The 72089-nt window shown below is 38.5% G+C and overlaps 4 protein-coding genes across 7 annotated transcripts; 2 read left to right on the forward strand and 2 right to left on the reverse strand.

The window, feature by feature from the left end:
* The first annotated feature begins 1398 nt into the window (after positions 1-1398).
* On the forward strand, positions 1399-32845 carry LOC149841609 (transcription factor RAX1-like). Of its 2 annotated transcripts, none has more exons than XM_089998583.1 (3): positions 1399-1731; positions 31603-31732; positions 31872-32845. In XM_089998583.1, the coding sequence occupies exons 1-3, from the start codon at positions 1644-1646 to the stop codon at positions 32593-32595; spliced, it is 942 nt and encodes a 313-aa protein (XP_089854709.1). In that variant the 5' UTR covers positions 1399-1643; the 3' UTR covers positions 32596-32845. The 2 variants fall into 2 exon arrangements, with proteins under 2 accessions (XP_089854709.1, XP_089854708.1); XM_089998582.1 differs by lacking the exon at positions 1399-1731 and adding an exon at positions 30991-31151.
* A 2010-nt stretch (positions 32846-34855) lies between these two features.
* LOC149841610 (branched-chain amino acid aminotransferase 2, chloroplastic-like) lies at positions 34856-44872 on the reverse strand. Of its 2 annotated transcripts, XM_089998580.1 has the most exons (10): positions 44579-44872; positions 42124-42200; positions 41083-41257; positions 40456-40632; positions 40239-40370; positions 37763-37861; positions 37035-37151; positions 36406-36501; positions 35893-36005; positions 34856-35313 (listed from the first exon to the last, which is right to left on the reverse strand). In XM_089998580.1, the coding sequence occupies exons 1-10, from the start codon at positions 44627-44629 to the stop codon at positions 35196-35198; spliced, it is 1155 nt and encodes a 384-aa protein (XP_089854706.1). In that variant the 5' UTR covers positions 44630-44872; the 3' UTR covers positions 34856-35195. The 2 variants fall into 2 exon arrangements, with proteins under 2 accessions (XP_089854706.1, XP_089854707.1); XM_089998581.1 differs by lacking the exon at positions 37763-37861 and having other exon boundaries at positions 44579-44871.
* An 8847-nt stretch (positions 44873-53719) lies between these two features.
* On the forward strand, positions 53720-60547 carry LOC149841611 (F-box protein At3g07870-like). 2 transcript variants are annotated; one of them, XM_089998585.1, is made up of 2 exons: positions 53720-55214; positions 60341-60547. In XM_089998585.1, exon 1 carries the CDS (start codon positions 53831-53833, stop codon positions 55163-55165), a length of 1335 nt encoding a protein of 444 aa, XP_089854711.1. In that variant the 5' UTR covers positions 53720-53830; the 3' UTR covers positions 55166-55214; positions 60341-60547. The 2 variants fall into 2 exon arrangements, with proteins under 2 accessions (XP_089854711.1, XP_089854712.1); XM_089998586.1 differs by lacking the exon at positions 60341-60547 and adding an exon at positions 56428-56637.
* Positions 60548-70976: 10429 nt separating this feature from the next.
* LOC149841612 (pathogenesis-related protein PR-1-like) lies at positions 70977-71342 on the reverse strand. Its single transcript, XM_090002176.1, has one exon. It carries the CDS (start codon positions 71340-71342, stop codon positions 70977-70979), a length of 366 nt encoding a protein of 121 aa, XP_089858302.1.
* Between the last annotated feature and the right edge of the window lie 747 nt (positions 71343-72089).

Here is a 72089-nt window from a genome sequence, read left to right on the forward strand (position 1 = left end):
CCTAATCAACCCCCTATGGATGATGAGCCTTTGGAAGATATATTCTTCTGTGCCCAATCCCTAAGTTAATTCTATAGGTATTGCCACCAACAAGAGGAAACAAGTGTTCCTCCTTTTCTTTAGATTTAAAACATTCAGAGTATTTTTTCAAAATATCTATATCATTCCTCCAAATTAAGGGTAGAGAGCACTCATCTCATAGTTTTAGAGACTCACAGAATGGTAGAACAAAAGAAAACCTTCTGCTCATTTGCTCCAACCCAGCATACAGTGGTTGAAAAGCACTATGATATAAAAGTGCTAAAGTGAAATATCTACATAGCCTATCTCATAGATAGACTCCTCATAATGATTCTGATGTGCCTTAAACAATTATTGACCAAGACATTTCTTGTGCAGCCTGTCTCACATGTACACTTCCACTAGTGATCTAAAGTTAAACAGAATGAAGAATACTTCATTTCCAGGCACACACACACACACACACACACACACACACACACACATACACAAACACACATACATAGCTTGCAAGAGAGGTTCAAAAAGAGACTGTTACAGGGGTCTGAAGTAGGAGAACAAGTAGAAGATGATGAAGGGTTTGCAAAGGACAGGTACTTGAGGAGGCCAAACACGACTGTGCGTCTCTCTCTCTCTCCATATATATATATATCATATTTACCTATATCGTTCAGGGTAATTTCTCGGAGAGATTTTCAGAAGTTTGTATCTTAGAAAAATCTCAGGAGTTTAAAAAATTGAAAAACATACAAATAATAACCAAAAAGATAAGAAAATAATAAGTTTTGCATTATTTTTCTTCCAAAAATATAAAGAAACAAGTTTTTAAATGTTTGAAAAATATAAAAGAAATAAAAAATAGGAAATTCAAACTGAAAATATAAGAGTTTTTTTTTCAAAGAATATTATGATATTATTGCAATATTTTGACTTCTGGTGATATTTTGAAAACATCGCGAGATATTCCCGATATTATTGGCTACCTTGAAATAGCTGATATTAAAGTGCTATTTTCAAAATATCATCGATATAGGTGACACTGATATATATATATATATAACTGTCACAGATTCTCACATGTCTAAGGTAGGAGAATTAGTAGATGATGAAGGTTCTAAGGACAGGTATGAGAGGAAGCCAACAAGAGTGTGTTTCCATGAGAAAAAATAGCTAATTAAATAATGTTTTTTAACCCTAAAAGGTCATGAAAATTCTTTCTACCAAATTGCTACTCAGGTTGAAATTTTTTCATTATAGTTTATAGAATGAAATCATGTTTCTAAAGTACAGAAATTAGCAATAGTTATACTAAAGATGATACCTTTCTAAATTATAAAAGGAATTGTAAAAGCATGTTCTTTAAATTTGGTTTGATCTGTGCATAATTTTTAATGGTTACAACAGCATAAAGAAAATTTCAGAAAAAAAAATGGAGGTATGTGATGCCCCATATTTTTTACCAAGATAAGTGACACTGCTAACAGGAGACAGCCATGTTGTTCCTGTACAAAAACTTCATCATCATCTGAATCATCATCTGAATCATCAACTGAGACAGCTCGTTCTTCAACCTGAACAGAAAAAGCTTCATGTAGCCTTTTCAATTGTGGGAGTAACTACTGATGCTGTGTGCGAGTGAAGAATCATTAGATTCTAACCAGTATAGTCTCCTACTGTCTTTGCTGATTTCAAGAAGCATAGTTGCAGCAGGTATTTACTTAATTTGAGCATGCAAATGTATTTTCATTCTGCTCATGTGAAGTCTCGTTAATGCTATTAAATATATTTCAGCACCATGACTAATCCAGTATATCTTCTTTTATCTAAAAAAAATGCATTGAACAATATAAAAAATGGCAACATAAAATATTCCAAAATATTAATTTCCACAATATATGTGTAGAGTGGGCAATATCATTGTGAATACCATACAAGTATATATGATGCTAAAATTGTAAGGAATGATCTATGCTTAAAAATGTAAGTGTACCACAGTCAAATACTATCTCAAAACACTATACTGCAGTATGTTTGTCATCTTTTGTAGGGATTTGTTTCCTTCATATGTTAGTATAGATGATAGTCACGAGTCATGACCTAGGAATTTCTTTACTGATCCTTCTGGTTCTTTCAATTCTGTGTTATTTATATTTTCCTTGTAATTTAGTAATAAGTAAATTTAGAGCGAGTGAAACTATGTTCTGTAGCCTTAACAAAACTTCTTAAGTGCATATATTTGAGATTCTTCACTCTAATGATATATATTTTTTAGTTTCTGAGTTGGGGAGGGAAATACAAGAATTTATGACTTCACGTGACACTTCACATGCTATATGCACCTCTTGCTTTGCACAGAAATGAAAATGACAATATAATCAAGGTTTTGAATCAACTGATTTCTTGTAGCAAGTACAAGAACAGTCTTATCTGGTGCGGGTAATGATAATCATGTTATTGCAACCCAAATGAACATAATATGGCACACCAATCTTCTAATGATATGAACACTGACTTTTGGAAGAATAAGAAGCAATGCCACCTTACAACATATGCTACACTGCGAATGACTTCAGACTGATAGGTACCTGATAACCATGATATCCGTAATGAAACAAGCGGAAATACAATAGAGAACCCAATAAGGGTTAACAATAATACAAAAAAAGTGCACAAACACTAGTCCACTAAGGGATAATACAATCACTAAAAGTGAACAAACTCACAAGCACAACAAGGGCCACTAAGGGCCAACACAAAGCATAAAAAATATAAATCTCTTAATAAAATGCTTAGAGAGCATTCCCACATACAAGAGAGGGAGTGCCTTTAAATAGGCACTCAGACACAAGGGGGCTGGCCCAAGTAGCCATTGGACCAACCCCAATGGCCATAATTATAGCCGTTTGGACCAGCCCAATATAAAGTACAAAAAATAAGAAGGAAAAAACTGAAAAGTAACAAAATAAAAAACAAGTCAGTCCCTAGAGGACTGACACCTATTACATAGTAAAATGAATGAAATACCCCTGATGAGTATTTCAGTTTACATACACAGAATACACACATATATATATATATGTATATGTATATATATATATATATATATATATATATATATATATATATAATTTAACACTTTCCCTCAAACTTACGGTGTGATCACCGAAAGTTTGCTAAGAAAAGATAAAAGCCGAGGTGAGGCCAAAGCTTTAGTGAAAAAAATCGGCTAGCTGACATTCCGAAGTCACATAAAGCAACATAGTTGCAGTTCATCTCTAATGTGGAGAATCTTTGCTTTGCAACCATGATATTTGGAGAAGCTTTTACACAATTCCAAGAGCCTCTACCTCTGATATCATGTATTGAAACAAGCAGAAATACAACATAGAACCCAATAAGGGTTAACATGAATACAAAAGAAGTGTACAAGCACTACTCCACCAAGTGATAATACAATCACCAAAAGAGAACAAACTCAAAAGCACAAGGGCCACTAAGGACCAACACAAAGCCTAACAAATATAAATCTCTTAATAAAATGCTTAGAAAGCATTGCTACATACGAAAGAGAGAGTACCTTTAAATAGGCACTCCAAGACACAAGGGGGCCCCAGCCCAATAGCTATAAAGTACAGAAAATAAAAAGAAAAATACAGAAAAATAACAAAATGAAAAAGGACAGGTCAGTCTCTAGAAGACTGATACCTATTACATAGTGAAATGATTGAAATACCCCTGATGGGTATTTCAGTTTACATGCACAAAATACAATATATATATATATATATATATACATATATATATATATATATATATATATATAAAATTTAACACTTCCCCTCAAACTTACGGTGTGATCACCGAAAATTTTCTAAGAATAGATAAAAACCAAGGTGATGCCAAAGCTGTAGTGAAGAAATTGACTGGCTGATATTCCAATGTCACATAAGGCAATTCAATAGTTCTTTACAATAATTCTTCTCGGACATAGTGACAATCCATCTCTGATATAGAGAATCATTGCTTGAGAATCATTGCTTTGCAACCACGATCATTGGAGAAGCTTTTACACAATCCCAAAAGCTTCTAGCTCTGTTACCATGTAATGAAACAAGCAGAGATACAATAGAGAACCCAATAAGGGTTAACAAGAATACAAAAGAAGTGCACAATCACTAATCCACCAAGGGATAATACAATCACCAGAAGAGAACAAACTCAAAAGCACAAGGGCCACTAAGGGCCAACACAAAGCGTAACACATATAAATCTCTTAATGAAATGCTTAGAAAACATTGCCACATACAAGAGAGGGAGTGCCTTTAAATAGGCACTTCAAGACACAAGGGGGCTGAGTCGGCTGACCCAACTAGCCGTTGGGACTGGTCCAATGGCTAGTTGGACCAGCCCAACAATTATAAAGTACAGAAAATAAAATGGAAAAATAGAAAAATAACAAAATGAAAAAAGACAAGTCAGTCTCTAGAGGACTGACACCTATTACATAGTGAAATGATTGAAATACCCCTGATGGGTAGTTCAGTTTACATACACAGAATATATATATATATATATATATATATATATATATATATAATGCACATGGATACTTATAATTTAACAATATCTTGAAACATCAAAGGTACTTGTGACTGCAGGGAGAACTGTCCCCTCAAGTGCAGGAGTTGAAAGAACGCTGTCCTAGAGTATGGCGAAACCCGTAGAAATATGATAGAGGTTATTTCTTGTAGAGAAGTAACAGAATAAATAGATCACCATTGCTTCTACTGCAAATCGATAAACAAGAAATTGCACAACATTTTTGAAGCGAACCACAAAACCTCAGTAGGTCTATTGTAACACAATGGTAGGCCACATCACGCACAAATATCTGAAAGAAGATGACCTTTATATTCTTCATGAAGTAACATCACTAACGGTGGATGGTTTTCACTTCAAGTTCAATCATTCAGGGAATGATTGTTTATGTTGCTACTCTTGTGACAAGCCAACTTGAAACAAGTGGCAACTGAAACCTTCCAGGGCAATGCAAACAAAATGATTCATATTACATTCCCAATTATTGCAGATAACACAACTAAACAATCCAGTGGCACTTTAAGATCAAGGTTAGACCACTAAATATATGAAAAAGGAAACTTTTAGGAGTTTGAGACTGCCTTTCATGACAACTATTAAAATAACTACAGGCTGCTCACCTTTCATGGCCAATGAAAACAGAAGCATTAATCTCACATTTTTCCAGTTACTGGTTCTCAAAAGAAAAAACAGTTAATTAGAACATGATTCTTTGGCATCAAGGTTAGACCACTAAATATCTGTAACTAGATTTCTTTTAAAAATGAAGCTTTTGAAGCTTTAAACTGCCTTCATGAAGACCTGGCAACTGGACTGCCCGTTGAGTTGGTCAATCAGAGCTTCCAACATAGGATGTTGCTACCTATAGTTATTCCTCCTTGCTTTTACGAAGCCATGTAGATTATTTATTTTGATAACACATCATAAGTTGATCAAAATACTGATTCCAACAGAATAATTTGTGCACTTCTTCAGCCACCTCGGTTAAGCATAAACCAATGAATATACATACTTGACTAAGGTGGCAAATGATGAGATGCACCCAAAATGCATGTCACACCTTCACAACAAAAATATTACAGGAAAGAAATTTCCTCCAGATATGACATCCGAATTGCTCTTAGTTTTAGCCACAGGTTATGCCATGAAAACCTACAAGATCTGAATGGAGAGAGATGAATCCCTGTGAATTTAGAAACAGAAGAGAAACAAGATAAAAAAATGCATCTATGGATGAGTACGAAATCGAACATCATGCCTGCAGTACACATTGTACATCAAGGATTGAAACTAGCCAATAGGTATCTTCAGAAGCCATGTCTCCCAAAAGGATGTAGAATTGCATCACAAACTGTAGGCTATTAAAATACTTTTGGTGTTATGGAAGATTTCTTAGTTTCGTTATGTTACATTTATAAGGTTTCTAGCATTGAAATCCTACCAGGGGCCATCCCTGTAAAAGTAAACATACAAAACGACTTGGACAGATGTAGAACTACTGAAGATTGCATACTTAAACAATTATTTAAGGGCATTGAGTGGCTGATCACAAAATTATAGGCCTCATTTGGATGATGCTAAAAGTGGGTTAAAAACCTGGTTTTAGTCAAAACCTGGATTCCAGAGTGAAACCAGGTTTTGGGTGACATTCAAAATCTGGTTTCACCTAACCAAGTTTTGGGTCAAACCTGCACAAAACCCGGTTTACGAAAAATCAGGTTAGGGTGGATTTTTCTTACCCTAACCTAGTTTATCGTGCTCCCATCACACGCACCCTCATCACCTCACACCCCTCACCCCTTTCCACCACAGTGTCGCCCCTCCCACTTCTCCGACAGTATCCAGCTGCCATCCTTCACCATTGCAGCCCGTACTCAACGTCGTGTCATCGCTGGTAACATTCTCTCTCTCTCTCTCCCTCCCTGGTTCAGGCCGCAAAAGGTCCTCAGAGTGCCCTTTTTTGGCGTAAAGTCAGAGAAGGGCGTCTGGTTGGCCTTTCTCTGGCTACCATTCATCTCTCTCTCTCTCTCTCTCTGCATGCCAGAAAATGTGTTGTGGTTCATTAATCTCTTTTTTTCTTTGCTTCTTTCTTGTATTTTCTTAAGCAAATAGTTTCAGTTTCTTTGTTGGTGTAGAAAGATGCACCGAACCCTAGGTAGAGAGAGAGAGAGAAGAGAGAGAGAGAGACGGCTGCACAGGAAGAGAAAACTCGTTAACCATTATTAGGTCTTCTCTCTATGTTAAATAGAGAGAGGCTAAAAAGGATAATTACATCTAAGCCCATTATGAAAACAAAATTTCAAATAGCCTCTAATATAAAAAGACTTAACATAAAACCACCTATTCTCAAGACTCCCCCTCAAGTTGGAGCATAGATATCAATCATGCTCAGCTTGTCACAACATTTTGAGAAATTTGGTCTAGCAAGAGGTTTTGTAAACATATTTGCAACTTGATCTTCCGACTTTAGATATTTGGTAGTGATATGACCAGCGTGAACCATATCCCTTACATAGTGGCAATCAACCTCAATGTGTTTTGTTCTATCATGAAATACAGGATTGTTCGCTATATATGTTGCAGCTTTGTTATCGCACATCATGGTCATGGGAGAGGAAACCTTCACCTGAAGATCATGAAGAACAGTACGAACCCACATCAATTCAGCAGCTGTTTGGGCCATAGCCCGATATTCTGATTCTGCACTCGACCTAGAAACCACATTTTGTTTCTTACTTCTCCAAGAAATCAAGTTGTCTCCCAGAAACACACAAAATCCTGTGGTAGATTTTCTATCCACTACAGATCCTGCATAATCAGCATCGGAATGGGCCACTATCTCCAGAGTTCCACCTTTCCTGAACAATAACCCCTTTTTAGGAGAAGATTTTAGATATCTGAGAATCATAATAGCTGCATTCCAGTGTACCTCAGTTGGTTTGTCCATAAACTGACTAACTTTGCTTACTGCTAAAGCAATATCCGGCCTGGTCACAGTTACATACAGTAGCTTCCCTACTAGGGAGCGATAGCTTTTGCTATCAACCGGTTTTGACCCTTCTTCAAACAACTGAACTTTATGGTCCATGGGAATATTTGCTGGTTTAACTCCCAACATTCCCGTTTCCTTTAATAAGTCAAGAACATACTTTCGTTGAGACAAAACCATCCCTTCACAGCTCCTGACAACTTCTATACCCAGAAAATACCTGAGTGAACCAAGGTCTTTTGTAACAAAGTGTTTTTGAAGATAAGCCTTTGTGGCTTCAATAGCTTTCACATCATCTCCTGTAAGAATGATGTCATCCATATATACTACCATAACAACTATGCCAAAGCTAGTTTTCTTTATAAATAGTGTATGATCTGTTGCTGACCTATTAAAGCCAAAGCGTGACATCACTTCAAACAATTTTTGAAACCATGCACGAGGACTTTGTTTCAAGCCATAAATCGCCTTTCTCAATCTACACACCTTCTGACACTCCCCCTCAACCTCGAATCCTGGAGGTTGTTGCATGTAAATAGTCTCAGATAAATCCATGCATTTTTCACATCTAATTGGTACAAGCTCCAACCATGTTGAACAACTACTGAGAGAACAAGACGAATGGTACCCATCCGTGCAACAAGAGAAAATGTTTCAAAGAAATCAATACCATATGTCTGAGTATACCCTTTTGCTACTAATCTGGCCTTGTACCTTTCAATAGAACCATCAGATTTGTACTTTATTGTATATACCCATTTACATCCAACAATGTGAGCCTTTGCTGGAGAATCAACTAGATCTCATGTATGCTGAGATATTAAAGCAACCATTTCTTCTTGCATAGTCAGCTTCCAGCGATTATCAAGCTCTGCCTGCTGATAGTTCAGAGGAATAGTTTCAGCAGATAAGGCTGAAATAAAAGACTTCATCTGATTTCCAATTCTGGCATCGGAGACAAAATGAGATATGGGATATAAGGTACATTGTCGTGTCCCCTTTCGTAGAGCAATAGGCCTGTTATCATCATCATGAAGATCACTATTGTCAGTAGAACTTACCTCAGGGGAAGAAGAAGATGAAGGCACTTGCGGAGGTGGAGCTCTACGCACATATACCAATGGAGGATTATGAAATCTGGAAGAGGATGAAGTTTGGTTCGGTAATGAGGGCACAAATTCTAAAGGAAAAGGAGGTACAGGTAATGGAAAAGACTCAGCTGGATCAACCTGCAGCGGGGAACCGGTACTAGAGTAATATGGAGTGGATTCCAAAAAAGATACATCCGCACTGACATACTCTCGACGAGAAATAGGATCATAACTGTTGAAGGTAAGATGAAAGGTGCAGAAACCGAGGAAGAGAGAGAGAGAAAGAGGAAGAGAGAGAGAGAGAGAGAGACGACTGGAGAATAATAGAACCTCTTAATCTCAATTAGGGCTAATCTCTATGTTAAATAGAGATAGTCCAAGGAACAAAATTACACCTAGGTCCCTCATTAAAGAATAAGATGCAAATAACCTCTAGTTTAGAAAAACTTATTTACTAAAAACATCTTAGTCTCAACACTCCCCCTCAAGCTGGAGCATAGATATCGATCATGCTCAGCTTGTCACAACACTTTGAGAAATTTGGTCTCGCCAGGGCTTTGGTAAAAACATCAGCTACTTGATCTTCGGAAGATACATGATCGGTGCAGATATACCCAGCCTGAACCAAGTCGCGAACATAGTGACAGTCAACTTCAATGTGTTTAGTCCTTTCATGAAACACTGGATTGTTGGCAATATATGTAGCAGCCCTATTGTCACACATCATCAATATAGGTAGGGATACTTTCTCCTGAAGCTCGGTTAAGACTGATTTTACCCACATAATCTCAGCTGCAGTCTGGGCCATTGCTCGGTATTCAGATTCAGCACTCGACATGGCTACAACGGTTTGTTTCTTACTCTTCCAGGTAACAAGATTTCCTCCCACAAACACACAAAATCCAGATGTTGACTTCCTATCTTCAACAGATCCTGCATAATCCGCGTCAGTGTAAGCAACAACGTCCAAAGATGGATTTCGTACCTTTACCAGGAGATGCCTTTAAGTACCGAATAACCATCATAGCTGCATCCCAGTGAACTTTTGTAGGTTTGTCCATGAACTGACTGATTTTACTCACAGCTAATGAAATGTCAGGTCTAGTAACTGTCACATATAGTAACTTACACACCAAGGATCTAAAGCTGGCACTGTCTGCATACTCAGACTTCTCATCGAACATGTGAGTTTTGGGATCCATTGGAATATTAGCTGGCTTGGCTCCTAGCATTCCAGTCTCTTTTAATAAGTCCAACACATACTTTCTTTGAGACAACACTAAGCCTTCTTTGTTTCTTGCAACTTCGATACCCAAAAAATATCGAAGGTGACCAAGATCATTAGTAACAAAGTGTTTCTGAAGATGATCTTTTGTGGCATAAATATCTTGGGCACTGCTGCCTGTTAATATGATGTCATCGACATATACCACCATAACAACAATTCCAGCACTGGTTTTCTTGATGAACAAGGAGTGATCTGAAGCTGACCTGACAAAGCCAAACCTAGACATGACCTCAAATAATTTGTGAAACCATGCCCTTGGACTCTGCTTCAGGCCATAAATAGCCTTCTTCAACTTGCACACCTTCTTACACTCCCCCTGAACCTCAAAGCCTGGGGGTTGTTGCATGTAGACCGTTTCCTGCAAATCCTCATACAAAAAGGCATTCTTGACATCCAACTGAAACAAGGGCCATCCATGGTGCACAACAACAGAAAGAACAAGACAAATAGTGTCAAGACGAGCAACTGGGGAGAAAGTTTCAAAAAAGTCAACACCATAAGTCTGAGTATAACCTTTTGCAACCAACCGGGCTTTGTACCGTTCAATTGACCCATCCGAGTTATATTTAATGGTATATACCCATTTGCAGCCAACAATATCTGCTTCAGTTGGAGGAGCCACCAAATCCCAAGTGCCCCTAGAACATAGGGCATCCATCTCATCCTTCATAGCCTGCATCCATTTGGGGTCGAATAGAGCCTGACTGTGATGAAGCGGAACAGAGGAGGCAGACAAAGCCGAGATAAACTTCTTCATAGAAGCCCCAAGATTAACTTCAGAAACAAACTGAGAAATGGGATGAAGGGTGCACTGTCTTTTCCCTTTTCGCAGAGCAATAGGAAGATCCTCATCAATAGCAGAAACTTCAGTATGCTCAGTGATACTTGCCTCAGGAGAAGAAGATAATGGGGGCATGGAGGTAGGGGGTAACCTGTGAGTATACACTATAGGAGGGTTTCTGTATCGAGACTCCCCAGAAGATGGAGTCACAGGCTTTGGAGTGAACGACTCTAAAGGAAAAGGGGGAATTGGCAGAGTAAAAACATCACCTTGACTCTCTTGTAACCTTGGAGTAGTACTCGAAAAATAAGGAATAAACTCAAAGAAGGTAACGTTCGCACTGACATACTCTTTATGAGATATAGGGTCATAGCAACGATATCCTTTTTGGTTCTTAGGATACCCAAGGAAAACACATTTAATAGACTGCGCAGCAAGTTTATCTCGATCAGGACCCAGCTTATGCACAAAACACACGCATCCAAAAACTTTAGGAGGGATAGGAAAGAGAGGAGCCTCTGGATGGAGAATTTGAATTGGGATCTGGTCTTCTATAGAACTGGACGACATGCGATTTATAAGAAACCCCGCTGTCAAAACCGCATCGCCCCAGTATGTAGCAGGCATATTGGATTGAATCATAAGGCACCGAGCAACATTAAGGATTTGTCTATGTTTCCTCTCAGCCACCTCATTTTGTTGGGAGGTATGGGGACATGTAAATTGAGGTTGAATCCCATTTCCTGAGTAGAATTGAAGTAAGTCTTTGGATTTGAACTCAAGAGCATTATCAGTGCGAACAATTTTAACACATATGTCAAATTGAGTTTTTATCTCTGCAATTAAAGATTTAAGAATGCCAGGACCTTGAGACCGATCTTTTAACAGGAACACCCACGATAGTCTTGAGAAGTCAACAATAACTAGATAATAACGACATTGAGACCTATTAGGAATCCGACTCGGACCCCACACATCTACATGAAGAAGATTAAACAATCCTTGACTTGATGGACTCTGACTGGAGGGAAAAGAGCTTCGACAATGTTTTCCCAATTGACATGTTTCACACTGAAAAGAAACTGAGGAAGGTATATGAGGAATGACACGACGAAGTTTTGTCACTGGAAGGTGACCCAAACGATGATGCCACAATAAAGGACTTGAGGATGATGTAACAGCAGAGTGGGCCGAAACCTCTGGTTGGTGAAGGTAATACAGACCACCTTCCTCATAGCCACCGCCAATCCTTCTCCCCGTCAGCAAGTCCTGAAAGGTGCATCCCATAGGATCAAAAATCACTCTACAATTCAACTCTTTTGTCATTCGACTGACTGATAATAAATTTTGTGGAAATGAAGGAGCATGAAGAACATGTGACAATTGAAGATTAGGGGTAATAGACATGTTTCCCTGCCCTACAATTGGGGACGAGCTACCATCAGCAAGACGTACCCCTTTTTGACCTGTCACAGGTTTTAAACTCAAAAAATTGCTCGAGTTTCCGCACAAGTGACCAGAGGCTCCAGAATCAATAACCCACCTACCACCTTGAGCAGATAGGCCATCACTTGCCAAGCACACAACCTCCGCAACCTCCGCAACAAAAGACTTTGAATTGGATGATCGTAAAGCAAGGAGCTCGTCATATTCAGCCCTGCTAAGAGTTACACAATCATTGGAGGAATCTGCATCTGATTTAACCACTTGAGCCATAATATAAACTAATGGGCTTGATTCACAAAATGCAGGAGCAACCACACGCGCATACCCACAATCAACAGCAAGCCTGAGTATATCAAGTTTTGACTTCACCAATGAAATCTGAGAAACACGACCTTCGACTGTTCAGATCCAAACTCCAAATATAATTTTAAAGAAACTTGACCAAAACCTTTCACCTCAACCAAGGATGACTATAGGCTGTAAATCAAGATCACACATCCAACACGACTTAGAGTGTGTTATCATCACACATTCGCCACTACGACAACCAGTAGCAGCATCCAAGACACGACTTAGAGTGTGATACCGCAGTGCCCAACACAGAATTCCACTTCAAGGGACACGGTTCCCACAAACAGAATAATTTTTTTTTTTTCGCACAACAGGGAATCACGCCTGCTGATTAAAAAAAAACTTATTAACATGCAGTTTTCAAAAGTCAGCTGTGTCAAAAGGGTCACGACACAACACCCAGCTTCTTGCTAAGTCAAAAAGATCACTACACAGCATCCAGCTGCTTGCTAAATACTTTTAACTCACAACATCTGCTCCCAGCCATATACCTCATGACAGCAAAAAAAAATTTCCAATTTCATGACTTCTGCACAACACTTGTACTTATCAACATAGATAAAGATATTCACGACAGCTGCGTATTTATCAACATAAATAAAGGAACTCACGACAGCAACTCTCAGCAATATAAATCACGACAGCCAAAATAAAATCAGTTTCACGATACTATGTTAGAGCTTTAATGGAGTAAAACTATTGAGATGCTTACACTCCAGCAAATCAATATTTGATAGGCGCAAGCACACCAAGTTGGGAACCAAGGTGCAGATCTGCAGTAGACAACTTCAACTACACCAAAACGAATATCAGATCTGAATATGATCTGATTTAATATTACCACGTCAACCCACAAGAACAGCAACCCACGTCACCACAAAGACCGTTGATCACCAGCACCACAACGATAATAACAGCAGCAACTCACGACCACAACAGATCAGATCTGATCACCATCTTTAACACGCCTGCAATGGAGACAGATCTGGTCCACACCGTGCGACAGGTTCTAAATCACCACCAACTGCAACATCGTCAATGCCAAAACTTCAATACCCAGATATCCACCTGCTGCTCCAGCTTGCCAAATCACAACGATCCATCTTCAATAGATTTCCAAACTGCTCCCAGATTTGGCTTCAGATCTGAGTCACGACCTCTAGTCAATAGTTGTGACTAGGTCTGACTGCAGATCTGTAGCCAGGTCTGATCTTCACACAGAAGGACCGACTATCCGATGAGATGTTGCTCGAAGGAAGATGATGCTGGAACTTAGGCACCCAAGGTCGCACGCTGCTCTGATACCATGTTGAAGGTAAGATGAAAGGCGCAGAAACCGAGGAAGAGAGAGAGAGAGAGAGAGAGAGAGAGAGAGAGAGAGAGAGAGAGACGACTGGAGAATAATAGAACCTCTTAATCTCAATTAGGGCTAATCTCTATGTTAAATAGAGATAGTCCAAGGAACAAAATTACACCTAGGTCCCTCATTAAAGAATAAGATGCAAATAACCTCTAGTTTAGAAAAACTTATTTACTAAAAACATCTTAGTCTCAACAATAACATCGATATCCCTTTTGATTTTTTGGGATAACCTATAAATATGCATTTTGTAGCTTGAGCAACTAATTTATCACAGTGAGGGCTAAGTTTGTGTACAAAACAAACACATCCAAATATTTTGGGCGAGAAGGAGAAGAGTGGAGTATTGGGTTTTAGGATATGAAATGGAATTTGATCACCCACAGAAGGCGAATGCATGCGGTTGATCAGATAGCAAGCAATTGTAATCGCATCACCCCAGTATAACGCAGGAACATTGGATTGAATCATAATAGTCCTGGCAACATCAAGCAGGTGCCGATGTTTTCGCTCAGCCACCTCCATTTTGTTGAGATGAATAGGCATAGGAAGTTTGGGGTTGGATGCCATTATCTTGGTAAAATTGTAACAGACCTTTTGATTTAAACTCGAGAGCATTATCAGTGCGAACAATCTTGACAATAGATTCAAACTGAGTTTTTATTTCAAGAATTAAGGATTTGATAATACTTGAAACTTCAGATCGTTTCTTTATTAAAAACACCCATGACAACTTAGAGAAATCATCAACAATAACTAGATAGTATCGAGACTGAGTCGTAGTAGGAATAAGAAGTTCAAAGACTTTATTACTAGACTGACTCTGACTCGAAGAGAACGAACTTTGATGATGCTTGCCCAGCTGACATGCTTCACACTGAAATGATGTGGTGGAAGGAATATGAGGAAAGACCGAACGAAGCTTTGACAATAAAGGATGACCAAGACGACGATGCCACTGAACAAGACTGAATGAATGTTCCACTGCATCATGAACATTACCCATTGGATGATGTAGGTAGTAAACTCCATTTTCTTCATAGCCTCCACCAATCTTCTTCCCCATCAGCAAATCCTGAAAATGACAACCCATCGGATCAAATATTACTCTACAGTTTTGTTCTTTTATAAGGCAACTAACAGAGAGTAAACTTTGAGGAAATTTTGGAGCATGAAGAACATTTTTCAACTGTAATGAGGAGCATATAGAAATATTTCCCTGACCAACAACCGGGGAGGAGCTCCCATCGGCTAATGAGACTCTTCGCTGAGCATTAATATCCTTTAGATCTGAAAAAACAAGTGAATTTCCACACAAATGTCTGGATGCACCAGAGTCAATAATCCACTTACTGTCAGTCGGATGAAGATGATTTTCGGTTGAATAAGCAACACCAGCTACAGGAGGGGTGGAACTCAAAGAACGAAGAGCTATCAGCTCATCATATTCAGCACGACTGAGGGTGATACTACTGTCACTTGCAGAGATATTTTTCTGTGCCTTTGTTGCCTCGAGGGTAGTAACATTTGCTTTTGGAGCATATGACTTTGATGAAGAAGAGGTTGGCCGACCATGCTTATCCCAACAACGATCTTCTAAATGTTCAGATTTTCCACAAAAAGTACATTGAAGCTTTCCTCTGCCTCCCATACCTCGTCCACGACCTCGTCCTCTGATATGCTGAAGATTTCCACGCCCATAACCAGATGAGACAGCTAGAGCAGATGACTGAGTCACAGGCTGAGATTGTGGAAGAGAGATCGCAAGTCTACTCAGACGATTATATGCCTCAGCAAGTGTAGGTATCTGAACCAGTCGACATTTGAACTTTTGCAACAGAGAATTCTGAAGATAAACCTGTAAGAAACCGAGCAACCATAGTTTGTTCTTGATGATCCTTTTGTTTCGAACAACAGAGGGGTCTGTGAGCATTAAGTCTTTCAAAGACAGCTTTGACGGAGGCATAGTACTGGGCCAAAGTTTGATCTCCCTGCTGTAAATTATATATTTCATGTTCAACTTGCAGGATACGACTCACATTAGTCTCTTGTGAGTACGTATCTCAAAGATTGTCCCACATCTGTTTGGTTGTATTATAGTAAATTAAACCATCTGCAATATGGGGTTCGACACTATTCATAATCCATGACATAACTATGTCATTATCTTCATCCCAGGTAACATATTTTCCCACTTTTTCAGTGGGTTCGTCTTCCAACAAGATATGTTTTCTACGATTTCCAGATACCGACATCATAAATGTTCTGGACCACCTGGCATAGTTAGTTTCATTCAATCTAACAGAAGAGCCGTACGAAAAGGGATTGACAAATGCCTTATACTCTCCAATATTTTCTAATTTGGAATCACATTTCGAAGTTTCAGCCATACTTCTGTTTCAGCAAAAAAACTGGACAGACTTCAATCAACACAAGGAAAACGTGTGTTACACTCACACACCAACCAATATTGCAATCAACAGCTGTTCACACACACAAAAAAGACCACGACAGTAAAGAATAGCAGCCCACAACAAGGGTACTTTTCCAGCATAGCAGGGAATCTAGCCTGCAGTTTCCACGACACTAGTGAACAACAACCCACAAACATGAATAATAGTTTAATTTTTTTTTCAGCACATCAGTGAATCATGACCAACATAACTCTGCATACGCAAAACTTGTTTTTCAGCACATCAGTGAATCACGACCAACATACCTCTGCATACGCAGAACCTGAATCATAACAGAGGCTGCTCCCCAGACATATACAACTCGACAGACAGTCATATTTCAATCACGAGCAACACCACTACGAGTTTGATTGTCGTTTCTTCCAAATACCAGGAAGTCACGACATGAAATCACGAAACAGAAAAAAAAACCCATGACAAGGAGATTGTAGCTGGCCCAAACATCAGGGTATCACGGCTGAAATAAAACTCGGCACCAGGGAGTCACGGCAAGCCAAACATTCGGCACCAGGGAATGAAATAAAACTCGGCAACAGAGAATCATGGCAGGAACTCACAAAAAAAAACTCGACAACAGGGAGTCACGGCAAAGCAAAAACAAACACCGAGGAGCTACCAAACCAACAACAAGCATCCACGACCAGCAGCACGCCTAGATCTGTCATCAGATCTTAAAAAAAAAATTAACCGCTGATCTGATTGGAAAAATATTTTCGTTGGATCGTAGTTTGATCACGATCGATCACGCTCCCACGATCGACTGTGCTTTGATCACAATCAATCATGCTCCCACGATCGACTGGGCTTTGATACCATGTAGAAAGATGCACCGAACCCTAGGTAGAGAGAAAGAGAGAGAGAAGAGAGAGAGAGAGAGGCGGCTGCACAGGAAGAGAAAACTCGTTAACCATTGTTAGGTCTTCTCTCTATGTTAAATAGAGAGAGGCTAAAAAGAATAATTACTTCTAAGCCCATTATGAAAACAAAATTTCAAATAGCCTCTAATATAAAAAAGACTTAACATAAAACCACCTATTCTCAACCGTTGGTATTTGACTTTTTTTTTATCATTTCTGCTGTTTTACTCCATTCTAGTGTAATTTGTTTCCGTATATCGTTTTGAATGAAAATATTTGTTTCATTTCTTTGTTGGCAGTTCTTGAATGTCACAATTGTGACTTGCCCATGCTTCTCAGGGCATGTCTAGAGGTATTCATTGAATTTCTCCCATGTTTTTCATGAAATTTTGATGTTTATGTTGGGATAAACCACCACGTTGGTGGTGGTTACCCACGATGTGGATAATGCCCCCCCCCCCCCCCCCACGAAAGGTGTTCTTTCCATTAAACCCGCACAAAATCAGGGGGGAACGGTTGCACAAACCGTTCCCACTTTGTGCCTATAAAGGGGTTGTTAAAACATATGTAATAATACCATAATACCCGATAGGGGTATTATGGTCATTTCACAAAGTACCCCATAGGGGTACTTATTTTGTTTCTCTTATTTTACTGTTTTTTATTTTTATTTTTATTTTTTTAATATGTATTTTTTGGATACCGAAAAGGGGCCCCACAATGGAGTCGTTAACGACTCTATTGGGAGCCCCTTTGGTCTCCCTTTCTTATAAATAGGGGGAACCCCCATGTATGTTGTATTGCTCTTGAGAGCTCCTCTTCAATAATAGTGATATTATTTTTTATGTGTGTAGCCTTTTTATAAGGCCCTTTGTATATCCCTTAGTGGATTTCCTCTCTTGTGCTTGTTGCACTTGTCCGTGTGGGACATAGTGAATGCTTTAGCATTCTTGGTTTCTTCCGCTTATTTCATTACATGGTATCAGAGCCATAAGATCTACTAAAGGTAAAATCTTGTCTCTCTCTACTTCCTTTCTTTCTCACATCTTCATTGTGTAGCAATGGAAGTCAAGATCGATCTATCATTCAAACTCAATGAAAAAAATTACATGATGTGGGCATCCGCAATGGAGAATAATCTCAAAGGCAAGAAGCTTTGGGGTTATGTAATGGGAACCGTTCCGGAACCCCAACTTAATCTCACAAAGATGGAAGGAGATCAAGAGAAAGCACTTGAAGGCGATGCTCGTCTCAAGGCCATTGAAGATTATAATCATCAAATGGAAGATTGGGAGAGCAACCATGCAAAAATCCTAGCATGGTTTATGAATAATGTCGAACTTAAGGTATGTGCAAATATTGCAAAATTCTGCCGGGCAAATGAAGCTTGGTTTTTATGAAGGGTATGTTTACCCAAAAGGATCTTGCAAGAGCTTATTTCTTGCAAGAAAAAGTAAGAACCACAAAACAAGGTGACATGAGCATACAAGATTACTATAGTGCTCTAAATCCTTTGTGGGATGAATTGGCTCTTTTAGAGCCTAAATGGGTATCTATGGAGGATGTGGTTCTAAGACAAAAACAAATGGAACAAGATAGATTGTTTCAATTTTTATTTGGGCTTCGTCCCGAATTTGAACAAGTGAGATCCTCACTTCTCCATAGATCCACGTTTCCTCCCTTAGAAGAGGCTATTGCCGAGATTACTCAAGAAGAGACTAGGCATATCATGGGTAAAAGCATAGAGGAAGTTCTTGCCCTATCTAAACCCGACAATCATGTTAAAACATACAAACCACCTCATTTTGGTAAGCAAGGGAGTGGTGGAAGAAAAATGATTATATGTCACCATTGTTATGAGCCGGGACATATTAAACCCGTTTGCCCAAAGCTAAATGGGGCATTCAAGCCAAAGGTGGATTCCGTTGAAGAATCCACCACCAAAGAAGATGACGGCAAGAACGGGGATCTCAAAGATACTCTTGGACAAATCTCCTTGGCTCTTCAACAAATTCTAAAGGTCACTTCTTCCACCTCCGGTGCCGCCATTACCTCATCATCACCTCCCGGTACGTACTCTTGGATTTTAGATTCCGGAGCCTCTTTTCACATGACTCCTCATGAAAATGCATTAACCAATGTGCACGCCAATTCAAAATTATCTTGTGTCTCTACGGCCGATGGAACTTTTCTCAAAATAAATGGTATTGGAACTCTTGATTCTAAAAATATTCAAAATTTTCTTGTTCCAAAAGTTAGAATAGTTCCTAAATTAAATCTTAACCTCTTTTCCGTTTCTCAAATAGCCGACCATGGATCTGAAATATCTTTCTCATCCCAAGGGTGCTTTGTGCAGGATCTCCGGTCCGGGAAGCGGATTGGGCAAGGCCATAGGAAGGGAGACCTTTATTTTATGGATAACTTAACACTTCCAAATACCTCATTTTGTACTTATGTCCAAGACAAAAATATTGAAACTTGGCATAAAAGACTTGGACATCCAAGTTACTCAAAAATGTATCTTTTTCCTTTTGGAAACAAGTTTTGTAAAGAAAAATATATCAATTGCAAAGATTGCATTTTTGGAAAAATGAAGTCTACTCCTTTTCCTATTAGAACCTTTGTGACAACATGACCTTTTGAATTGATGCATTCCGATGTATGGGGACCATCTTCGGTTTTATCCAAAGGTGGTTATTCGTATTATGTTACGTTTATTGATGATTATACTAGATACGTATGGATTTATTTCCTTAAGGCTAAATCGGAAGTTTTTAACTTCTTCAAAGAATTTCATGCAAAAGTTCAAAATCAATTTCAAAGTCAAATATCCATTCTTAGATCCGATTCGGGTGGAGAGTACTTATCAAATGATTTTCAATCATATCTAAAACAACATGGCATTTGTCATCAAAAATCTTGCCCAAGGACTCCTCAACAAAACGGTCTAGCGGAGAGAAAACATAGACATATTTTAGAAACCACTAGATCCTTACTCATTTCTAAAAATATTCCTAAAAATTTTTGGGCCGAAGCCGTGTTGACCTCCACCTATTTAATCAATAGGATGCCATCTTCAAAATTGAATAATATCTCTCCTTATGAAAAACTTTTCAATATGACACCCGACTACAATCGTCTTCGTATTTTTGGGTGTAAATGCTTTGTTCTTTTGCATAAAAGAGATAAATTGTCACCTAAAGCAACAGAATGCGTATTTTTAGGATATGGTGAAAATCAAAAGGGCTGTAGATGCTTTGACTATAAGAACAATAAATTATTTGTTTCCAAAGATGTGACGTTTTTAGAAGATGAAAATGGATTTGAAATTTTGGAAAAACCAAATGAAATTGATTATATGTTTATCAATGATCTTTTAGAAGACTCAAATGATGATCTTTTGAGTCATCCGGAATCTTTAGAAAATACTCATGATAATGATGTATCACCAACTAATGGTGACAATCTCCAAGTATACACTCGGCGTGAGGAAGCACAACCTATTAGTGCTTTAGAAAAATTCTTGCGGCTTAATGAACCCCTAGAAGAAACCTCTCTTAGGCGTTCTTCTAGAGAATCCATTCCACCAAATAGGTTTGTCTCATATGAAACTCTCTCACCTAAATATAGAGCTTGTCTAATTGCCTTGCATTCTTACTATGAACCTTCCCACTATAATCAAGCAAAAAATATTCCTCATTGGGTTGAAGCAATGAAAGTTGAACTAGATGCTTTAAATAAGGCTAAAACTTGGGAAATAGTTCATCTTCCTCCAAATAAAAAAGCTATAGGATGTCGATGGGTCTACAAAGTCAAAACAAAAAGTGATGGTTCCCTAGAACGTTATAAAGCTAGATTAGTTGCTAAGGGATATTCACAAGAATATGGCATCGATTATGAGGAGACTTTTGCCCCCGTGGCTCGCATGACAAGTGTTAGAACTCTAATTGCAGTGGCATCATCTAAGAAATGGCCTATATTTCAATTAGATGTTAAAAATGCCTTTCTTAATGGTCAGTTGAATGAAGAAGTATATATGGACCCTCCGTCGGGAATTAATGTTAACCAAGGTCAAACTCTTCGGTTATTAAAAGCTTTATATGGTCTTAAACAAGCCCCTAAGGCTTGGTATGATAGATTTAGTGCTATCATGTTAAAATTGGGATTTCGTTCATGTTATACTGACACTGCTCTCTTTGTTAAACGTGCAGGTAATAGTATCATCATCCTTCTGCTTTATGTTGATGATATGATCATCACTGGCAATGATGAAAGTGGTATTCTTAATGTTAAAAATATGTTAAAACATAATTTTGATATGTCTGATCTGGGTTTTCTCAGGTACTTTCTTGGTATAGAAGTAGCATACTCTCCTCGAGGGTATATACTATCACAAATGAAGCTTGCTGCAGACATATGTTCCAAATTTGGGATTTCAGATGACAAAAAGGTGGAGACTCTCGAGGTTATCAATGCTAAACTACGACTGGAGGATGGAGTTCTGCTGGATGATCCTACGCCCTACAGGCAACTCATAGGCTCACTCACCTATCTGACTATCACCAGGCCGGATATTGCTCATGCTGTGCACTCTGCAAGTCAATTTTAGCATGCTCCTACATCTGTGCATATGAGTGCTGTGCTCCGGATCATTCGATACATCAAAAATACTTTGACTAAAGGGCTATTCCTATCCTCAATCTCTTCCTTAGACTTACTGGCTTATACTGATGCTGACTGGGGAGGAAACCCAAATGATCGAATCTCAACTACTGGCTTTTGTGTTTTTCTAGGAGATTCGCTAATTGCTTGGAGGTGCAAGAAATAGCAGAAAGTCTCGTTGTCTTCTACTGAAGTAGAATACAGGGCTATGGCAACCAATGGAGCTTGTGTGGCTTCGAAGTCTTCTTCAAGATATGGGAGTCGAAATTACCGGTGCTTCGAAGCTTTGTTGCGACAACAAAAGTGCCATCTATATTGCCAGCAACCACACCTTTCATGAAAGAACTAAACATATTGAGATGGACTGTCATTATGTACGTGATGAATATCTTCGTGGGACAGTTACACTGCCATATGTCACTTCAGAATATCAACTTGCAGATTTCTTTACCAAGATTTCTTTACCAAAGCCCTGCCTGCTCCTCGCTTCTTGTTCCTTCTTGGCAAACTTTCGGTCATTCCCCCGTAAAGTTTGAGGGGGGGGTGTTAAAACATATGTAATAATACCATAATACCCGATAGGGGTATTATGGTCATTTCACAAAGTACCCCATAGGGGTACTTATTTTGTTTCTCTTATTTTACTGTTTTTTATTTTTATTTTTATTTTTTTAATATGTATTTTTTGGATACCGAAAAGGGGCCCACAATGGAGTCGTTGGGGCCCCCAACGGTCACATATGTGACCGTTGGGGGCTCCCAACGACTCTATTGGGAGCCCCTTTGGTCTCCCTTTCTTATAAATAGGGGGAACCCCCCATGTATGTTGTATTGCTCTTGAGAGCTCCTCTTCAATAATAGTGATATTATTTTTCATGTGTGTAGCCTTTTTATAAGGCCCTTTGTATATCCCTTAGTGGATTTCCTCTCTTGTGCTTGTTGCACTTGTCCGTGTGGGACATAGTGAATGCTTTAGCATTCTTGGTTTCTTCCACTTATTTCATTACAGGGGTATCATGAGCGACCCCCGAGCACGAAAAATACATAGTGAAAAACAGAAGGAAATAAAACATCAGAGTTTTACCTTCATTCAGTGTTTTTCCATACGGGTGAGGGAACATGTGCTGCTCACCGACTGCATACGACATCCTGAGCTCATGGAGGGCCGCAGTCTGGTTGAGGAGAAGCCTTCCTCTGCACCAGCAACCACCAACGGCTTCTCCTACTCCGGTCGTCGCCGCCAGCCATCGATACTGGTTCACCGATGGCGGCATCATGTACGTTTTTTCTGCTGTTTTCTGTTTGTGCGCAGGCCGACCCCAACAATGGGTTGTGGGCCCACGCTTCCGCTGTGCCTATGCCCGTCAGATCGGAGTTTTCCGGCAAGATTGCCAGCTGACGTCTACCCGACAAAAACCCCTTTTATTGTCGACTTTCACGGGGTCAACCCTTTTCTTTTAAGGGCCGAAAGGGGGGTTTGCATCTAGCAGGTCTTGGCCGGTGATCCATCGCCCTTCTTTTCGGTGATGCTGATTGTTTCCCTTTTTTTTCTTTCTTCATCAGGGCACTGCAGAGCCGCCGCGGACGACTGTTGAGTCATCAAATCTCTGCACTTTTGCCGTGGTTGCAGTTGCCCCACCGTCGAAAGCCAGTGACCATTGGACCACTGATGGTGGTGGCTGCCGCCTCCTTGCCGCCAGGGTCGCCGACAATCGTTTGATTGCCAGACCGCCGGAGCCGGTGGCAGCGATCTGCATCAGGGGAGAGAGAAGGAAAGAGGCAAAATAGGGTTTCAGAAACCCTATTTCGCGTTTTAGGTTTCATTTTAAACTGTCTTCGAGTCGGGTCCATTTTTGGATCCGAACCCGCCCCACTCGAACTAATCCATAAGGCTCATCTGGATCAGATCCGGGATTCGGGTGGGGGACCCATTCTGATTCGATCCATGACCCACATTTTTTGGATTCAGATCGGATCCATAACTGGACTCGATCCATATTACCCGACCCGATCCATAAAAGCTTCTTCGAATCAGATCTGGTTCTCGGGTAATGGATCCAAAATCCTTTTGACCCCGACCCGTTATGATTTAGGATTCGGATCGGGTCTGAGAGATTCATTTTGGATCTCTGAAACCACACCCAATCCATCAAGATCCTTCAGATCAGGTTGCAGTTTAGACTCGGATCTGATGACTCGTACAGATCCATGAAATTGATTCAGATCGGATCCGGATACAGGTCGTTGGGTCTCAGATCCTGAATCCGAACATCATTCTCTGGATCGGATCCAGGTCAATCGGGTCTGGTTCTTTCAGTAGCAGATCCAGAATCCGGTTAAAACCGGATTATACGGTTCTGGATCAGCTTGATAGAACTGATCCAATCGGCCTGTAACAGAGACCGAACCGGTTCAACCGGTTTGGCCTATTTTTGAATCGATCCGGATCTCTCTGAAACCGGTTCTCAGACAACTGAGACCGGTTCACTGTTGCAGAGACCGATTCAGATTGTTATAGACCCGGTTCGGTACCTTTTTTGAACCGATTCAAAGGTTTTTATCACCAGTTCATATGGTTTTAGAACCGATTCAGGGGGTTTATGACTGGTTCATACAGTTTTCGGATTGGTTCATGGGTCATATGACCGGTTTATCTGGTTTTAGGACCGGTTTGAGGGTCTTAATGACCGGTTCATACAGTTTTCAGACTGGTTCATGGGTCATATGATCGATTTATCTAGTTTTTGGACCGTTTTGGGGGTTATTTGACCGGTTTCTTGCGTTTTGAGACTGAGTTAAGGTATTATTTTCATATTGGCATTAAGGATAGCTAGATGACTTAGTATATTCACGTCACCAAAGTGACTGAATACACGTATGTCATCAAAGAATTTCAATACTATCATTCAGTTTAAGCTAATATCAACATTGTACTTAGATTCATGAAACGATAAACGACCCAAATGTAGTTTTATTGTGTTTGAAATTTAAGTAGGGTAAAATAAGGTAAATGTGTTGAGATATATCACACATGTATTTCCAATGGTACCTTGTGTCGATGGTCTAACTTCACAAGAACCTTAGTTTTACCGAATATGGTCAGTAGGCGAAGTGGTTTCGCGTGTCGGAGGTCTTACCAAAGTAGGACTTCGATGACCCCCTTCACTCGCCTGGAAATAAGCATATTAAGGGCCTTTATTTTTTTGCTTTTTCCATTAAAGTTTTAGTCTCGTACGAATGTCCTTTTGATACATGTCGTTTGTCATGCAACCTCTAGTTTTGTGATTTTAGATGGCTCCAACTGTATACCTTTTCTAGATTGATCGAATTTTAGTGATTGGAATGAGACTCTTCTCTTTACATTAGGGTATATGGATTTAGATATGACCCTAAGGATAGATGAACCTGATGCCCTGACTGATCAAAGCACTACTGATCAAAAAAGTGCTTTTGAGAAGTGGGAGCGCTCGAATAGACTTAGCCTGTTGCTTTTGCAATCTAAGGTGACTAAGAATATTCGAAGTGGCATCTCGCAGTGCAGGACAGTGAGAAAATTTCTGAGTGCTATTGAAGTACAATTCGTGAGTTCAAATAAGGTCAGAGTCAGTACCTTGATGTCAAAGCTCATATCTATGAAATATACTAGAGGGAAAAACATTCGCCAATACATTTTGGAGATGAGAAACATAATGTCTCAACTAAATGACATGAAGCTCACCATCTCTGATTCTTTCCTAGTGCATTTAGTTTTAGCATCCTTACCCTTTGAATACAGACCTTTCAAAATCTCTTACAACACACATAATGATGAATGAGCATTTAATGAACTTATGTTCAAGTGTGTTGAAGAAGAAGAGAGGTTGAAAGGAGAGAAGGTGCAGAGTGCATATATGGCTTCTTATACATCCAAGGTAGGACCACGAAAGAATGCATTTAAAAGAAATGCTAGGAATAAACCAATAGGAGATAAGACATCCCAAGACAAACAATCTGACTCTGCTCCCATAAGGTGTTTCTTTTGCAAGAAGAAGGGACACAGGAAGACAGATTGCATAAAGCACAAAAAGTGGTTGGAAAAGAGAGGTAATTTGTCATTTGTTTCTCATGAATGTAATTTATTATAAATTTCTGAAAATAGCTGGTGGATTGATTCTGGTGTTACTGTTCATATTTTCAACTGTCTACAGTTGTTCCTGAGCAGAAGGAAACCAACAATGCATGAGAAGAACATCTATTCGAGAAACAAGATGCGTTCACATGTGAAGGGTGTTGGAACCTGAAAGATTACTCTAGATACAAGCGTAGTTTTAGATCTTCATGATGTCTTTTATATTCCATCATATAGTAGAAACTTAATTTCAATTTCGAAGTTGGATAAATTTGGATATTGTTTTAAGTTTGAAAATTTCAAATTGATTATTTATAGAAATTCAATTGAAATTGGTTCTGCATCAGTTTATGATGATTTGTATAGATTAAACGTGAAGATCCAAACTCAGGAGTCCCTGACTTCTGAATACGCATTGGTTGGAAATAAACGTAGCTTGATAAATGATAAATCTTACATGCTTTGGCATCGAAGATTGGGTCATATCTCTGAAAAGAGAATAAAGAGACTCGTAAATGAAGGGATCTTGAAATCTCTAGATTTTACCGACAATGATTCATGTGTTGATTATATAAAGGCTAAGCATACAAACACATATAAAGAGGGTGCCAACGCAGTAGTGAGATATTAAAGATAGTTCATACGGATGTATGTGGCCGTTTACTTCCTGTTACACAGGCGAAAAATATTGTCACTTTTATTGATGACTATTCACAGTATATGTATCTCTATTTGATTTTTGAAAAATCTGATATTTTTCAAATGTTTAAAGAATTTAAGAAAGAAGTAGAGAAACAAACTGATAAAGTTATTAAAATAGTCAGGTCTGATAGATGTGGCGAATATTATGATAGGTTTACTGAGATGGGGCAAAGGGAAAGACCATTAGCACGTTTTCTTAAAGAGGAAGGCATTGTGTCTCAATATACCATGCTTGGTAGTGCCTATCAGTCTGGTGTAGCTGAAAGGAGAAATCGTATGCTTAAAGAAATGATCAGAGCCATGTTGAATTATTCAATACTTCCCATGAAGTTGTGGAGTGAAGCCTTAAGGACTGCTGTGCATATTTTAAATAAGGTACTTACAAAATCTGTGCCTAGAACTCTTTATGAGTTGTAGAGAGGTAGGAAACCATCTCTGTCTTATATGCACATATGAGGATGTCCTGCAGATGCTAAGTTGTATAACCCCCACATTAAAGCCTTTGATCCAAGAATAACCCGTGGATATTTCATTGGTTATCCAAAAAGATAAAAAGGGTACAGGTTTTATTGCCCATCTCACTCACCATAGATTATTGAAACGAATAAGGCAAAATTCCTAGAAGATGGTTTAGTAGGATTAAGTGCACTTCAAAACCTTGGTTTTAAGGAAGTACAGGATCTAGTTTCGTCACCTGTTAAGGAAAACAACGAAAGATATCACATTATTATTCCTAATGATGATGTGGTTGATCATTCGATTATTGATGCACAAATCCAAAGTGAACCTATTGTAGACAATGCACAAGAGCACAAAGAGGATGATCAGGTTCAATTTGAACCTGAAGAACGACTTGTTTGGAGATCCACAAGAATTAAGAGATCTGCTATACATCCTGATTATGTGGTATACCTTCAGGAACCTGGTGATTTCATAGATATGGATGATGACTCGTTGACTTTTATGGAAGCTGTGGAAAACAAACAATCTACACTCTATATAGAAGCCATTAAAGAAGAGTTAAACTCTATGGCTAAAAATCAAGTGTGGGATCTTGTCGAGTTACTTAAGGGAGTAAAGCTCGTAAGGTGTAAATGGGTCTTTAAGACAAAGAAGGACTCCAAAGGTAACATAGAGAGACATAAAGCAAGATTGGTTGCTAAAGGATTCACCCAGATGGAGGGCATTGACTACAATGAGACGTTTTCTCCTGTCTCAACTAAAGAGTCAATGAGGATAATTTTGGCCCTTATAGCTCATTATGACTTAGAGCTACACCAGATGGATGTGAAAACAACGTTTCTCAATGGGGATCTGAATGAAGAGGTATATATGGATCAACCTCTTGGTTTTTCTGAAAACGATCGTCTGATTTGTAAGCTCAACAAATCAATATATGGATTTAAACAGGCCTCCCGACAGTGGTATATTAAAATTTTCCAAGTCATTGCGACTTTTGGGTTTACAGAAAACATTATTGATCAATGTATATACCTTAAGGAAAGTGAGAGTAAGTTTATTATATTGATGTTGTATGTGAATGACATTTTACTTGCAACCAACGATATAAAGTTGCTTTCAGAGACAAAACAGTTTCTTGCATCACATTTTGATATGAAAGATACGTGTGAGGCTGCTTATGTTCTTGGCATTGAGATCCGTCGAGACAGAGCAAAAGGCTTTGTAGGTATCTCCCAAAGATCCTATATAGATAAGGTGTTAAAGCGATATGTAATGGATAATTGTTCTCCTAGTTCAACACCCATATCAAAAGGTGATAAGCTGAGTCTAAAGGATTGTCCACAGGACGATATTGATAAAGTACAGATGAGTGTTTATCCATATGCATCAGTTGTTGGCAGCTTGCAGTACGCGCAGACATGTTTTCGACCAGATATTTCTTTTGCAGTAGATGTGCTTGGCAGATTTCAGTCTAACCCAGGTATACCTCATTGGAAGGCTGCCAAGAAAGTCTTGCGGTACTTGCAAGAGACAAAAGACTATATGTTGACGTATCATAAAGTTCATCACCTTGAGGTCATTGGCTACTCAGATGCGGATTTAGGAGGATGCCTTGATAGTAGAAAGTCTACTACTGGGTACATCTTCTTACTTGCTAGGAGCGCAATCTCTTGGAGGAGTGGGAAGCAGGCGACCACTGCTGTCCACACCATGGAGGCAGAATTTATAGCATTGTACGAGACTACCTCACAGGATATATGGTTAAAGAACTTCATATCACAGTTAAAGGTGATCGATTCTATTGAGAAGCCACTGAAGGTCTACTGTGATAATGAAGTTGCAGTGTCCTTTTCGAACAACAACAAAAGTACTATGTCATGTAAGCATATGAAATTGAAGTATTTTATTGTTAAAGAAATGACAAAGAATCATTTAGTGCATATTGTTAATATTGGTAACAAAGAGATGATCGTTGATCCTCTTACTAAAGGACTAACATCGAGATTATATTCTGAACATATAATGAGGATGGGCTTGTTAAACTCTTTTTGACATATGTATATAAATAAAGTGATCACTTTCAGTTCTTGATTCTCATTATTTTTTGTTGTTAATCTCATAAGGATTAGAGATTCAACTAAGGACCCATAAAATAAAATAAAAAAGTCATTCTATTCATCAAGTCATTTCCATAAAGTTTTCTGATTAAGGGTTTATCGTCGGAACAAGTGGGAAAATGTTGGGATAAACCACCACGATGTGGATAACGCCCCCCCCCCCCCCCCCCCCCACGAAAGGTGTTCTTTCCTTTAAACCCACACAAAATCGGGGGGAACGGTTGCACAAACCGTTCCCACTTTGTGCCTATAAAAGAGTATCATGAGCGACCCCCTGAGCACGGAAAATACAGAGTGAAAAATAGAAGGAAATAAAACATCAGAGTTTTACCTTCATTCGGTGTTTTTCCATACGGGTGAGGGAACAGGTCCTGCTCATCGACTGCATACGACAGCCTGAGCTCGTGGAGGGCCGCAGTTCGGTTGAGGAGAAGCCTTCCTCTGCTCCGATCGCCACCACCAGTGGCTTTCCCTACTCCGGTCGCCACCGCTAGCCAACGATCCTGGTTCACCGATGGCGGCATCTGTTGTTTTCTGTTTGTGCGCAGGCCGACCCCAACAGTTTATAATTAATTTGATTGGGCATATGTATCCTGTGTGTTGCCTATGATTCTCGGTGTTTTGTCTCTATGAAGTCTCGTAACAGTAATGACATAAATCTTTTTGCAAAGGTTTTATTGAATTGATACAAAAGAGGGAAAGCCTGTAGTCCTTATGAGAAACACCTTAAGAAAAGGAGCTTTTAATATAAAAAAAAAATCAGAAGATTTGATCACAGGAGGCTTGTGGAAAAAAGTGGACCTGTCCATGGGTATGGGGCGCAGTTTGCACACTTCCAAGCCATGGTTGGGTGCTCACGCCCGTGCAATCCAGGGGTACCTCTGACCTGATGTGCACTCTTATTATATTGAGAGTTGACTGAAGCATGTCCAAGCTGGATCTGGTATATATTGATGATGAAGATCAGGTGCAATGACATTGCACACTTTGAGCGTGCCGCCACATCTGATCTCTCCTCCATTTTCTGTTGGGCCCTACAGCAGCTAAGCTGCACCCCAGAGATGGAGGGCGGTCAGGTGCAGCTGCGCACTCAGTTTGCAATGTGATTGCATCTGATCCGCCCTCTAGATTGATCCTTATACTGATCTTTTTTGGGATTTCAGTACAAAGAACCATCTTTTACCCTGTAGTCCAAAATCTGTCACTTTTCCAAAAAAAATGAACAAACATGAAACCAAGTACCATTAGTTCAGTATTGCTGTTTACTTGTAACTTGTAGGTGTCTGCCTAACCACAGCTTGCCTATAAAAAAAAAAGAAAATCACGTGCCTTCTTATGTGCTGGCACGAGTAAAAACATCTTTTCCAAAGCAATTTTATAAGAGAAATTTTATATGCATTTTAAATGTGAAACTAACCCGATATCTCATTTCTCTGTTTATTCCAATGTTGTCAGTCGATACGTATCATATCGGCAGAAAATCGATATGATACTAACCTGAATCGGCTATTTTTTACTAAATGTAAAAAATACTTAAATTAATTTTTTAATATTATTTTAATGGTTTTAACATGTTTTGATTGATACGGAATATTTTTTAATTATTTTTTACCTGATACGATTCACTTCCAACACCATCGTCTCTCTCTTTGTTTCATCTCTCTCCCACCCACCAGAAATTACAAACCAGTTGTACTTCACACAGCCATGGGAAGGGCTCCCTGCTGTGACAAAGCTAACGTCAAGAGAAGGCCATGGTCTCCTGAGGAGGATAACATGCTCAGAGAGTTTATCCAACAGCATGGTACCGGAGGAAATTGGATCGCCTTGCCACAGAAGATTGGTGAGTTGCCATAAACCGAATTAAGCAAATTTCCAAATCAGCACCTCTCGATCGATCTGCCATGAGTTACATGGTCTTGCTCTGTTTTCATGAAAATCTTTTTTTATATCAATGAACGAAATGCTCGCTGTCTCGAACTAACTAAATCTCGTCTAAAATATTTGTTAATTAGATCTCAATTAACTGAAAAAAAAGTACCAAATGAAATACTTGTATCAGTGCTTTCAGATGGTTCTTTATCATGTTATTGCGTTTATACAACCTTATATCAAGGAACAAAGTGGTCTTTGTCGGTATTTGACTCTCATGTAATGTTTTCTCTATATCAATGAATAAGAGGGAGATGGTTAGACCAAACCTAGAAAAGAAGGAAGAAAAAACCGGTCAAGCACGTTGTTCTTTATTGATGAAGGATAATAGATATGATAACAAATTATTTCCTTCATTATAGGGCTTAAGAGATGCGGGAAGAGTTGCAGACTGAGATGGCTGAATTATCTCAGACCCAACATCAGGCATGGTGGTTTCTCGGAGGAGGAAGACAACATCATTTGTAGACTTTATGTAAGCATTGGAAGCAGGTAGTTTTCATCAATCTAGATGAGTTGCAACTCTTTTTGTTATCATTTCTGTTAAATGGTGATGGTGAATTTTCTTCCATGACTATCTCTCTCATATTTGTCATTGACATGTATGCATGTTTCTTATGGGCATGGACAGGTGGTCTATAATTGCATCCCAATTGCCCGGGAGAACTGATAACGACATCAAGAATTATTGGAACATCAAGCTGAAGAAGAAGCTATTAAATAAAAGAATGGAGCAACTACAAGCTCTGAATTTGCCACCTATTAATCATGAAAATAGTTTTGAAGGCCCATTCATGGCATATTCTAGCATTGGACAGCAAAACTCTTCTTGGTCTCAACCATCGCTTCCATCTCCACCATCCATCACATGTCAAAGCCAAGATCCAACTTTGAACCAAGAATACTCATTCAAGGCATTGCTAAAAATGGTTGGAACAAATGTTTCAGATGTTGATGAATGTGACCAAACAAGAATCCCTGGACAACAACCGCTCTACTCATCTTGCACCACAGGCAATAACAGCAACAGTAACCATGGCAGCCTGAACAATGATTTCTGTTTCACTGAAGCCTCCAGCTCTATCAATGATGTGGATCATGACTCGCCAATGATGAACCAATATCAACTGGAGAGCACCACGCGCAACATGTTTGAGGAGGGGTCTTCTGTTGGTCTTCTTGTTGACAACAACATACAAGTGCTTGAGGGAAAGAACTCTCTGCAAGGACTATTAAACACCAATTGGTCCGACTTCAATTCGTCTATTTTCTGTGCATCTAAATTTCCTCATCTGTCACAGAAGCAAGGGTTGGTACCACCTTCCATCGTAGAACCAAATTACTATGTGTCATAGCTTTATGATATGGATTGACAGTGTACATGAGTGTTGTAAATTTTACAGTGGAGATGGAAGGCGTGGAAAACCAGATTAATGAGTGTAGAATTCTTGTGTTTTTCGGTTTATTGTTTCATTTCAGTTGTGGTGTGTTTTGACTGGTTTGTGTCAAAGTTCGTTCTTTTCTTTGACTTAAAAACTCTGTAGTCTTGGTTGATGTTTCTTTTTGGTTCGAGCAAGGATTGAAGAATGATGCTTTCTCCTCAAAGTTTGTGTGTCTTCTCCAAATTGACGGGATTCCAGAGTATGAAATAGTTGATGTATAACATCAGAAGTCAGAAGAGCCTTTTTACTCATTTTGGTTGTTCATAAAAGTTGATAGGATGACTCAGATCTCAAAATCTGGATGGTCTTGGTCTTCATTTCTGTACACTCAGAATGGTCCCTCCCTGCCTTCTTAGTTAGGTGGTGCTGCTGCTGCTGCTGTTGCGCAAAAAGATTCCATAATTCAATTCCTACTACTCATCCTTTTCCTCAAACAAGATTATTGCGCCTCTTTTAAGAAGAAAAAGACAAGGGTATCCGTAAATTGCGATGCTCGCATTGTTGTCCTAACCCGCATTCTCCTGACTGAGATATCGGTCCAAGTGGACCTCCAGCTTTTAATCATGATATATGAAACAGAAGAAAACAGAAGGTTGGCTATTTATTGAGAATGGTTGTGTGTTGGTCGGTACTAGCATTACTGTGGCATTAATAGGATATTCATTAATCCGTACTCTCTCAATTTGTACCATTGAAATTAAACGAATTTCTGCAGGGCCCAAATCAAACCAGGATTTCCTCAACGGTTTTCATTCCTGCTACTAGTTGGAAATTTCAAGAACCAGGTTTTGGTGATAATTAATTAGGTGGTCTAATTTTGCCATCATCCCACTGTTTTAATTTGCTGTAAATCTTCTCACTGAGGTCTCTCATTGTCATGTCCTTTTGTGCTGCATGTCAGGCCAATAATTAAGCACCAACAAATATGTTTAATGACTGGATGTTAAGATTTGTTTTTTCTCCTTGAATTTGCCATGTTGTAACTTTGTTTTCTGAGTGCAAGGGAGATGAAATATATAGAATTTGACGAAATGTTTGTTTACTAAGAACCGATGAGATAAAACAACAATTTAGATTGGTTGAGTTCTTGATTGTGTCTGTTTCTTTGTCACGTATTCAGCTATAGGTGAGTAGTAACCACTGCAGGGATCGCCCGCGTGGCCAGTGGTGTGGTTGTGAAGAGATTGAGTTGAAGATGCAGAATCAAACCATGCTGGGGCATGGGTGTGCCTGTAGCTTTCAGAGGTGGGCCACGTACTCGGTGGTCGTGGGGGCCACGTACCTCGTCGTTTATTTAAAAAAAAAAATGAGTAGTAAGCCAGCAAAGCAGATGATCATTTTACGTCAAACTGCTGGAACAGTAAAGATTTGTTACTCATATGGCATGCTGAATAAATGAACAGGCTATTCTTGTTCGTTACCATCGTATATTCACATTATTTTTATGCCCATATCTGAGAATTTGGGTCGGGTCCAGTCAGGTCGCCAATACAAACCCAACTTGTTGATAGCCCTACCCATGACATACGAAATAAAAAGGGTTTGGTCAGACCTTGGCCCAAAACTATATTCATATTCTTGAAAACATGTCTAGATTTGGATCCAAGTCTAACTCAAACATCCAAAGAGAATTATGGGTTTGTATAGGGTCTAAACTTCACCATTTCAAGGTCTACCAAGAATTGATGAAACCTAATCTTTTCTTGCCCAAATAAAGTATGTTTTCGGATCAAACAATATGAGTAACATCTAAGTTAGACCTAGATAGATCTCCCACCCTTATGCATTCCTACTTTATATTATGACAACACTATAGTTATATTCTGTATAATTTGCTACATTTGTTTCTTCAATTTATTATTTTTGCCATTAGTTGAAAAATATTTTTTCTTAAAAATGTTAATATGTCAATTTCAAAGTCTTGGAACATTGTCAGGAAATGTTAATATGGCAAATTGTCAGGAAAGGGCAGAAATGACAATTTGCATGCCTTTAACAGTTACTGTCAGGAAAACCAACGGCTGTTAACTCCAAGCACGATTTTGCAAAGGCGAATGAAAATGAAAGGACCAATTTGCAAAATAGCATCTTGCACGGACTATTTTGCAAATCTCCAATAAGGCAGAGACCAATTTGCAAAAAACCCTAAATGATATCCTTTGTTTGCTTCGGATTTAGATAAAAACTAGGTATATTTTCTGATATATGCATGGAATGGATCGGTAATTACAAAGCAAATTTATCGTGTACAGGCACGACAGGAACATTGGTTTTGAGTTCCTTGATGTGGAATTCATAAAAACATTTTTCTTGATCAACCCCCGCATTCCCAAGTTCCATAACAGAGCACGTAGAAATGCACAATTTTGGCCAAACATATACATTCTTCTTTTGGTTTTATGCACAGGGTTTGCCTAGAGGACACCCTCTACGGAAATTGAGCTCGGTAACAATTTTCATGTGTGAAGATGCCAAACAACAAAGTCTTCCTGGCTGCAACTCCAATCTTCAGATTAATCAACAGCAACCGTCCATCCCATTTTGTCCTCTGCACGCCCCGTTTGGATATCAGTGAGAGCAGCATAAAGTTGCTTGCTTACTGCTCCAGCATGTCCATTATTGTATACCACCCTGTAAATACTTGGATATTAACTTATCTCAACCAAGAATGGAGATGTTACTCAATTTTGAAATCATGAGGATAAGTCATCCTATCACAGTATTCCCATGTGCTCTACCAGAGATACACCTTCAAATGAATAAATCAAATAAGGAAAATTTACAAATGAACAAATGGAAATACATCATCTCATCAAGTATAATGATCTTAGATGTAAAAAAAATATCATAGGCGATTTCCTCTCTCTATCTCTATCTCCAACCCCAATATATATATATATATATATATATATATATATATATATATATATATATATATATCAGGATATTGAAAATTCTGGGTGCCTTCATCTTTCTAGAGTACCAGTCGTGGAAGGAGAAAAATTTTATAACCTCAAATATTTAGTTCTCGACAACACAACATGATCAAGAGAAAATTAGTAAATACTCCATGATTTTTTCCTGAGATATGGATGGAAACTCGTCAAAAACATTTTTGCAACATGGTGCCAGTGCCATTTTATTTGAATGTGTAATGTGTAAAAGGAAGCAAAACATAGGAAACAGAATAGCTTTTGTGGAATCGTCTACCTTTTACCAAGATTAGTAACACTGCCAACAGGAGCAACAACCACAGCAGTACCAGTACAGAAAACTTCATCAGCTTCGATCAATTCAACAACTGGTACAGGGCGCTCCTCAACCTGTGTGAGATACAAAGAGTTATTGATCAACTCAGTCCATGAGTAATCGAGGAGATATAAACCAGTTAAAAGGTTTTGAAACCATAGACATCTATATGAAAGCGCTATTTCACGTCACACAGTGATTGACACTGCAGATAAATGAATCATACTTCAACCAATCAAAAAAATCTACTTAGTAAACAAATGAAACCCCTGAAACCAGATATAAAATTCTTTGAAATGGAGCATTTACAGAGATATCTCACACAAGCATTACTTTAGAACAACTTTCATGTCTAAGCAAGCACGGTGGATCAAGAAAAAACTTCACAGGTGATCATCAAAACATTGCACTTTCAAATAATGCTGTTTCGTGTGGTGAGAATGACAGTGCAATCCTATTCATCAGTAAGCATACCTGAAATCCAAGATTGCGAGCAACTTCAATGATACTTTTTCGTGTGATTCCTGGCAGAATAGTCCCCTGAATTGGTGGAGTTGAAATAACATTGTCCTGGAAAAGGCAGATAACACGAAGAGGCTGAGCACTTTTCCCTCGGAAGCAGAAATAATAGTTTTCATGCATTTCAACCAGACACGTCATAGAAGGCCGAGAGACAATTTTCATGGATATACAGGTGACTGCTTCCACAATTCTGCATGCCAATACTGAACGACCCTAATAACTTGAAATGGACCTATTATAATAACACAATTGACTTGGCTTGATGTCATCAAAGAACCATATTTCTTCTCAAATACAGTCAAAGATTGAAAAGGATGGACTTCCAAGTGCATGCGAGTAAAACTATTTAAGGATGTTTCCGTCATTCTTTTTGAACCTGACTGACCTAAAACCGTCATATCATAATAGAGCTTCCCTCAACTGCCAGCTCCCCCAAAACCCCACCTTCCCAAAATAAAAAGTTCTTTATTCAAATTTAGATGACAATCATTTTGATGATATCCTTGGGAGGCTTTGAACGTGATTTTTTCATAAGTGTATGCTTTTGCAGTAAATTGCAACTTCCTTGATATTTGGATTACCTTCACTATGAATACATTACAGGAAGAAACCTCCTCAATGTAACTCTTGTTGACAGAGTCCAAGTACAAGACGTCAGAATAGCCTCTCGTATTAGCTGCACTGATTATCTTCAGAACCTGCACAAGGATGATGACTTTGTATAAATTTTTGTTACATCAAGTTATCAAGCAGATCATGGTTTTTCTTTTCCCTCATTATTTTCTTTGGACTATAGTATTAATAGGGTCAGAATCAGAGACAAGTACAGAGCTAGACCATACATTTTGTAATTTTTTCCTTCCTTTCTGAATATCAAGTGCAACTCAAAAAAGCATTTAAAATATCAACTTTAAAATGTTCACTTCTCATTTTGCCTTAGCAAAATAAATGAGCTGAGACATACCTTTATCTATTATCCTTGGAGCCCCATTTTCATATGGTTTTACATGTAAATTTTTTATACATCACCTAAGTACACAAAGAAGACAACCATAATGCATTTGCCATCCCTAAAATATATATCAAAAGTTTGGATATCACAAGAAACTACTTCTGTTGCAATGAACAAGAAAGTCCCAAAAGGAAGAACAAATATCCCTGCCAAACACTACAGACATGCTCCAATCAGGAGAAAAATAAAACTGCTATTAAAAGGAGGTATTTTACAAATCTTTCTTGCAAAGCCAGTCATCAAAGACATTGCCATTAAATATGCATATGCGGCCATTGCAGGTAATAGATCTTTTACCGGTGCATAGTTGGTTATTGACTTAACACCTCCAGTCCCACCAGGAATGGCACGATGAAAACTTTCCTCGATTAACAAGTTGATGGGGGCTAAACCCTCCTATCAAGAGAAAAAAATGTTTAAAGGACATCTCATTAGTTATCCATGGTTACCAAAGGCCATATAAAAACCAAGATGGCATTCTAAAGAATGGGAAGCACAGAACTTATACAGTAATTTAATCATAAGATTGTTTAGCAATTAGAGATCTGTTACAAATAATATCAGATTACTTATGGTACATTCTGTTCATCAACACCCTAAATATTTTTCAACCATGAAAACTAGCACACATTGTTTTAGAAAAGTTCCATTCCCTTGTTGGATAGTTCCAATAGGAAGTAACAAAATGTGCTTCTAGAAACCATGCTTTTGGTGCTTGAAATTTTTACAAAACCAATAAGAATAATAGGAAAAACTGGCTGACTGATATAGGGTTTATCCAGAGAAAGCCTAAAGAATGAAATTAGTCCCATGGAGTGAACTCTTCCATCCTACTGCCACTATTTCAAGTACAAAAGGCTCAAATGAATATCAAAGACATTCTTAACATATATAAACCATGTCAAAGAGAAATATCCCTGAAATCTAGGTAAAAAAAAAATGGATTTCTGTTATTCAACCTTTTACTCAGTTGTGGCGGATGGAAGTACTAAAATAAGATTAGCATATTAGTTTATTGACTAAAACATCTACAGAAAAAAAGAAGTCATTCCCCAATTGGTCAAAGATCTGAGAGAAATTCATTGTCAGAACTTGGTGTTGTTGGAGTGTGGAGCCCGTTTCCTACCTGGATATAAATCCATAATTTCTGTGAATTTTTTGGAGGGTAGTTTTGTAATTTTACCCTTGACTCCTTGTTATATTCAATAACACTAGTAGACTCCATCTAAAACTTGTAGACTCCTATTTAAGGAGGCATCCTCCTCTGTATTGTGCATCCCAATCAATAAAAGAAGAAGACTCAATGTGGTCATGGACGTAGACAGTTTAACCGAACCACGTAAAATCCTTGTTTTCGTGTGTGGTTGTTTTCTCCTTTTGCTTTCTTGCTTGCTTCTTTGATTCATCGGTAGGTCGAAGGGTTGTTCCCCAACAGGTGTGATCCTCTTAATTGTTAGCCATATTGATCCCATTGCATGTGTACTTTGGGCACATCTTCCATGCTTACTACCTTATCCAAATCTATCTCATTAAAGTGATCTCATTCTCACAATGATTATTACTGCAAGCGCTGCATTGCAATGATCCTCCTATTTCTTATATTGCAGCCAACCGTATGTGTGTACTTTTATATTCATTCTACCAGTCAAACGATGCAAAGGCAGTTGCCTAACACCAAAATTTATGTTTGACATAGTGAATTTATGCTTCACACCACAATTCATGATTAAGGCCGACTATCTAGGTCACATGGATACTCCATTTTGTCTCCCGTTCTGTATCCCCTTATATACTAAGCATATTGCAAACTTCATAAAAATGGCTGGATCCCCGTATTTGCAGTCGTATCCATGTGACAGCAGACTATGATTCCTTTTTCATCAGCTTAATAGAAATAGAAAATTTATCAAGATGTGCGGTAGATTTTGTAGACAAGGAGATAAGATTTTCCTTGTTCATTCTAGTATCTTTCTATTTGTCCAAGAATCTGATCTCCAATCCTTCTCTTCAAATTTCCTTCTCAGTTCAGTCTCTGTTAATGCCAAACAGATATGTCATTCCTCCCACTTCAACTTACAGAACATAAAATTGCAAAAGATTGTTCATGCAAAAGTTGGCATGTCTTTTTTCCTGCACAAGAAGCCAATAAACTGACGATGGAGCCAATTAGATCATGTCACTGTATATAATCATATAGGTGCAAGATTCTGCAATATATCCATGTTTGCAGAGAATGTTTCCTGACTCAGTTGGTGACAATGAACTGAAGATACACAATTTCAAAAAGCAACTCATCAATTGGTGATACATAAGCAATGAACTGAAGATGCATAATTGCAAAAAAACAACTTTCCAGAACTACAGCACTGTGAAACACATTTGTAGCCTAAATGTCAAAATGATAAACAATAAAAAATGAAAAAATAGCAATCTTTTTTCAATCAAAATCTTGGCCAATTTCAATCACAAAGAAGATCCCAACATGTTTCCCAATGTAAAACAGTTGCTAACAGGGTTTAAAAAAGAATGAATTCTATCTGTCAGTTAGCTAAGTTAAATGGTAGCAGTAGCATTTGATCTACATTGACATAATAATCACAAGAAAATTGGGAAACATCACAGACAGGAAAAGATAAGTCATTAGGGACCAGTAGGTTAACTTCCTTTATGCAAAACAACTGTCACACAGAAATACAAACTATAGTTTTTAGTGACATCTGTAAATGAGGAATTTACAAACATGAAATTTAGAAAGAAGAAAATTAGACTCTACCTCAAAATAGTTTCCAACAGGACGTGCATAAACCAAAAATGTGTATTCAGGCGCTGGCGCTATACCCAAAAGGCCATCAGTTCCCATGAGCAATGGTCTAATGTACAAAGCACCTTTGCCTGGTGGTGGCATCTGTAACAAATGTAACAGGTAACAAATGATTTGTATTGAAACAGATAAGGGAAAAAAAACATACAAAAACAGCAACAGTAATTACCCAACGCCTGTTTGCAAGAACTGTTTGTTTTACAGCATCAACAAACTGTTGCACAGAAGGTGATGGCATGCATAACCTCTCTGCTCCCATCCTCATTCGTAGAGCATTCTCGTTGGGACGAAAAAGAAGCACATGGCCATCCTCTTTCTGATATGCTTTTAAGCCTTCAAATAAACCCTGCATAATTGAATCTCAGAAAATGAGAATAGAAGGATACATTGAATAAAATGAAAATATGGAAATCTGACCCAATATTGATTGGTTTAGAAAATAGGAGAGCTCCAAAACTACTCATGTGTCATTGGGGATATCTACTTATAATATTTCATTGTTTTACATTAATTTGCCCATATATTTTGATCCACTGTTACACACACACACAGACATAGGGAGAGAAGAGGAGGAGCGATAGTTATAAATAATGAAGAGCTCACTCGAGTGTTTTCTATTAGAAGAAAAAAATGATATTGCACTCATATTGAAAAGAAACAGCACAATTACCAATAAATAGTAGACAGGAAAATACCAAAGATACATGCAGCCTAGTTAATACAATAACCACATAGATACTTCCTAGAGAATTCCTTTTTTACTGTTCCATCATTCACAAGATGAGGAGCTATTAACCTGTCCATAATTCAAAACTGCAGCTGATGGGCTCAACTCAATGTTCCCATACTGAACAAGTTCACCCATAGAAAAACTCTCCTCTTTGGAGCACTTCATCTTGTACATAAAATCAGTCGTTACAAGACCAAATCCAATTCTATCCCAATCAATGTCAACTGCATCCTTATCCCCCCTGCCAAATTCAAAGTTGGAGTTAGTAACAATAACGACTGAACATAACATACCAAAAATTTGCACCATTATAAAAATTTGAAGTATCATACAATGTACGCCCCTTTACCTCACTATATAACATAAAGGTTCAACCATATGCAATTACATATTGTGAAATGTGAAAAAGAAGTAAACATTTTATGGAAAGGTCAGACAAAACCTTGACATGACTATAGTGGAAAAAGTGAACATGACTCAAACGAATTGTAAGAATAACAGACCAACTGCTTCTGTCCTTTGTTAGGATTTTTTTTTTCTATAAATCACAATTTTCTACCATGCCAGAAGCCCGTGTTGTCATCATACAAAGCAGACTGCACAGGTTCTTTCATTTATTCTTTATTACTTGGTTATCTTGCAACAAAAGCATCTCTACATCATTTTACCAAGATGCCAGTCTCAATCTGCAAGTCTCTAATGTGGTAAGGCAAACAGAATTTTGTGAGCAATGTATTGTTGACAGCATATCAGGTTCAAACTCTTTTACAAGCTGGACCTGTAACCTCGATCAGTTCTTAATTTCTATTCTCAAAGTCATGATAAGGAGCTTATGTTTAACATAAAGTTTATTAACTATATATTTGACTTTCTCAATAAAACATTTATATATACAGAAGTTAAAAACTGCAGTTGCAGTTATAAAATAACATAGTGTTCATGCTTGCATTGTCCACAAAGGACAAGACCAAACATATTCATGTCATATAACAGGAAAATTTTGTGACAATCTACTTATTACTGTAAATGAAGGTGAAAGCAAGCTTTATTTTGAACACTAAATTTTCCCCACTTCATAGCACAGTTTTTCTTCAAAAGCGAACTCACCTGCTTGCAACTGCTTCACAACTTGGTTGCAAAGAAGACAATGCACGATAAACAGTAGAGGGTGCAGGATTTCTACACTGCAAAATATCACAAATAAAAGAGTTCAATAAGGAAATGTTTGAACATTTTTCAACAGTATGTTCCCACCAGCACAATGAGAAGGAAGCAGACCATGAAAACTAATATATACTCAAGTGTTTTTTTTTTTATTCTCTAATATCGTCATGCAAAAAGTGGAATGGTTTTCAACATACATACGGTTTGTGATACCCCAAAAAAGCAAACATGCATGACTAGGATATGATAACATGACACAGTTCATGATCTCAAGTAGGCAATTGCCAGGAATATATACAAACATCAAGAACCAAAGCTTAAATGCAGCTTGATGTATATATGTCTAATAATCAAGCACAAATGCATTAAAAGTTCACAATTTCTGAGAAAGACTGAATACTCGATCATAGCAATAGGAACTCCAAGACAATAGAAGTAATAGATGGAAGCTAACAAATTTCAAGGCTTTGTCACAGACCTTAAATGTTCACCTATTCCCTTTATATAGGAACAAATGATTCTACATAAAAACCAGGAATCTAATGGTGAATCAGGGATTAAAAATATCACCTACCCTAACTGCAGTAAATAATCTGCGACTGTAAACTACGTAACTGTTGCAGAAAATAGATCTTGATATCGAACAGAAAATATTGAGTACTGATTTGCACATTTACCAAGAAAACTTAATTAGAACAGAGATGGAGTCTATGTGTGATGTTTATACTTTTACCTACATTTTCTGTGGCTGGTATCACCACTAAATACATACATTTCATCCACTTATAAACCTAGAATACTCTGTTCAAGTGGAGATACCAATTTTCTTTTATTTAGTTCTCATGCAAGCATATTTCATTGTGCACTCTTTATACCAAGAAAATTGAAATAAGCATGTAACAAATTGTTCATGGCATTTACAATATGCTTTACCTATTCCATATAGCAATTACCTATTCCGTTTACAGGTTTACACCTTTCTTTATACCAAAAGAAGTTGAACGAAACACATTACAAAATCCACTTTGTCCATGACATTTACACCACATGTTACCAATTCAATATATGTATCCTCACTTTTTCAAGTATGTTTTTCCACTATATGATTGATTCCCTATAAAGAACTTCCCTTCCAAAATAGGCATTTTATTTTTCATCATTTATGGACTACCATAGCTCAAAGCTAATGATAGCTTGATAATATATGGTTGTCATTCTGGCCTATTGACAAGTCAACAAATTTTGACACTAGTGTAACATTGTCATAAAACTGATCAGTTAGTATGGATGGCAATTGCTGCACCGATTATCACTTGGGGCAGAAGAATATTTCTAAAGTACCCCATGTAATGCTTTCAACCGTTTTTTGACTGCTGGTCCCAGCTTTATTTCTTTTGGTCTTTTACTGAATTTTATTATGCCCTGCCCCAAAACCAAAGGACAGAATTTTGCAGAGACCTTTACGAATTATGTGAATAGCCAAGATGCATATCCTTACAGGGTTCCACATCTAAGCATTTAAAAATTAATAAGCCAACAAGGGGCTGTGATATATCAATGTGTACTACACACCAAAGGCAACCATCCTCTATCACAATTTAGAGAAACACAATTGTAAAAGGGAAATTTGTAGCTCTTATTGGTTACAAGTCATTTTTATTTGATTTGTAAGTTGCAACAGGGTGGGCTAAAGCCGCTAAACCGAAAAACTGTGAATTCCCATAACAGGGTGCCCAGATATACGGACCTCCTTCATCATTCCTAAAGAAAATGTCATCTTATTATAACAAATTAGACAATGACTGATTATAATAAAATTGGACCATCTAGAGTGATCATCCATAATAGCGAAATCCTTCAATGGAGACAATCTTGAACATGGCCACGCAAAAGAAATGCTTCAGCATTAAAGCTGGATTCATAAAATTGTTTCTTATAGTGGCTTGTCAACTGTGGTGGTCCAAATGATGCATGTACCCGTCTCACGCAATGAAGGCAGGATCATCTTATGCTAAGACAATGATAAGGCTGCTATGTTTGTAACTTGTAAGACAACAGAATGCAGAGCAAACAAACTGAATACATACAAACTGAGAAGCAAACTGCAGCAGGCAAATCGATGGCAATACAACAAATCCACATCCTATACGATTCAAGCCTCGACAAGCAAAACATTCTAGAGGGATCAAAGGGGGGGCAATTGGAGGTTCGTGTCCCTCCAGCAATGTTCATGTGCTCTTTTTACAGAACCAGCTTAGCTTATTGCAGTTCAAGTATAACCAACCTCTAAAAAAATTCTTTTTCTCTGCCTAACAGTTTAATCTTTCATCTCTGAAACAAAAACCCATGAAACGATAAAGGCCAAAGAACACGAGAAACAATTGATATAGATACTGACCTTCAAAGAAGCCCAGAGCACTCTTGAACTCAAAATGCTCTTCCCTGCCATCGTCTTTGCCAGACCGTGATCAAATCGATAGCACCACCACACAAAAAGAAGAATAACGAGAGAGAGAGAGAGAGAACTTCGGTTGCAATTAAAGGGTGTTAAGTCTATGAAAAATGACTAGAACAATGAACAGACACCGCTCAATCAAGGAAATTGATGAGACGAAAATAGCAAGACGAAGATTTAGCAACGCAAATATAGAGAGAGCCTTTATCTTTCGTTCCCTTAATTTAGTTGCTGTATGGCTGTGGCCCTTTATATGCATGCAATGCGTTCAATTGTCTCCCGAAACAATTCAATAAAAAACAAAGGAAATTCATCACTCCCTTCTTCCTATAAGAATGGACCGTTCCTTTCTCTCTTTGAGGATAGGAACGGATTCGGCAGGTAAATATAATACGGCTCTTCCACGTCACTCTCCCCGCAGAAGCTGCATGTCACACGCCACCTGTAAACACCGTTAAATTTTCTTTGAGCCAAAATCGCAGCCACCCCAAAAGATAACCACTTTATCATAGCCATAAATGGTTGTAGCCGACAAGGATGACTGATGAGAGTGAACTTGCATTAGGACACAGTGTGGAAGTAGACCCACTTGGATTTTAACGTGCACGCAGTGCAACCTTTACCAATTCTGGCTCTGTCCTCGTCCTTATCCTTATCCGAACAAAGAGACGTGCATGCTTGGAAAAAAAGATGGTACACCATGCCGCCATCCAACTCAATGCGGGTTATAGACAAGTTGTATCACGCACGCACGTACAACTGCTTTTATGGAATGGAATAAATGAGCTAGTTAGATTTGTACCAGCTCAATCGAAGGATCCGAGATTCGAATCCCATTGTCGGTAGGGCTGGCTCTTTTACCAGTGAAGCAAGCTTGTGACCGGGCTCGTGTTCGTTTTTAACCGAGCTGTCTCATCCCTGAATGAGGTGAGCCCAACACGAACACAAGTTGGCTAGCCTAAAAAAAAATCATGTTATTTACACATGGACTATATATGTCACCGGCCTATTTTTTCAACAGTGTGGCGCAACGGTCCTTTCCTTACCATCGCAAGCTTATATGGTCACTCACTTGTCGCTGCGAAAGCTTTGAGTATAGAGAGTGCAAGAGAGCGAAAGAGAAGAGAGGGAGAGGAATTACAATCACTTGAAGGTAATCACAATCAGAGTGAACAAATAAAGCTCAACACATTTGCATTCATTCATTGTTTTGCCCGAAGACATCTTATAGTTTAGATCTATAGGCTAACCCTTCAAGATATTGATCAACCTGAACTGAGGTACAAGGGTGACCCGAAAAAAGTTACAAGTGACTCAACACTTACATCATGACTTAACCAAAGCAAAACAGACTCTAAACACAATTGTACAAAGTAGGTCACAAGGGAACATGCTCCCCTCTTCAAATCATGTGCCGCCCTCGGCGTCATCTGTTTCATAGTAAGCCCTGACTTCATCTAGATAGAGGCTCTTCATCCGGAATGTTGGCCCCCATGTCGGTTTTGCTGCCTCCTCTCACTGCACAAAATACTTTTTTGCTTTGCCAAAGTAGTTGACCTTGTGATGAAGGATCTTGCTGAGATGCTTCTCGGCTCGTTGTGTTGTCGGGGCTCTCTACAGGATAGGAGAGCATTGTGGCACTCTACATCCTGGATCCCCCTAATCTGCATAGAACAATTTTATGTTGCACATGTGGAATACCGGGTGCACCTTGAAGTTCGGGGGCAGGTCCAACTTGCCTACACTCTTGGTGATGGTGAATGGTCTTTTATACTTCCTGATTAGTCTGCGGTGCCGTCCACGGAAAATGCCAATGCGATCTGAATAAAGCTTCACCAATACTTGGTCTCCAACAAGGAGCTTAGCAGGTCGACGATGCTTGTCTGCCCACTTCTTCATTCTCTTAGCCGCCTTGTGCAGAAATACATTTGCCAGCTCGGTCTACTCGTGTCAGTCTCGAACAAACTGATAGGCAAATGATGGCCTTCTCTTCTTCTGTATGGCTAGAGTATGCGGAGTCAGCGCTTGCTATCCCGTGGCTATCTTGAACGAGCTATGGCCAGAAGACTCACTCTTCTGAAGATTGTATCAAAATTGGGCCATGTCTAAGAGCTTCACCCAATCTTTCTGATTGACACTAACAAAGTGCCTGAGATACTGCTCCAACAGTCCATTGATGCGCTCTGTCTGCCCATCTGTCTGTGGGTGAAAACTTGTTGAAAATAACAGATTATAGATGAGTAGCCAAAACACTTCACGTCAGAATTTGCCTATGAAGCGAGCATCGTGGTCGCTCACAATACTTTTTGGTACACCCCAGTGCTTCACAACATGCTTTACGAACAACTTCTCAGTCTTCTCTGTGGGATACTCCTTTGAAGCTGGGATGAAGGTGGCATACTTAGAGAAACGATCCAACACCACCAAGATAGAGCTGAAGTCATTTACCTTTGACAGACTAACAATAAAGTCCATAAAAATGCTTTCTCAAGGACGTTCTAAAATAGGCACAGGCTCAAGGAGGCCAGCAGTCTTCTGGTTGGTCCCCTTGTTTTGCTAGCAGATGAGGCATGTTCGCACATACCCCTCCACATCGTCCTTCATTTGCTGTCAATAGTTGCCATGCTCAAGAAGTGCTAAGGTCGACTCCTGACCTGAATGACCGGCCCATAGTGTATCATGGTACTCCTTAAGCAATTCACAGTGAAGGCTTCCCCACCGCGACACGAAGACGCATCTCTTTTTTGTCAAAAAGAGGTCATTCCGTAGCCAAAATCGTTGAGTCTTCCCCGCTTGCGCAAGAGAGACAAGGTGTTGTGCCATTGTATCTTGTTGCATGCCTTTGCGGATGTGATCCAGCAATGCACCCTCCAAGTGAACTTCGGAAGGCTTCGCCTGCACAACCACTAGTTCAGCCTTGCGACTCAGAGCGTCAGCAACAACATTGGTCTTCCCCACCTTATACTCTAACGTGAAGTCGAACTCTGCCAAGAATGTTTGTCATCGAGCTTGCTTGGGCATCAACTTCTTCTACCTCTAAAAATAGCTCATGGCGACATTGTCCGTCTTGATGACAAATTGGGCACCTAGAAGGTAGTGCCGCCAGGTCCTAAGGTAGTGCACGATGGTTGTCATCTCTCATTCATGCACAGTGTAATGCCTCTCAGCATCCTTTAACTTCCGACTCTCATAAACAATCAGATGTCCTTCTTACATGATAACTCCACCAATGGCAAAGTCTAAAGCATTTGTATGGACTTCAAAGAGTCTTGTGTGGTTCGACAATCGCAACATAGGTTCCCTCACCAAGGCTTTCTTTAAGCCATCGAAGGCGTCTTAGCAAGCTCTTGTCCAGAACCATACCTGATTCACTACAAGAAACCTATGGATTAGCGATAACCTAAATTCATCGCTAATCTGCCGCTAATCCGTCGTTAAACAGCTTAGCGATGGATTAGCGGCGCATTAGCGACATATATCTTCCATCGTAAATTTTTCAACGCTAAATAGCAACGAAATATATCTGTCGCTCATTCTGTCGCTAACTAGCCATGGACTATATCTGTCGTCAGTTCCGTCGCTAAGTTGTGACAGAATAACGAATGCCAACATTCGTCACAAGGTCGTCGTTACTATACGATGACTTTGGTTTGGCGACGTATTTATAGTCATCGCTAATTCGTCGCTACATTCAACGGTAATACTAATTAGCGACGGATATATCTGGCACTAATTCGTCGTAAACAAGAAAAAAAATTTTAAAAAAATATTTGAAAACTAAATATTGAGAAATTTTTTCTCGAGATACAATTTATATTTTCTGTACAAATTATATTTCCTGTGAATAAAAAACAAAGTACACATCAAAATACATGGAAACTAAAACAATTAGTTGATCCACTTTAAAATTCGCAAATTCTAATTATTTACAATTCAACATTTACATTTTTGAAATAAAAAGAAGGTAGAACAAATTCAACACATGAATCTAATCATCGTCAAGATTTTGTGCGTCCTCTTATTCATTGTCTTGATCTGTGCCTTCAGCTCCACTACGCTGATTATCGCTAGCAACCTACACAAGAAAAGAAAGGTCAGTATTGATAAACAAAATATATTGAAATAAATTATACTCTATGTGATTTTATCATCCTCATATGTGTTCTAAGGCAATAAAAAAACTGTATATGTGATTCTATCATGCTCATATGTGTTCTAAGGCAGTAAAAAATTTGTATATGTGATTCTATCATGCTCATATGTGCTCTTAAGGCAGTAAAAAACACTTATATGTGATTCGATCATGCTCATATGTACTCTAAGGCAGTCATCAAAAAAATATATATGTGATTCTAGCATGCTCGTATGCGTTCTAAGGCAGTAAAAAAACTTTATATGTGATTCAATCATGCTCATATGTGTTCTAAGGCAGTAAAAAAAATGTATATGTGATTCTATCACGCTCATATGTGTTCTTAAGGCAGTAAAAAAAACTTATATGTGATTCAATCATGCTCATATGTGTTCTAAGGCAGTCAAAAAAATTGTATATGTGATTTTATCATGCTCATATGTGCTCTAAGGTAGTAAAAAAACTTTATATGTGATTCTATCATGCTCATATATGTTCTAAGGCAGACAAAAAACTATATATGTGATTATATCATGCTCATATGTGTTCTAAGGCATTCAAAAAAACTCTATATGTGATTCTACCATGCTCATATGTATTCTAAGGCAGTAAAAAAACTTTATATGTGATTCTATCATGCTCATATGTGTTCTAAGGCAGGTAAAAAACTGTATATGTGATTATATCATGCTCATATGTGTTGTAAGGCAGTCAAAAAAACTGCATGCTTATATGTGCTCTAAGGCAGTCAAAAAACTTTATATGTGATTCTATCATACTCATATGTGTTTTAAGATAGACAAAAAACTATATATATGATTATATCATGTTCATATATGTTCTAAGGCAGTCAAAAAAACTGTATATGTGATTCTACCATGCTCATATATGTTCTAAGGCAGTCAAAAAACTTTATATGTGATTCTATCATGCTCATATGTGTTCTAAGGCAGACAAACAACTGTATATGTGATTATATCATGCTCATATGTGTTCTAAGGCAGTCAAAAAAACTGTATATGTGATTCTATCATGCTCATATGTCCTTTAAGGCAGTAAAAAAACTTCATATATGATTCTATAATGCTCATATGTGTTCTAAGGCAGATAAAAAACTGTATATGTGATTTTATCATGCTCATATGTGCTCTAAGGCAGTAAAAAAAATGTATATGTGATTCTATCATGCTCATATGTGTTCTAGGGTAGGCAAAAAAATGTATATGTGATTCTACCATGCTCATATATGTTCTACGACAGTTAAAAAACTTTATATGTGATTCAATCATGCTCATATGTATTCTAAAGGCAGTAAAAAATTTGTTTTTGTGATTCTATCATGCTCATATGTGTTCAAAGGCAATAAAAAAACTGTATATGTGATTTTATCATGCTCACATGTGTTCTAAGGCAGTAAAAAACTGTATATGTGATTCTATCGTGCTCATATGTGTTCAAAGGCAGTAAAAATATTATACTGAAATATTATATAAAAGGTCAGTATTGATAAACAAAATATACTGAAATAAATTATATCCAATGCACCTAAGTTAAGGCAATCAAAGTTATATGAAATCTAATGACATGCAATATATCACATATAACGATCTGGCGTACATCATCACCGGAAAAAATAAGATGCTTGGAGCTGATGTCGATGGGAGAAGTCTGTGAGCCGTGATTGGAGGAAGCAACGACTGGTGAGGTGTTCATATTACTCCCAAACCTGAACACACGACCCTTTTTGGGTTCACCTGCTGCAGTCAACCATGCTGCAGAATCAAATGATGGATGCTGAGTAGAGTCATCGCCATATCGTTCTACCATCTGTTGCTCATATGCCTCCTACAAAATAATGTTTATAGTATGCATTAATAATTAAGAATTACAATGTTTATGATAACTTGTATATTACAATGATTATTAATACAATAAATACATACCGTTGTTGTTCTCACCTTCTCTGATACAAACTCTCCCGTGGTCTTACGTTTATGTGTTTCAACAAACACATCCTTGTATGGTATAATGTCTCCTTTTTCTGCTCCCTGCGAAGTGAAATGATAAAAGATTTAGTTAACAGGTTTGCAACAATACTTATAAAATTGACAATATATATATTGATGAGTTGCCATTTTCTTCAGGTGGCTCCCAAAAGTCCTAGATCCACCTGTGTGTAGATGGGCTTCGGGCATTTTCACTTGATTTTGTGCAGCCTTCGCTGAGCGATTTCAAAATGCATCCACCGCCCACTTGTCGCACATTCTCTCCCAATAATCTCTCCTGACAGTAATAGGGCCATGGCCCTTCCACTGTAGTGGATCATCTATTCCACCAGATACTTCTTTTGCTGCAGTCTTCATATTATGCAACATGTCTGCAAATCGATTGACAACCACCTTTTGCTACACCTTCCTTGCATCATGTTCCTCCATCGTAGTCGCGAAGCGATTCGAAGCCTATATATATTTTCATAAAGTTAGTAGACATGACTATAACAAAAAATTAAATATGAAACACATTAACTATGATGAATGACTGTATACCGTGAATGAGGACAACAATCTGTCTATCACCTCTTTTGAATACTCTTTCCATTGAGCGACTGGTCTTGGTAGATGTTGAAGAAGTGAATTCTTAATATCGCGTACTACTTCTTGTGGCTCAAACCTCGTGCCGCACATGAATTGGTACACAGTAAATATCAATATACAATCTTTATAAGATATGCAATAAGTGAAAATGAAATACTTATGGTCGATTATCGATATACACTATTCGAATGAGTCTTTTTATGCCAGACTGAGAATACTCTGCATCCTGTGTTGGCTTCTGACTTGTATGATCAACTGGTATAGGTGGGTCATGTGCAGGCGAAACATCATCTGTAAAAAATACATTAGAAATTCTCAGAATGCGCATTTCAACTAATCAAGCATCCAATTAGTTAAATGATATACCTATCAAAGGAGCCCGTGAAGATGAAGGTTGAGCCTGACTACTACTGGATGGACGACCACTGTAAGCTCCATAAACCATATTCTAACAAATAAAAAATGTCATGCAATACATTCAAATTGTTTCAAATCATTCACATCAATGCAATACATTTCAATACATTCAAATAATTCAAATCAAGTATTGCAATACATTCAAATCATTCAAATCATTAGAATATCTGCAAATCATTCACATCATTGCAATACATTCAAATCATTTACATCAAGTATTGCAATACATTCAAATCATTCACATCAAGTATTGTAATACATTTAAATCATTGGAATACCTGCAAATCATTCACATCATTGCAATACATTCAAATCATTCACATCAAGTATTGCAATACATTCAAATAATTAGAATACCTGCAAATCATTCACATCATTGCAATATATTCAAATCATTCACATCAAGTATTGCAATACATTCAAATCATTCACATCAAGTATTATAATACATTCAAATAATTGAAATACCTGCAAATCATTCACATCATTGCAATACATTTAAATAATTCATATCAAGTATTGCAATACATTCAAATCATTCACATCAAGTATTACAATACATTTAAATAATTCAAATCATTCACATCAAGTATTGCAATACATTCAAATAGAGGTTTGTATTACGAGATTTTGCTCACTAGCTTGAGAATTCTTCCATCACTTGTTTGACTTTCATATTCTTCTTCTTCTTCATCTTCATCATCTTCTTCATTGTTTGCCCATCCACTTGGTATATCATTTGAATCACATTCTTCTATGAATGTTTCATTGACCAATGGAGATATGACATGCATATCATGCGCAACATCGTGACCATAAGAGAAGTCATATATATCATCTGATTGATAGTAATCACTCTCTTCAGTTAACTTGTCTTCCTGTAACTGATCATACTCAGGATATAGTTTGGACTTTACCTTGCAAACTGGCCACCATTCATTTCTATCTAACTTTTTTGTACTCGGATATGAAGTATAATAAACTTGCTGAGCTTGCGAGGCTAATATGAATGATTCATATGTTCCAAACATTGATTTATGATTCACCTCCACAATGCCTAAAGCTTTGGTGACTCTTGTTGCAGTTGGATCAAACCAATGACACTTGAATAAAGTTACCCTATTATTTATGCTTAAGTAAGTCAACTCCATTATTTTCTCTATAACACCATAGTAATCATGTTCATTTTCACCGTAGCTGCTACCCTTGACACACACGTCACTATTCATCGTTGATTTGTTTATACCGTAATCTTTTGTATGGAATCGATAACTATTTACGATGTACCCGTTATAATATTACATAACTTTGGTCAGACCATTTTGTAAATCACATATTCTTTGATCTTTAATAATTTTCTAAGAATTTGAGTAAATAAGGATGCAATTTTTGAATTTTTTTAGGTTTTTATTTCAATAGATTTAACGAACTGAAGGTACTTAAGGATTAATTTCTCGTGGGGGGGGAGGGATGTTTGAAGAATGGAGTAATTCAAGTTTATATAATTTTTTCTTGCCACTTTTATTGGAAAGAAAATCATTGAGCACATCCGAGTTCCCCAAACAGTGAAAATATAGATACTGAGAATTCTCTTTTTGAGGTTTCTTTGGATCGAGAGTTCACATTTTCATGAGAATTCTCTTCCGAAGTATCCAAACGCACTTTGGACTTTTTTTTTGAGACACCAAAGCGACAAGTCGAGAACCTTGAATTAAAAATGATATTTGTATACGCCCTTATTTTATAGCACTGGCAATAAGGAATAGTCTCATCAGGAAGAGACTATTTTGTAAAGCGTCAATAAGATGGGGGACTAATTTGCAAAAGACATATTTTTTAAAATATGCTTTTCTCGTTTATTCCTTCATCGCTAAGGCAGTCCGAGTGGGACCATAATTTGGGGGATTATAAGTCGTTCATGGACATTCCTACCTCCACCTTTTCACTTTGTTCTTACCCTTCATGAGATCTTGTGAGTTGTGAAGCAGAGAACAGAGATTCCGCATTTTGCTTGTCCCACCCAAATCGCCATCTATCGTACGGAACCAGAAGATGATGCGCAGAAGCAACAAGAAGGAAGAGCCAACACCACCACCACCACCACCATATTTAACATCCCTCCCTTCTGATATCCTCACCAACGTTCTGTCAAGGTTAGAGGTAAGATGCCTCCTGAAGCTGAGGTGCGTATGCAAATCTTGGTGCGATCTAGTCGACTCCCGTTCTTTCATCAACGCACACCTAAACCAATCCAGGACCACTCCATATTTCTTGGCCCTTGATCAATCCAGAGCCAAATATTGCCTCATCGGCAAAGACCCACCACCCCATGAGACTGAGAGGACGGCCCATATAGAAACGTTCGGGGAGGGCCTCGTGGTGTCCTCGTGCAACGGGTTGCTGTGCGTAAGACGAGTCAGCTTCGTTCTACCAGGTGAAGAAGGTGAAGAGGAACAAGAGGAACAAGGACTTGTCCTTCCAGCGGGGTCTTCCGCCATATGCCATGTGGTCAACCCTGCAACAAGGGAGGTGAAGCCCCTCCCGCCGTGTCCCTTTGCCCACCACGACCTGTTGAAGATCGTCTGCCACCCGACCATGGAGGGAAGAATGATCTACAAGGTGTTGCATGTCTACATCGATCAGTCCGTGGTCCGTGGCCGAGTCATGACCCTAGGAGCCGACGACTCATGGAGAACCCTCAATGGAGTGTACAACCATACGCAGAATCATGGTCTGTCCATGATAGATTGCCCATGTATCAACGGAGCCATCCATTGGGTATCTGATGATATTTGCTGCCAGATCGAGGGAGGACGTAACGTCCCAACAGAATTCATTGCCGCTTTTGACGTTGATGACGAGAAGTTTAGGACTATAGCTTGCCCCGATTGTTGCAGAGGTTATGACGGTTGTGTGCAGGACTCTTGGACGTGCCATATGATCAAGCTTGTAGATCTTGGCGGGTCCCTGTGTTTGCTCCACTTAGATGCCACTAGGAATTACATGGACATGTGGGTGTTGAAGGACTATGGAAGGGAGGAATGGGTCAAGGAGGATAGCGTTTGTTTGGAATGGCTACGCAGGGACGTTGGTCCTCTTCGTGAGATCCCCCCCAAGGGCTTTCCAGGATTTCCTGCTCATAGAGAGCCACACCAGCTTCAGCCTCATTGGGGCATCGAGCCTTCTGCTGTTGTTGATGGTGAGATTTTGTTGTGCGTGAATGTAGCTGGGTATGTCAGCTGTGACCGTCGCTTGCCAGCAATGTTGGCCTACCATCCCGGGCTGAAGAGGCTGCAGAGGTTCGAAGCAGAGGGTGCTGATATTGCTACCTTCGTCGCTTGCGGCACTTATGTGGAAAGCCTTGTCTCCTGCAAATCTAAAGCTTAATATACCGGCATCATGTGTGTAAGGATTAATGCACGTTCAAGGATACATGGTAGATTATTTAGTTTGACTGCTCATGCTCCTTTTCTTTTCTTTTCTGTGTTTGCAAAAATTGAGATTTGGTACTTGGTAGTTCAAGCAGTTTGTTCTTAGCATCTTTAATGGATTGTATGGGACCTGGAATTGTCAGTTATTTGTTTTTCACTTTTGTTAACTTTGTCCTATCCACCTGGATCAAACCAAATCTGGTCTAAGATGATCTGCAATCAAAACTGTATAATGTCTTCGGATCAGTGTTGGGTATTTGTGCAGCTCTATATGTTGTCATAAGCAATGTAAGTGTGTAGAGGTTGCAGCAGCATGTATGAGCGTCAAACCAACTTTAAATAAATGAAAAATTAACATATCAGTACACCAAAAGGTCACCAACCACCTATATAAGTACTGTGCTTAATCAGCAACTAAAATGTCATAGTTTGAATCGACAATTTCTTGCAATTACAATGACCTTGGAAACAAATGGATAAATCAAACTTTTATTTTTCTGCAATTTTTGTTGTTTTCTGTCTAACTTATCACTCCACTGTCCGACCTGTCTTGTCCTCTGCGATCCCAATTTATATGCTTGTAAGAGCAGAATAAAGCCATTGAGACACTAACCTAACTCCCTTGATCTCATATTGTGCTCTGCAGTGACATCATCATTAGATCCAATTCTGTGACAAAGATTGCACATCGTAACAGATAGAGGACATAATTGTGCAAATTCTAGGTGACAACAATGTGAAGCCACCGTTATCAACTTATCACTTAAACTGGATTTACATCAAATTCTTGGTTGTGTCACTAAGACATTTATGCCTGCATCCTAATCACCCCCTATGGATGATGAGCCTTTGGAAGATATATTCTTCTGTGCCCAATCCCTAAGTTAATTCTATAGGTATTGCCACCAACAAGAAGAAACAAGTGTTCCTCCTTTTCTTTAGATTTAAAACATTCAGAGTATTTTTTCAAAATACCTATATCATTCCTCCAAATTAAGGGTAGAGATCACTCATCTCATAGTTTTAGTGACTCACAGAATAGTAGAACAAAAGAAAACCTTCTGCTCATTTGCTCCAACCCAGCATAAAGTGGTTGAAAAGCACTATGATATAAAAGTGCTAAAGTGAAATATCTACATAGCCTGTCTCATAGATAGACTCTTCATAATGGTACTGATGTGCCTTAAACAATTATTGACCAAGACATTTCTTGTGCAGCCTGTCTCACATGTACACTTCCACTAGTGATCTAAACAGAATGAAGAATACTTCACACACAGCTTGCAAGAGAGGTTCAAAAAGAGACTGTTACAGGGGTCTGAAGTAGGAGAACAAGTAGAAGATGATGAAGGGTTTGCAAAGTACAGGTACTTGAGGAGGCCAAACACGACCGTGCGTCTCTCTCTCTCTCTCTCCACATATATATATATATATATATATCATATTTACCTATATCGTTCAAGGTAATTTCTCGGAGAGATTTTCATAAGTTTATATCTCGGAAAAATCTCAGGAGTTTAAAAAATTAAAAAACATACAAATAATAACCAAAAAGATAAGAAAATAATAAGTTTTGCATTATTTTTATTCCAAAAATATAAAGAAACAAGTTTTTAAATGTTTGAAAAATATAAAATAAATAAAAAATAGGAAATGCAAACCAAAAATATAAGATTTTTTTGCAAAAAGTATTATGATATTATTGCAATAATATCGTAATATTTTGACTTCTGGTGATATTTTGAAAACATCGCGGGATATTCCTGATATTATTGGCTACCTTGAAATAGCTGATATTAAAGCGATATTTTCAAAATATCATCGATATAGGTGACACACACACACACACACACACACACACACACACACACATATATATATATATATACATATATATATATACATATATATATATATATATATATATATATATATATATATATATATATATATATATATATATATATATAACTGTCACAGATTCTCACATGTCTAAGGTAGGAGAATTAGTAGATGATGAAGGTTCTAAGGACAGGTATGAGAGGAAGCCAACAAGAGTGTGTTTCCATGAGAAAAAATAGCTAATTAAATAATGTTTTTTTAACCCTAAAAGGTCATGAAAATTCTTTCTACCAAATTGCTACTCAGGTTGAAAATTTTTCATTATAGTTTATAGAATGAAATCATGATATCTTGTTTCTAAAGTACAGAAATTAGCAATAGTTATACTAAAGATAATACCTTTCTAAATTATAAAAGGAATTGTATAAGCATGTTCTTTAAATTTGGTTTGATCTGTGCATAATTTTTAATGGTTACAACAGCATAAAGGAAATTTCAGAAAAAAAAATGGAGGTATGTGATGCCCCATATTTTTTACCAAGTGACACTGCTAACAGGAGACAGCCATGTTTTTCCTGTACAAAAACTTCATCATCATCATCTGAATCATCAACTGAGACAGCTCGTTCTTCAACCTGAACAGAAAAATCTTCATGTAGCCTTTTTAATTGTGGGAGTAACTACTGATGCTGTGTGCGAGTGAAGAATCATTAGATTCTAACCAGTATAGTCTCCTACCGTCTTTGCTGTTTTCAAAAAGCATAGTTGCAGCAGGTATTTACTTAATTTGAGCATGCAAATGTATTCTCATTCTGCTCATGTGAAGTCTCGTTAATGCTATTAAATATATTTCAGCACCATGACTAATCCAGTATATCTTCTTTTATCTAAAAAAATGCATTGAACAATATAAAAAATGGCAACATAAAATATTCCAAAATATTAATTTCCACAATATATGTGTAGAGTGGGCAATATCATTGTGAATACCATACAAGTATATATGATGCTAAAATTGTAAGGAATGATCTATGCTTAAAAATGTAAGTGTACCACACGGTCAAATACTACCTCAAAATACTATACTTCTGTATGTTTGTTGTCTTTTGTAAGGATTTGTTTCCTTCATATGTTAGTATATATGATAGTCACGAGTCATGACCTAGGAATTTCTTTACTGATCCTTCTGGTTCTTTCAATTCTGTGTTATTTATATTTTCCTTGTAATTTAGTAATAAGTAAATTTAGAGCAAGTGAAACTATGTTCTGTAGCCTTATCAAAACTTCTTAAGTGCATATATTTGAGATTCTTCACTCTAATGATATATATTTTTTAGTTTCTGAGTTGGGGAGGGAAATACAAGAATTTATGACTTCACGTGTCACTTCACATGCAATATGCGCCTCTTGCTTTTCACAGAAATGAAAATGACAATATAATCAAGGTTTTGAATCAACTGATTTCTTGTAGCAAGTACAAGAACAGTCTTATCTGGTGCGGGTAATGATAATCATGTTATTGCAACCCAAATGAACATAATATGGCACAACAATCTTCTAATGATATGAACACTGACTTTTGGAAGAATAAGAAGCAATGCCACCTTACAACATATGCTACACTGCAAATGACTTCAGACTGATAGTTACCTGATAACCATGATATCCGTAATGAAACAAGTGGAAATACAATAGAAAACCCAATAAGTGAACAAACACTAGTCCACTAAGGGATAATACAATCACCAAAAGTGAACAAACTCACAAGCACAACAAGGGCCACTAAGGGCCAACACAAAGCATAAAAAATATAAATCTCTTAATAAAATGCTTAGAAAGCATTCCCACATACAAGAGAGGGAGTGCCTTTAAATAGGCACTCAGACACAAGGGGGCTGGCCCAAGTAGCCATTGGACCAGCCCCAATGGCTATAATTATAGCCGTTTGGACAAGCCCAATATAAAGTACAAAAAATAAGAAGGAAAAAACTGAAAAGTAACAAAATAAAAAGCAATAAGTCAGTCCCTAGAGACATGTGACCTATACAATGTGTACTGCAGGCATGATGTGCTATAGGTCACCTATACAAGTCAGTCCTTAAAATAAAAAACAATAAATTGAACATCATGCCTGCAGTACACATTGTACATCTGAAGCAGATCAGGTCATTCTGAACATGAGCGTTTTTGCTCATGCGGACATTGTGGCCGTCTGTTTGCATTTTGGATGAATGCCACATGGTTTTGTTGACTTTTGAGCTTTTTAAAATGCAAATCGGATGGCCACGATGTCCGCATGAGCAAAAACGCTCATGTTCAGCATGACCTGATCTGCTTCCTTGTACATCAAGGATTGAAACTAGCCAATAGGTATATCTTAAGAAGCCATGTCTCCCAAAAGGATGTAGAATTGCATAAAAAACTGTAGGCTATTAAAATACTTTTGGTGTTATGGGAGATTTCTTAGTTTCTTTATGTTACATTTATAAGGTTTCTAGCATTGAAATCCTACCAGGGACCATCCCTGTAAAAGTAAACCTACAAAACGACTTGGATAGATGTAGAACTACTGAAGATTGCATGCTTAAACAATTATTTAAGGGCATTGAGTGGCTGATCACAAAATTATAGGCCTCATTCGGATGATGCTAAAACTGGGTTAAAAACCTAGTTTTAGTCAAAACCTGGATTCCAGAGTGATACCAGGTTTTGGGTGACATTCAAAATCTGGTTTCACCTAACCAAGTTTTGGGTCAAACCTGCACAAAACCCGGTTTATGAAAAATCAGGTTAGGGTGGATTTTTTTTACCCTAACCTAGTTTATCGTGCTCCCATCTCACGCACCCTCATCACCTCACACCCCTCACCCCTTTCCACCACAGTGTTGCCCCTCCCACTTCTCCGACGGTGTCCGGCTGCCATCCTTCACCATTGCAGCCCGTAGCCAACGTCGTGCCATCGCTGGTAACATCTCTCTCTCTCTCTGGTTCAGGTCGCAAAAGGTCCTCAGAGTGCCCTTTTTTGGCGCAAAGTCAGAGAAGGGCTTCTGGTTGGCCTTTCTCTGGCCACCATTCCTCTCTCTCTCTGCATGCCAGAAAATGTGTTGCGATTCATGAATCTCTTTTTTTCTTTACTTCTTTCTTGCATTTTCTTAAGCAGATAGTTTCAGTTTCTTTGTTGGTATTTGACTTTTTTACCATTTCTGCTGTTTTACTCCTTCATTCTAGTGTAATTTGATTCCCTATATCGTTTTGAATGAAAATATTTGTTTCATTTCTTTGTTGGCAGTTCTTGAATGTCACAATTGTGACTTGCCCATGCTTCTCAGAGCATGTCTAGAGGTATTCATTGAATTTCTCCCATGTTTTTCATGAAATTTTGATGTTTATAGTTAATTTGATTGGGGGGGCATATGTATCCTGTGTTGCCTATGATTCTCAGTGTTTTGTCTCTATGAAGTGTCATAACAGTAATGACAAATCTTTTTGCAAAGGTTTTATTGAATTGATACAAAAGAGGGAAAGCCTATAGTCCTTATGAGAAACACTTTAAGAAAAGCAGCTTTTAATATAAAAAAAATCAGAAGATTTGATCACGGGAGGCTTGTGGAAAAAAGTGGACCTGCCCATGGGTATGGGGCGCAGTTTGCACACTTCCAAGCCATGGTTGGGTGCTCACGTGCGTGCAATCCAGGGGTACCTCTGACCTGATGTTCACTCTTATTATATTGAGAGTTGACTGAAGCATGTCCAATCTGAATCTGGTATAGATTGATGATGAAGATCAGGTGCAATGACATTGCACACTTTGAGCGTGCCGCCGCATCTGATCTCTGTTGGGCCCTACAGCAGCTAAGCTGCACCCCAGAGATGGAGGGCGGTCAGGTGCAGCTGCACACTCAGTTTGCAATGTGATTGCATCTGATCCGCCCTCTAGATTGATCCCTATACTGATCTTTTTTGGGATTTCAGTACAAAGAACCATCTTTTACCCTGTAGTCCAAAATCTGTCACTTTTCCAAAAAAATGAACAAACGTGAAACCAAGTACCATTAGTTCAGTATTGCTGTTTACTTGTAACTTGTAGGTGTCTGCCTAACCAGCTTGCCTATAAAAAAGAAAAGAAAATCACGTGCCTTCTTATGTGCTGGCACGAGTAAAAACATCTTTTCCAAAGCTATTTTATAAGAGAAATTTTATATGCATTTTAATTGTGAAACTAACCCGATATCTCGTTTCTCTGTTTATTCCAATGTTGTCAGTCGATACGTATCATATTGGCAGAAAATCGATAGGATACTAACCTGAATCGGCTATTTTTTACTAAATGTAAAAAAATACTTAAAATTATTTTTTAATATTATTTTAATGGTTTTAACATGTTTTGATTGATACGGAATATTTTTTAATTATTTTTTACCTGATACGATTCACTTGAGAATCGTTGGCCAAACGATTCAGGGCCTATACCGATACTGACAACATTGGTTTATTCCAAAGATCAGCCGTAAAATGTCTCAAAATAGCGGCTCTGTTTTCGAGATACAGGGTAAAAATGGCTCTTCACTTAGAAACTTTTCATTCTTCTTAAACCATCTGGTTTCAACTCAAGCCCTGGTATTATCAAGTCAAGATTGGATCCATCGACTCTTCTGTTTTGGATTGAAAATATAGAACTAAAAGGTTGGGCCTGAGCACAACCATTGGGTTCTTCTGTCAAGAAAAATCTCGTGATAAGTATTTATTGAGAAAAGCTTAGCCCGTTTCTTAAGGGGTTGGGCCTAGGCCCAGTTTGGGCCCGGCATTGGATGATAGGGCCCTTTGTAAAACCTTTTTTTGGCGGCTTCAAAAGAAAAGTTTTAAATTGAAAAAAAATGCAAAATGATATTTTTCACAGGAATATGGAAAAATTTCAAATACTCCTCAAACGTTTGGCCTTAATTCATGCGCACACCAAACGTTTAAGAGTTTGCAAATGTCCACCAAAGTTTTTACTTGGGTTAATCATATGACCCCAATTTAATTACTTTTAATTAATTCTATTATAAAAATTTTAAAGTAACCATTCTTCCCATATGCTTTGCCATATGAGAAGGCCTAGTTTTTAGGAAATCACATTTAGTTTGGGTTCGGATAAGGGTGGGCATCCCACTAATGAGCTGGGCTGGTCAATGGCTCGGTTTCGCGCCATTGAAAAAAAACTCAGCCCATGGCCCACCCGTTAGGTCTATATATATATGAGCTGAGCAGGGCTGCATGGACCAGGCCAGACCAAAAGCCCAGTTCAGCCCAAGCTTAAGCCTAATTTATAAGGCCCAAGCCCACCTCGTGGTGGGTTGGGCCGAGCCGGCCTGCAGGGTGCACAGCTCAATGCCCACCCCTAGATTCGGATATTTTTTGATTGGTTTATTGCAATTTAAGCTTTATATGATTTTTTTTATATCCATTAATTAGTGGTTAGTGTTTTGCTTTTTGTTGGGAGGTCAATGGTCAAATATCATTGTAATCAATAAGCTTTGTACTAAATACACTCAATTAACAGCCTACACGATCAAGCTTACTTTGTTGGTACTTTTAGAATAAGAGCAAACTAGTTATTTTATTTTCCTAATTGCAGGGGGTTATGGTAAAGCCTACGCCCACGACTAATGATGCTTCTCTCTCTCTCATAATCCCTTGAGAGAGATGAGCTTACATTTATAGCCAAGGGAGCGTTACATTATCTAGGTCTCCAACCTTCTTTGTTCTCCTGTATTGGTACAAGGACTTTGGTTACAAAGGGTTTCTCTTTTACATCTTGAAACCCTCTTAGCATTGATCTTCTTAAGACATCACATGGAGAATTAGTATGAGATGTCAACTCCACCATAGTCGATCTTGAGCTGAACGAGAACTCCATTTAGCCAAGACCAAGAATCCTACTTTTCAAAAACTCTGAAACGTTTGGTGTACATGTTAATTAGGCAGAAACGTTTCCCTGCAAAGAAGCGCCTAACATAGTTTCAACCACCTAACTATAAGGGTTCAACGTGATCGATAGCTGGGGTCCGAGAAATTCTCTCGCTTTTGAGATGGACTGGTGCCACTGCCTACACCTCCATCAAACGCAGAAAAGTAACTTCCGCGGGTGAAGTTCTACCCAGAAAAATAAAAAGAGGATCTCGAGGGGCTTAGAGCATCGTCTCCTTCACTCCAACCAGTTGCGGCCGAGCACCGTCCGTCACCTCCCAACACCGTATCCGCCGTGAGTCTCTCTCTCTCTCTCTCTCTCTCTGCATCATCCGTCTCCATCGTCATCCATTCCCTTCCAAGCTGTGTTTAATCTTAACCACAATCGCCACCAAAAAGTCCCCTTCACTCCAACCAGTTGCGGCTGAGCACCGTCCGTCACCTCCCAACACCGTATCTACCGCGAGTCTCTCTCTCTCTCTGCATCATCCGTCTCCATCGTCATCCATTCCCTTCCAACCTGTGTTTAATCTTAACCCCAATCGCCACCAAAACAACCACCCATTACCTCCTCCATCCGATATTAACACCACCAGCCAAGAACGCAACTATTTTTTTTGTTGGATTTTGTGTAGTTTTTGGAGTGGGTCAGGGATTAACCATTTTTTTTTCATCTTTTGTTTTATTTAGTTATTGAAAATCCCCATTTTATTTTCATTGGGTTTCACTTTGTCGTTGCTGCATTTGTTTTGTTGCATCACATCTCCTCTTCCTTCATCGCTTGGGAGCAGATTGCGACCAACCTACCTGCACCGGAAGCCGATCAGGTCATGCTTAACATGAGCTTTTTTGCTCATGCCAACATCGTGACGTTCCGTTTTGTATTTTGAAAAGTTAAAAAGTCAACAAAACAGTTATATGTTACGTGGTATTCATCCAAAATGCAAACAGACGGCCACGATGTTGGCATGAGCAAAGAGCTCATGTTCAGCATGACCTGATCTGCTTTTCTGTAGGTTGAGGTGCGTATGAAGGCCTGGTGCGATCTAATTGACGACCATTCTTTCATCAATGCACACCTCAACCGCTCTAGGGCCACTCCATGCTTCGACTTTTATGGGGCTTACTTCCAAATGCAGATTAATGGCCATAGCAAAATGTTGACTCTGGGGTCGACGACTCATAGTGAACCCTTGATGGGGCTTACTTCCAAACGCAAATTAATGGTCCACACATGACAGACCCATGCATCAATGGAACCAGCCACTGGATATCTGATGATGTTTTTGCAAGAAGATGATCGAGGAAGTATTAGTTGATTTAGATAACCCAATAACGAGTTATCACCTACATATGTGGATATTAGTTGATAACTCGTTATCTATTTGATAACGATATGTGGATTTCACTTACACATGTGGATATTTGTTGATAACTCATTATCTATCTTATAACGATATGTGGATATTAGTTAAGAGTTATCTTGCATTTGTGTATTAGTTAACTTGTTACCAAACGCGTTCGAGACCAAAATGTGACATTGTGGGTATCGGGGTCACATCAAGCCAAAATGCTATTACTTTCATGTAACCGAGCAAGGGGTTCTTTCAATGCTTGCTTCACTAGTTAGTATAATGCATGTTCCTCCACAACCGAACCCGAAAATTCAACTTTTCGTTCTTCTCTTCCTAAACTTACCCAAGAACAATATGATAAGATTATGGCCATTGTTAATGTAGGTAACTAAAACACTTCATCTATGGCCAACCTTGCAGGTAATATACTCAAACCATCAGTTTGTTTATTTGCATCTCAATGTTGAATTATAGATTCAGGGGCCACAGATCACATCACAAATTTTATATCCAACCTTTCCTTCCTGGTGTCGATCTTCTTCCCTTCCATCGGCCTTCTTGATGGGACATCTGCCCGTCACTTATACTGGTAGTATCATATTGACTTCCACAATTACTTTACACAATGTCTTATATGTTCCTCATTTCAAATTCAACTTCATCTCCGTTAGTAAATTAATTCATGATTTAAAATATGACGTATTTAAAGAAAATTATTGTGTTTTTCAGGATCCGCACTCGAAGATGACGATTGGAACGGGTAGGCTGCAAGAGAATCTTTACATCCTTGAGGGAAGTAGTAACCATGCCTTGAATGCTTCATCTCCTTCCATTTGACACTTTAGACTTGGACATTTATCAAATTCCTATATTCAAGTTCTTATTAATTCTAATAAAGGTAATGACAAAATTTCTCATGAACATTGTTTTATTTGTTATAAGGCTAAACAAACTAGACTATCGTTTCCTCATGGGACCATATCTTCTTTCAAATCAATCGAGTTATTGCATTGTGATATATGGGGTGCATATCAAACTCCCTCTATGTCAGAAGCTCATTTTTTCTTGACCACAATAGATGACTACAATAGACTCACGCGGGTATATCTTATGAGGTATAAGTTTGAGATATTCAATGTTATCAAAAAATTTATTGCATTAATTCAAAATCAATTCCAAACCAATGTTTTGAGCATTAGATCCAACAATGAAACCAAATTCTTTTTAAATGCCATGCAAATTTTTCTTCGAAAAAATAGAATCAACCATCAACATAGTTGCGTAGCAACTCCGCAACAAAACGGTGTTGTTGAATGCAAACATAGAGATTTATTGAATGTGGCTCGGGCCCTTCGATTTGAATCCAATTTACTAATTCATTTTTTAAGAGAATGTGTTCTTATTGTCACATACCTTATTAATCGTCTCCTTTCAAAACCCTTGATGGGTAAAACTCCCAATGAGATGTTATACAACCAGACACTCAATTATGCATATTTGGATGCTTATGTTATGGTTTTAACATCAATCATACCTACAAATTTGACACACGTGCCAAACATTGCATCTTTGTAGGATATCCATATGGTCAAGTTGGTTATAAAGTTTATGATCTTGAATCTCAAAAGATCTTTGTCAATCGAGATGTCAAATTTTATGAAAACGTTTTTTCATTTCAAGACCATAAAGCTCCTTCTATTGATGTCAATAATGTTATACCCATACCCATTTTTGAATCCCAAGAATTATCCCCATAGCATTAAGTTATTGAGCCTTTGTCTATCATCCCAAATGCCCTCAATGCTCTTTCATCGTCGTCTATTTCAGATGATCTGTCTATTCCTGTCGACACCCTCAACACCCAAGACATGCCTCTCCTTTGCCGATATGATGGTTCTTGCCAACCACCTTCTTACCTTAAGGATTTCAAGTATTACTCTGCAAACCTCGTAGTCCAATCGAATGCTTCATGTGATGTGGCTCCAAGTACTCACCATTTTCTCAACCATTACCTTGCATATCAGCACTTCTCTCATTCTCATCGAATTTTCTTAGCTACCACCACTCAAACTTTCGAGCCAAAGTCTTTTTTTCAAGCCATGAAACACCAACATTGGCGTGATGCCATGGCTACTGAAATTTGAGCACTTGAGGCGAGCCATACTTGGACGATGACGACGTTACCTAAAGATAAGCATCCTATCAATTGCAAATAGGTCTATAAAGTTAAATTTTGGTCTAATGATTCCATTGAACGTTATAAAGCTCGCTTGGTTGCCAAAGGGTACACTCAAATCAAAGATCTTGATTACAATGAGATGATTGCTTCAGTGGCCAATATGGTCACCGTTCGTTGCCTTCTTGCCATTGCTTCTATCCGTAATTGACATCTTTTTCAAATTGATATCAACAACACATTCCTTCATGGTGATCTCGATGAAGAGGTATACATGCGGCTCCCTCTCGGATTCTCTCGTCAGGGGGCGCACCCAGTTTATCGCCTATATAAGTTCCTTTATGGTCTTAAATAATCCTCGCGGAACTGGTTTGCGAAACTCTTCTCTTATTTAAAGAAAATTGGTTTTGTTTAATTCAAGGCCGACTACTCTTTATTCTCCCAAATTGGGACCACTTACCACTTGTTCGTCTTGGTGTATGTAGATGACATAATCATCGCAGGTAATAATCTTGATTAGATTAGTGCCCTCAAAGTGCATTTTCACCAACGATTTTGCCTTAAAGATCTCGACGCTCTCAAATATTTCTTGGGCATTGAAATGGCTCGATCCAAGCAGATGATTTTTCTTTCTCAACGTAAGTATACATTGGATATATTGTAAGACATGGGATATCTGGGTTTGAATCCATGTTCCTTTTCAATAGAACAACATTCTAAGTTCAATAATGAAGATGGTTTTTTTTTTTGGAAGATCCGAGTCTTTATCGTTGGTTGATTGGTCGACTAATATATCTCACCATCACATGACCTGGCATTTCCTATGTTGTCCACATTCTAAGTCAATTCTTGAGCCAACCATACACTCTTCATATGGATGCGACCCTCTGCCTATTGCGCTATCTCAAAGGTACCCTGTGCCAAGAGATTCTAATGAATTCATCTAGTAAGATGATTGTTCTTGGTTATTCTGATTCAGATTGGGCTTCTTGTCCAATAACTCGCGGGTCTACTTCTAGATATTGCATTATGATCGGGTCCATTGTATCTTGATCATCTGTAGAGGTCGAGTATCGTTCTATGGCATTAGCAACTTGTGAGCTCATTTGAGTCAAATCTTTATTGACCGACTTTGTGATCTTTCATCCTCAGCCCATGATTGTATTTTGTGACAATCAAGCAACCTTACATATTGTTGCTAACCCTGTCTATCATGAGCACATCAAACATATCGAAATTGATTGTCATCTTATTCGGGAGAAAATTCAAAATGAGTTAATTTGCATTCAGTTTATTCCTACCTATTCAAAGTGCACCGATGTTTTCACAAAGGCCTTGGGCAGTGCGCAACTCTCACTTCTGAAGACCAAGTTAGGCATGCTCTGCTCCAACTTGAGGGGGCGTATTAATTGATTTAGATAACTCGATAACGAGTTATCACCTACATATGTGGATATTAGTTGATAACTCGTTATCTATTTGATAACGATGACAACTTGTTATCTATCTGATAACGATATGTGGATATCACCTACATATGTGGATATTAGTTAAGAATTATCCTACATTTGTATATTAGTTAACTCGCTATCAATTGATCACGAGTTATCACTTCTATGATCACGAGCTCAATTGAAAACAGTTCTGGTTGTTGCCTACATTCAAGGAATAAGAGTTGACCACTGTGGCCGACCTATATAAGTTGTATTATATGTCTTTTTTGTAATTGCTGCAGTTAAGAAAAATTCTAACGAGTTCATCGTTTCTTTTTTGATCTTCTCCTATTCTTCGTTTTTCTTCAGGAAGGACGAAACCCCACACAATTCATTGTTGCTTTTGACATTGGTAATGAGAACTTCGGGACTATGGCTTTCCCTGATTGTTGCAGAGGTTGTAGCGATTCATGCCATATGATCAGGGTGGTATATATATTGGTGGGTTCCCGTGTTTGCTCCATTTGGATGCCGCGAATAATTACATGGACATGTGGGTGTTGGAAGGACTATGAACGGGAGGAATGGGTCAAGGAGGATAGCGTTTGTTTGGAATTGATACGCAGAGACGTTGATCCTCTTCGCGAACCAGAGGGTGTGGATTATTCTCCATGCAGCCTTGCCACCTGAAAACCGAAGGTTTAATATAGGGATGGCAGTGGACTGGGGTAGAGGTGGGGGACAAGGTCTCTACCCCCCTGCCCCATCCCAAAATTCTGCACTCCATTCCCGGTCCATCCACTCTCAAAATAGCTGGCCCCGTTTTCATCCCATCTTCGTTCCTGTCTCAAAATAACTTTATTCTTATTTTAAGAGGATTAAGAAGAAAATAAAGAGAAAAAGAGTTTAGGGTTAAGAATGTGTATATATATAAAGATTTTATAATGTATAAGGGTATATTAATAATTTCATTAACTAAAAGGGGGGGGGGGGGCAAGAGTAAGTCCATCCCCGTACGGCTTTTGATTTTCACCTTCATTCTCGATCCATTTTCCGTTTTATGTCTTGAGCGGGTTCAGGCAAATTTCTGTTTTTGCCCGGTCCACTGCCATCCCTAGTTTAATATAACCAACACAAGGATTAGAGCGTGGTTGAGTGCTTGACGGAACATGGTAATTTAGATTGATTGATTTTATGTTTCTATTGAAGCAATTTGTTATGAGGCATGATCTGCTCTTGTTTGTTCTTAAAATGATGGATGGATTATAAGAAACCAAATAATGAGCGATTTGTTTTTCCCACTTGTTCTTCACTTTCCCTATTTTCTATTTTTTAACACACTATGTATATATGACTTAAAAGTGAAACTCAACAAAGCATTGAGTCCCAAGAGCACAAACACAACAGCAACATGAGAACACCATTGACACAAAAACAGAAAAACCCTAACACAAACAGAAAACTCATCAAGGACCACACAGACATCTAGATGTCAGAGAGAGAGAGAGAGAGAGAGAGAGAGAGAGAGAGAGAGAGAGAGAGAGAGAGAGAGAGAGAGAGGTCATCTATTCATTGACAGAAAAGGGACCATATCCGGGGGGGAAATAGTGGTCTGTCAGGATGCATTGGATTGGACGGCTAGTATCTAATGAGGCTTCATAGAACGTCCTATTGGCGTGTCCTCATAAATCTTCCCAGTTAATGTGTTTTGTGAGAGAGATTCCTCCGCATACTGACGTAGAGCACATCTACTTGCTAGTGAGAAACTTAGCCTTTTAAGCCTGATTTCCTTATTAAGAATTAACTAACCCAAAAGATACCCTCAAAGAGGAAGCCGCCCCCCCCTCCCAACGCTTTTTTGGAGAGCCATTGTACCGACAGGTTGATGATGGCCTTATATAGGGAAGATGCAGAAAATGCTCCGTCCATTGTTAGCGTCCATCTTGGCATGCCTTTCCGCTGCCCATTAGACCCGACCATTCCTGGAAAACCAGATCAGAAGGAGTTCTTCGTAGCATGATGTTCAAAGTATTTTCTGCTTGCACCCAAACGTTCCTGACAAGCAAGAATGTTTTCCTTGATGCGGCATACAAGTTGGGGGCAGGGCCGGCTGGCCTTTTTGATATTTGAGGCCACCGCCTACGGCCTCAAATGAAAAAAATATATAAGGCTTATATTTCACATGCTGAGGGCCTCCAATGAAACATGGCACATGCATGTGCCTCCAATGAAATATGCCTCTCTTGAGCAGCCCCTGAGTTGGGGTGGATATCTCTTAGTCTTCCACCCCCTACCACAAATCCTGCCTGGTGCTGCCATCTCCTACAACTACCCGAACATATTGGCAGAAATCTTCTAAAATCATCACCCAACCCTTCAAGACTCCAAAACCATTCCTCCATTTATGATTTTCATACCAGTTTGAGGGCCAACCGAGAACATCATATTTTTTTCTAAAGATAACCGCAATTCTTTCCTTATTACAAAATTTTCATAACCATTTAGCTAGAAGTGCTTTATCAAATCTATGCAGATGATGAATCCCCAATCCACCCAACATAAGGGGCTGGGAAAAAGCATAATCATACTTGTCCAATTTTTCTCATGTGGTGGAGCACACATGTATATATGGCGGTGAGGGGTGAAAAAGCAGGAAAAGAGCAACAATGCATATGGGTTCGCCATTTATTTATCATAACCAAAAAGTTAAATAGACACACGCCACACACACACATAGAGGTAGTGGCGACTCCATAGTTCAACACAACGAGACGGTCCTAAAGTACTTTAACATGATAACACCATCATATTTGTTAATCTCTACATGTAAGCATAGTACTAATATCTAATCTAGACCAGCTCTCACCAAGTCCACCTACTTCTCCTGCATCCATAGCCATTGTATGCTTTGTTCTGTTCCAAGACCTTTTATGTGATGCATCTAATGACTATGAATTAGGAGTAGGTGTTTGTAGCTTTAATTTCTATCCTTCTAATTGCATATCTTCATGGTTAGTATGGGCGTTCCCCATACATGTTGCCACGAGGTTTATAGCTACATACGATGTAGAACTGGCCACTGTCACATGTGACCTTAGCACATCCCAAGTAACTGCTGTTTCTCCACATGACCTGGGTGTAACCCAAACACTGGGTTCCCGGAACACACGAGTGGGAAACTTGGTCATAGTTTGGCTTCTCATCCATCCACCACTTGACCGCATCCACGGCCGTGTAGTCGATGCTGTTACTCCAGAACAGGTTCTCGCTGTGCAGCCCGTTGGAGTGCCTCATCAGGCAATCTTCTTTCCTCTGGTTGGCGTAGTCTTGAGCATATGCTGCAACCTTGTCGTCCCACTTGAATGGAGGAAGGCCCATTGTGGCACGAGCCTCGTTGTGAGCTGAAAGGAAATCTTGCGGTGAGAATTGTGCATGGCAGCCAAGGGCCAATGCTAACACTAGTGTTATGGTCAATGATCTATTGTGTGTCCATGCCATTTTGTCCATGGCCATCAATACTACCTCCACCCTTTGCCACCCCTTAGTATTTATAGGTGAGGAACAGTAGTTATCATCTTCCTAATCTTATGTTGCACTAACAAAAGCACTTGGCCTATAGCTAGTATAGGTAAGGTAACACATGGTAACAGATGCGTGATGCAATCATAAGGAGGGAGACTACGCTACTTTTATTCAGGTGAATGGTCACAATCTGCAATCGATACACACATTCTGTCTTTCTCTAAACGAGAAAAAAAAGAGATTAGGGTGTGTTTCATTACCTTGGATTTCATATCTTACAAAATCTAGATATGTATGTATTTAAAGTTGAGTGTTTGATAATTTGATGAGAGAGAGAGAGAGAGAGACTTCAATGATCTAAACAAACCCCATGTCAGATTAAATATAAAGATTGGAGACCCGTGGCATTGAAATTCACTCACAAAAACCTTAATGTGTTGGTTCCCTTTCTGACAAGTAATCCCTACCCTTTGAGATAGTCATCGTGGACGGCAGAATACATCATGAATGCACGATAAAAAGTTGATGTGAAATATCAAATCAAGAGTGAGGATAATGGACACTATCCAACTAAGGTAGGAATTGGGAAGCCATGTGCTCTCG

Source organism: Nuphar pumila, chromosome 3, assembly GCF_984573655.1.
Source record: "Nuphar pumila chromosome 3, dmNupPumi1.hap1.1, whole genome shotgun sequence".
Lineage (NCBI taxonomy): Eukaryota > Viridiplantae > Streptophyta > Magnoliopsida > Nymphaeales > Nymphaeaceae > Nuphar > Nuphar pumila.

What these genes read in the sequence shown, in the direction of transcription:
- LOC149841612 (XM_090002176.1), bottom strand. Translation starts at nt 71,342, where the DNA reads ATGGGCCTTCCTCCATTCAAGTGGGACGACAAGGTTGCAGCATATGCT.
- LOC149841611 (XM_089998585.1), top strand. Translation starts at nt 53,831, where the DNA reads ATGATGCGCAGAAGCAACAAGAAGGAAGAGCCAACACCACCACCACCA.
- LOC149841609 (XM_089998582.1), top strand. Translation starts at nt 31,016, where the DNA reads ATGGGAAGGGCTCCCTGCTGTGACAAAGCTAACGTCAAGAGAAGGCCA. An exon ending in CGCCTTGCCACAGAAGATTG is followed by an intron (nt 31,152 to 31,602) that starts GTGAGTTGCCAT and finishes CCTTCATTATAG; the next exon opens with GGCTTAAGAGATGCGGGAAG. An exon ending in TATGTAAGCATTGGAAGCAG is followed by an intron (nt 31,733 to 31,871) that starts GTAGTTTTCATC and finishes GGGCATGGACAG; the next exon opens with GTGGTCTATAATTGCATCCC.
- LOC149841610 (XM_089998580.1), bottom strand. Translation starts at nt 44,629, where the DNA reads ATGGCAGGGAAGAGCATTTTGAGTTCAAGAGTGCTCTGGGCTTCTTTG. An exon ending in CAATAACCAACTATGCACCG is followed by an intron (nt 37,152 to 37,762) that starts GTAAAAGATCTA and finishes ATCCTTGTGCAG; the next exon opens with GTTCTGAAGATAATCAGTGC. An exon ending in CTCGCAATCTTGGATTTCAG is followed by an intron (nt 36,006 to 36,405) that starts GTATGCTTACTG and finishes TATCTCACACAG; the next exon opens with GTTGAGGAGCGCCCTGTACC.